The following is a 72,089-nucleotide window of genomic DNA, read 5'->3' as shown; positions in this document are numbered from 1 at the left end:
TATGGATTTATGATCATAAACTATATGAATGATCTACGAATATTTTAAGAAAGCTTTGAATTATGTTCCCGTTATGTTTTCAAGCATGAATGAATAAAATGTGAAAGATTTTCTCACGATATGAAGGAATCATGATTCAAATGCTTAAAAAGATAAGTATCTATATGGATTATGTTATGATTATGATTTTTCAAGGAGATATTCTTATGATATATTTTATTATGAGAATTGATATTGATTATTGTATTTCCTAATAATATGAATGAAAAACTTTTACTTATTCCAGATTAACTTAGCACCAAGAGACCTTTGTAGATGAGTAAGGAATATCTAGTAGTAACTCTTTGTCCCAAACTACGTGTCCCATAGGTTTGCCTTAATTTTCCTAGCTAGTGGATCCACAAATAGCACATGATGATGATTATGATACGGAGTCTACCTTGGCAAGTACCCTCTCTCTTCTCGATGTGGGAGTTGCATCAGATTTCATGTTATAACCTACATGATCTTAAATGTCAGTTAAGGTTAATATCCCACAAAGAAGGGGAGCCTTGGAGTAACTGATAAAGTTGCTGCCATGTGACCAGGAGGTCACGGGTTCAAGCCTTGGAAACAGCTTCTGGCAGAAATGCAAGGCAAGGCTGCGTACAATAGACCCTTGTGGTCAGGCCCTTCCCCGGACCCCGCGCATAGCGGGAGCTTTAGTGCACCGGACTGCCCTTTTTTTAAGGTTAATATCCCACAAAATGAATTATGTTTCTTACAAGCTCTCTTATGTCTTTTAAGTGATGCATTGACCTTATTTCATATCTTATGATTTACTTTCATGTTTTAAAAGATTTTTGGTCTTGCATTTCATGTTTTATGCTCATTTCGATATCATGTTTACCTTATGCATGTTCTCACATACTTTAGTGCATTCCATATACTAATGTATACTTTTGCTTATATTGTCTCATAATGTAGGGTCTGACTCTCATCCTCCCGCACGTGGCTAGTTCTGAATTACTCTTGAATTCATTGTGTTGAGTCCTCATGTTTTGAGGACACAACCCTTAGTTTTTGTTATACCCTGTATGGAAGCAAGGGCATATATGTCCTTTTAGGCTAAATGTTTAAAAAAAAATGAAGAGGCAGATTGTGCGTTTGACTAAAAAGATTAAAATAAAAATAAAATAATGGGCTAAAGCCCAAAAGCAAAGTGCTGCAACTGGCAGCAATGCTAAAACATAAAGGGTTTAAGGGAAATTGGAGAAAGAGGAACGAAATAAATAAATTCTTTTAGTCAAGTTCAAGATTAGAGGCAGCAACCTTTGGGAAATTTATCACGTTGCACCATATTCATACTTCTGCTTCAACCTCAACAGTCTTGATCACAAGGTAGCCGCACACTCTTCCTCCTATCTTCATTAGTAGTTTATATAAGGTATAACAATGGGCTTTGAGTTAACTTGAAGACGATATGAGTTCAGCAAACAGAGAAGAAAATTTTCTTTCCTTGTTGCTAACAAAAGCCTAATCAGATGCGTTAATGAAAAAAATATTTATAGAGAGGAAGAAGAATAAGAACAACTTTGAGAACTGCAGTGAGTGCTAAGATTCATTGGGATGACTGTTTTAAATTAGTTACGGGTTAGCCAAATAAAGAAATTAACATGAAATTTATATGAATGTGATTATAGATTGATCGACGGAACATACGGATTATTCGAGTGACAAGCTTGGTATTTCTATACGATTACTGTGAGTAGTAATATTACCACACTTTGTGTTTTATAACTTTCATGATTTATACATGGTTTATAAAGTGAATATATTACAGAATATTTTGAATTTGCACGTGGGACAAGTCTCTTACTTGATATGATATCGAAATAATTATTTGAGATAAACTCATTTTTATAAGACATGTTTATTGTAATCGAGATATGACTACCATTGTTGAAAGGATTTGTTACTTACTTGAGAACGAGAAATAAGTATATTGACATATGTTTTTGGTTAAAGTTTTACATAGACATATATTATGATTTTGATAAGAAATTAAGTGCCTTGTATTGTTTTGGATATGTCTTTACTGGTTATAAAGAAAAGTATAAGTGGGAGTAGATCTTGATGGATCTCGTAGCTAACTGCGGGTTCGTTAGACCTGGTGCACCTTTTATTTATAAATTACCGATATATCCCTTGCTAGTTGGAAGGTAGAACTAGCATACTGTTACCGATATCCCTCGAGAAGGAATCTTCTGATATGAATATTGAACTCCTTTATGAGGGGCCACATCGATTACATGATTCATTCTTGGAAACCTACCAAATATAAGATTTGATATGGAAGTGTTTTATTGAATTTATTACTATATATTTACATTGATTTTGCTTACAAGAGGCAAATAAGATTGAGTATTGTCATCATTTTCTCTAAAAAAAAGACATTTATTTCATGATTTTGATTATCATACTAGCATGCTTTCTAACCTGTCCCTCATTAAAATAGTTGTGGTTAAGTGTTATTACTCACTGAGCTATGACCTCAACCCCCCCCCCTCCCGGTTAAATATTTTTACAGAGAATTCAGGTGGCATTGGCGAGGATTCCATTAACGAGAGAGCGTGATTGGTAGTATCTGATGAGCCCCGCATTGCTTCGCGTGGCAAGGGATATATTGAGTTGTTTTGATTCCTTTTTTTTAATATCTCTTAGAGTCGCTCCATTTGTGCTTTCCTTATTAGATTCATGATTGAATTCGTACTGAAGTCATATGACTAGTTTTAAAAAAAATCATATTTGGAGAGGAATTGGTATTATTGCGTGGTGATTGGATTCAAGATGGATATTTTGTCTTTATTTAGAGTTATCTTTAGTTGTGTTGTGGATTTCTGAGACAGGAACAATTCAGAATAGGCCCAAAAATAGGGAAAACTCTACCGATATTTTATAGAATTTTGGTAAGGCTTGCTTTGGGATTCCTTCCCCCTTAGCGCCCGGTCACGGTCCTAATTTGAGTCGTGACAGTTTTATGCCTTCTTTCATGACTTTTAGTTTTTTACGTTGGTTAAGATAGAGCTTGTCCTATTCCTCGTCTAAAGTTTGTAGAGGCATGTCTAGATTATATAAGTATGATTAGTTTATTTTGACTATTATTGTTGTTCTCTCATACCGAGATTCTATGTTTCTAGACTATATCTGCATTTATGATTTTTCTTTCGATATTTCTTATTTACCTTATGAATGCTATGCTAAGATTCTTGTTTGGGGTCTCTCGGAATGATATGTGTTATGTCATGTCTAGGGCCTAGCTTGGCTCGTGACAGCAGATAATTCACTAATTAAGTTTGGTTAGTGATGTGGATATATTTTTTTTAACTTTAGTTCATGGTTTAAGGGTGAAATATTAAGACTTAGGTCTAAGCTTAAAATTAGAAAATACTAAAATTTGGCCCCTACTAGCATAATTGATATCGTTAATCAATATTTTTGCATAACCATTGGAGGCTATTTGGTAGGTGTTCTATCAGTTGCAAGGTTGGAAAACTTGTCACTAGCGAGGTAAGTGAGACTTTAAGCTTAGTGCTTGCTTTTCAAACCTTCTATAAAAATGTGTTTTCTCTGTCTAGTCCATCTCTTGGAACAAGCTTGTGTTTGACAGAATCGGTGGTCTTTGATCAGCCGTAGATATGTTATTTTGTGAAGAATATCAATTATTATTTTATAAGTGATATGTGGTGTGGTGTGGTGTTGGATAACTTTATTCATTATCATGCTATATTTATTAAGGGCATACATAGATGTCGTAATAAATTAGGGCCGTGTCTATATTACCGTAATATGTTAGGATCCTTGTACATTTTGACATAGTATACTTTGGGGTATTATATATATTGTCGTGGATTTGTCGATGTGCTAGACTAATCTCCTTCATTGTCTTTGATGATAAGCTTTGAGTGTGGATTGAGCTGAGACATTTAGTATCTTTTTAAAATATTTCTAGACTTATTAAAGATTACATTATGAGATACATTCTTGTGCATCTCATTACATGCTCGTTGTGTAGTTGTATTTTCTACCACTTGTTCTAGGGGTATTAAAGTAACAGGTCAGAAAAATTGTTGGATTATATTTATATATAGTTCACTCCTTACTTGCATCTCTATGTTGATACTATTTCGGAGGATGATACTAGTGGCTGACGAGTTCGTTCACATAGATTTCGTTGCTGAGGTAAGCCTTTGCATTATTTGTGGAGGTTGTCATTTCATTTTTATCTGTTTTATCGTGTTTATCTACTTTTGGGGGGATTAACATGCTCGGTAACTAAACTCATGTAATTCTGTTAGATGCTAAATGATTTTATTATGGGATTTAGGCTAGAGGGTATTGGTGATCGTTGAATCAATGGTATGATTATGGATTTTTTTGGATTTAATTATTCTCCTTTTATCAATTATTACTAATACGTCTAGACTTGCATGTAATGCTCTTAGTGCTTAGATAATTGGGTAAGTGCATGGATATTTGATACACCTGACTAATGATGTTAGCAGGTGGCAGTCACGTCTAAGGGGATTTTGAGATATGACAGCTTTAGTTCATTAATTTATCTTTTCAATCTATAAACTTTTTTTTCTTGGAATTTAACCACTTAACCTATAAGTTGTTCCATGTAGATTTTCTCGTTCAAACCTCCATTGAAAAAAGCGGTCTTCACATTCATTTGGTGTAATTCTAAATCTAAATATGCAACAATAATCAAAAGTAATCGTATAGAGCTAGACTTCACAATAGGAGAAAAAAAAAGTCTCATAATCTATTCCAGTTTCTTGAGTAAAACAGTTTACCACCATCATGCTTTGTATCTTTGTATTGTCTCATTTGATTTGCATTTACCTTTGAGACTCAATTTATTCTAAATAGCTTTTCATCTTGAATATCAATACATTTCATATATTAACGTTACTTTGTGCTACATCATTTTATGATGTAGATTTCAACATTGTGATTCTGATTCGCGGGTAGATGTTATACTAAATTTATCTACTTTAAACATTATGATCAAACCTCCTTGCATTCAGAGGACTTGAATTATGAGTCAGTAGATTTTATCACTTCAATTGTGTTAGCTTTCAGTCAGCCCAAGGTCTTGCCCGGTAAATTTTTGCATTTAGTTTAGAGGCTTTCAAATATTAGTATTCAATTGTAACAGACTTATTTCTAAAATATATTTGAGTCATGATTTTAGTTTACAACTTTCACCTCAGTTTTCATAAAATTTACTTAGATATGCTATGCAAAAGGGTACCTTGGGATCACTTGTGGTTTCAAGCACCGTATCTCAGCTAGAGTAGTAGGCTCAGATTGTGACACATTCTATGTGATATGAATAGAAATATTTCAAGATTCGTCACTAAGAGTGTTAGAATTATCTTAGAAAGCCTCTATTAATAAAGTATTAGAGGAATTTAGAATGAAAAAAAATGCTCATTACGTCTATTTTAATTCAGAGTAGAAATAAAGTAAGTCTCATGCAGTGGCGTATCTAGGAGAAGGAACCCGCACTCCCTCGACAAAATATTACACTATATATATAAGATAAACTTTATGTATTTATGTACATATACTAATCGCGAACCTCTTGAAGAAGAAACAAAGTGTAGTGTAGTGGTACAGTGCCTTCACCTGGTCCCCTGTGTTCAGGGTTTTGAATCTTACTATTCGTATCATGTTTTTAGCTTTTGTTATTGCTTTTCATTTAATTTCGAGAAAAGCCTCTAGGCCGAGCCAATTTTTAACTATTACTTATTATTTTTTTGAAAAAAATTATTGAAACGGTGAATTTAATTTCAAAAATCAAACAGTATCAAAAAATAAAACCCTCAAAGTGAAAATCTAGAATCTGTCTCAATCACCATGCAATATCCAAATACTGAATTAGAACGTGAGCAAATGCAAGATATTACTTATACATCATTAGTTGGGAGCCTAATATATGCTCAAATATGTACGAGGAAAAACATCAATTTTGTCACCAAAATATTGGACATGTATCAAAGTAATTCAGAAATAGATCACTGAAAAACTGCAAAGAAAGTATTAAAATACTTACAAAAAACAAAAATTATATACTTACTTATAAAAGATCTCATCATCTTGATATGATTGGATATTCGGATGCATATTATGTTGATTGTATAGATACAAGAAAAATCATATTTAATAAATTTTCGTGTTGGCTAGATAAACAATATTATAGAAGAGTGCAAAACAACCTATCATAGTTGCATCTACTATGAAACCTGAGTTTGTATTATGCTTTGAGGACATAGTACAAGCTAATTGGATGCAAAACTTTATTTCGGGGCTTGAATTAATCGACGATATTGTCAAGTCGTTGAAAGTCTATTGTAATAATTCTGCAACAATCTTCTCTATTAAAAATGATAAGTATTCGTGCTAAACATATGAAATTAAAATACTTGTCGTTAAACAAGAAGTACATAAACATTAAAAAAGTGACAATTAAACAAATAGCACCAAACTTATGTTTGTTGACCAATTGATGAAAGGATTACCTCCCAAAATATTTATAAAACATGTTGAAAGAATAGGCATTATTGAGAGCAATGAATGACCTTATGTAAAAACACTTTATCATATTATGCAATTAATACTTTAAGCTCACTTATGTATTTGTTTATATTATTATATTCTGTCTTGTATACATAATGTTGAAAATAAAGGAAATAATTTTTTGCTTAAATAAAGCTATGTTAAGCATAATCGTTGTGTCACGATTCGACCTAGGGCCTGATCGTAATACGGCGATCGAAACCCCGAAAGGCTCCAACCAAGCTTCTTGACATATCATAAGCATGCATAAGGTAAAATAAGTTCGGAAATAACATAGAAAGAGTCTAAAACATGATCATAGAAGAAATATAAACTTGACTACATAAACTCTATAACATAGGTCCAATAATGTCTCTACTATATAAGACGGGCGAGGGATAATAAATGTCCCTAGCTCACCCTCAAAACGAAATATAACAAGTCTTTAAAAGAAATAACGAACTCATAACTAGTCCCTGATAGATGAGGACTCACATAAATTTACTTCATCGGACGGAGACTCTACTAGCCACATGTGATAGGACCGTTTTCCTCAACTCCAATATTATGAAACAATGTAGGCAACAATATGCGTTAGTATGTTTGAATGTACTAAGTATGAGGGCATGACATGCAATATAAATCATAAAATGCAATGATCTATTAATGTACATGATAAGGGAGAATAAGTAAAGTCCTGGGAAAATCATAATATCAAAGCATTTGAAAATCTTGGTTAAAGTCATAAAGGTCGTAAAGAGCATATACATATGTGGGATAAACCAGAACTGACAATAAGACCATGCGAGCTATAATATGGAATCTCGATGTCTCCCCATACAACAGAAGAAAGGGAAATCTACTTGCCAAGGTACATTTTACCCCGCTAGGCGGATCATGTACATACACTATATGTGGTCCACTAGCTAAACCATGAAGGCAACCTATGGTGGCACGTAGTTTATGGGGCTTGAAGCTGCTACTAAGGCTTTTGGTAGGGCCCCCACCTCAAAGTCTATTTGGTGCTAAGTCAAATTCCATGGAATATATAACATACCATAGTAATCATAGTTAATATATATCATAGATTTGAAACTCATATAACAGCTCATTTCATATCATAATTTCAATGTGAGTATTGGCCTTTCATCATCACAAATCATACTTACATAATTCATGTTATTAGGTTCGTAGGTCACCACATTGGGCCCTAAGTCACCTTATTCATAACTTGCATGGAATTCATATCTTGAACATAATTATAATTCATGATCATAATTCAAAATTGAAACTTAGAGTAAAACTCATATACATAGTCAATTTGGATAAAAATCATGATAAAATATTTGAGATCATTGAACTTCATAATCATACTTCATAATATCATTAATGAAAATAGCTTCATGCATAGGCATTCATATTTCATCTTGAAATCATGCAATTAATGTAGAAGCATACTTATAATGACTATTTATAATGATTAAAAAGATAATTGAAACAGCTCAATGCAATTCATCAACCTAGAGTTACAAACCCAATTCAAACTCATTAGACTTTGAGTAGAAACCTTAAGACTCTATGGGTGAAAGGTAATCATGGATCAATCCCTACATACCTAAATGAATTTGAATTTGGAATTGAAAAAAGAGACTTGTTCTTGAAGAAACCCTAGCCAAACTTTGATGAAGAAGATGAACTCTTGAAGAAACCTTGAGAGAGAAGTCTTAAAGTTATTTGGGAGTAAATGAGGGAAAAGAATAGGTTTAGGAGTATTTAGAACAATTATGTAATGAATTTAGTTCCAAAAACGTCCACATACATTAATGAAAGAATAGGAAAATGATCGAATTACCCTTCATTTAACTGGAATTGAGACTCACCACGGAGGACCCATTATAACGCCCCTAATTATTTAAGCTAATTTTCGCATTAAAGTGGTTATTTCTTGATGATATGATCAACTGCTACTGACTCGAATTTTGTTACGTGGAAAAAAAAATTGTTTAGCTACGTTTTCAGGTGATCGGACTTAGAGAGGCCATAAACCTATTAGAATTTGGAAATTTGGGAAATATCATAAAATGAAAGTTCTAGATAATTGAAATACCTTTTCAACCATAGATCGTGGGCTTATATGTAACATTGGTATAAAAAGTTATGTATGTTTTAACTCACAAAGGTCAAGCAGGGTGATGATTTTGGGCCCAACCCGAATCCAAGTCGGGTCAGGCCCATTTTCTTTGACATTTAAAAGATAAGTTCAGCTTTTATCTTCCATTTTAGACCATAACTTTCTAGAACATCATAGAGAAAGATGGAAAGAGAGAGATTCTAGGCTAAGAAGCTATTTTCTACCCAAATCCGAGTCTCGAATTTTGAAGCTTGTGAAGAGAAAGGCGTTGCACATTATGTTGTCTTCACTTTGAGCTAAAAATTAGCTAATAAGGAGTGTGTTGTCGTAGTTGCTGCAAACCTAAGGTAAGATTGAGGTTCTTTTTCTTGTTAACAAGCTTGTTTAGAGATTTAACGGATTAAAATGGAGGAAGTAGCGTTGTAAACTTGTTTGTTGCTTTGTTGAGACTTATGGATTAGAGGCTGTTTTGGTTGGATTAAATGAGTGGAATTAGTTAATTTATGATATAGAATGATTGTTGATATTGTTGTTGATGTTGTTGATAAGTAGTTGTTGTCGAAATTGGGGGAATAAACTTTGTTTGCAAACCCGTTTTTGGATGGTACTTCCGTTAGTACGTTGATGATATCTTTTTGTACAAAATAATTTTTGTATTGATTTCTTTTGGATTAGAAACTTAAGACATAGATCTAAATGTTTTGTGAAGGGAATAAAGTCCAGTTTTGCCGTTTTCAGTTTGCAAACTTAGATACAACTGGACAAGTGTGGCTGTCCAGATTCTCATTTTTAAGTAGTTGTTAGTATTTGGATGATATCTTTTTGTACAAAATGATTTTTGCATTGATTTCTTTTGGTTTGAAAACTTAAGACATAGGTCTAAAAGTTTCATGAGTGAATAAAGATTAATTTTTCCGTTTTCAATTCCAAAAGTTAGATACAACCTGAAGTGTTTGGCTTTCCAAATTTACTGTTTTAGTAACATAGTTCGGGTGAAAATATTCTAGGCTTATTTTTAATGAGAAATCTTGTTTTATGTCAATATTATGGAGATGCTGGGAATTAAAGAGGGCATTTAATGGTATTTTCAAGGTTGTTTATATCGTGTACAAATTGACGAACTTGAGACACGGGTTGGTCTATTGTTTGAACTCCTGAAGTCGTAATGGATTGTGGTATTCTAAAAGGCTGAGGTTTGTGTATAAACTCTTGTTTACTACTAGTTTATTGAAAGCCTATCTTGTTATGATTGCTATTGTCTTGAAATATGTCTTGTCATGTTGGTATCTTTGGAAATTTGCAAGACACTTGCTTAACTCGCCCACTTGTACGGATTGCTCGATCACTTGACATTCTTGTGGACCTTGTCCTTCTTGTGGCTGTGACTTTGTCACTATTGGCATGCCTCTTGTTTCGGACCCTTTGCCATCTTGATTATGGATTTTTAGTTCATCTTAAGTATGGAAGTTGTCCATTTTAAGTACGAATTAGGAAGTCATTCTTAATATGGTTCTTGGTTCTCTTGATTATTGGGTCTTTACCCTTCTTGATACAGGGCTCCGGTCCTTTTTAATACTTGATCATATTGGTGTGATGGCATGACGTACATATTGGGCGAAATTTGGTGCTAAATCTTGTAAATGTACTTCTATGAATTATTTACACTTAAGCTTTTACATTTAGAACTTGATACTCGTGATATAGTTGTTGGCTTGATTTAATTATTATTGTACATTTGTGCAGCTCATGACTAGAAAAGAATATGGTGGAGAACCTAAAGGCTTCAAACTTGTACTTTTGCACTTCTAAGCTTTATGGTTAGAGATAGTTGTTTCTATCGTAGGAAATGTCCGAGAAGATGCTTGAGGTTGGCCATTGGAGATAAAGCTTTTGGGAGCTTAAAGGAAGATCACATTTGCATATAGGCATCTATATTTTGTAATATGTTAGGACATGTATATGATCTATGGGGTGCTTGTGTATATTTATTTATGTATCTATTTGTGAGGGTTGATCCAGTCATGACACAATGGATTGTAACTTAAAGTTGGTTGCTTGTTTGGTTATTTTAGGGCATGTAAATTACCAAGTCTGATGTACTAAATTATCTTTGGAGTTGGAATATTTGGATGACGCATGAGTTAGCTAACCTTGAGTACTTATTTGTTGGTAATAATTTATAGCATGAATTGTAGTGATAAGGAATAATACATGAATGTCTCGTAAGTTAGTTTCTTAAATTATTTTGAAACGTCGCCCCATCCTAAGTTGCAGCTTTTATTTGATTTAATTGGAATCAAAGAATTTTTAAACTAGCAAAAAAAAACTTACACCTTTAGCTTCTTTTTTTTTGTGTCACGAGCTTTATATAGGTTTTTTTTAAAAGTAGTAGCATCCTCCCTAGAGGGTCGCTACACCCATCATGAATCGTGATGCTCATTACGGCCCGTGGTGATATGTGTGATGCCAAAATTGGACTTGAAATCTTGGGTTACAGGGGAAAGGTTTCAGAACTTCCTCAACGAAACCCTTCATGGTCCGCGAAGGTCATCACTGTTCATAAAGCATGGACGTGGTGCAGGACCTGCAGGGTAATCTGCAAGAGCGACCACCACGGAACCGCCCTGAATTTGACGATGGACTTAAAAAGTCCATGGTCCCTAAAGGGCTACACGGCCTATGATGGTAAGACGTGGTCCTTGCTTTGGGATTATTTTATGAGATCAAAGGGGAGGGGTCACCACGAAAGGCATCACGGCCTGTGGTGCTCACCACGGTCCGTGGTCCCTTGTCATAGAACCTTTCTACAGGTCTGAGCTTCAGAACCACCATACGGTGGATCACCATGAGGCGTGGTGCGGACCATGGCTCATGATGGTCTTCCGTAGTCATCACCTGATGCCAAAAAGTGCAGGTTTCAGTAATTCATGCTTTGATCCTCATTTTTCGATTTTTCAAATTTCGGAATCTTACATGTTGGGTCAATAATGTATTCATCAATTATAGAGTGTTGAGTAATTGATTAGTATTGTAATACATGCGCGAGACTATATCGCATAAAGTGAATTACAACTCCCACGACTCATACTGCTTCGTTGCTTAAAGACAACGACTAATAACATCAACATAAAACTTTTAGCTCAGAATGCACATATAATGAATGTTCATTGAATCCATTAAGGAAATGGCATTACATGTGTCAAGTGAGAAAACACAATACATATGTCCCACGTGATTAAGTTGGGCTTAATTAATAAAAGGGTTAATTAAAATATATTAGTTAAAACATATGAGATAACTTTTAAGGTAATTAAGTAACTTTTCACTTTGATGAAAAGGGAAGAATTGTCTATTTTATAACAAATAGGTGTCCATGCACGAAAAAAGTGACTGAGAAACATAATATGTGTCAACATATTTGATCAGTGTGACACGTTTCATGTCACACGACACGCACTACTCATGATGGTCATGTGTCGCACATGCAGAGATAGAATCTTGCATGACTGCCACTTGTCATGCATGCAAAAGAGGTATTACTTCTGACACCTCTTAGACAAGTGTCAAACATGCATGGATGTGATGCATTCTTTTGACACATGGCATAAACGCGGTGTTCTTGCCCAACACTTGAGCAATCATCCTTCTTTTTTAGCTAGCTTATTATGAATTCATTGTTACACATCAAGAAAACATAGTTCCAATTATATACTTCTACTCTATGTATAATTGGAGTATAAAGTAGCTTTAAAAAATTGTTCCTCTTTCAATTGTAATTCACAATATTTTCATTAAATAACATGAGAAAGAGCATAGTGCAAATGAGAGAAATCAGTTTCTCTTAAAGTTCAATCACTTCTTGATTAAAATAATGTTATTCATTACTTGTGAAAATTATTGAAGAATCTACTTAAACACATAGTTTGTAGGATCATTAAATTTGTTTCACTAGTCTAACAGTGTAATCATATTCAAATATGAACTATACCATATAAAAGTCACAATATATAATCGCGTACCTGTTACAAAAGTTTGTTCCTTTTGGAGAAGAAGTATTCACAAGAATCTTGAACATAACTTTTAGGAATTGGGGAAGAAAGAAAGCAAGAATCAAAAGTAGTTGTTTAAGACTGCCCTTTTATAGAAATAAAAGGATACAACTTTTAAGAAATAATCTAAATAGTTGTGTCTCTTTTTTTATTTATTGTAAAGGGATATAACTTTTCAGAAATATTCTGAATAGTTGTGTCTCTTCCCTTATTTAATTGGATTCGGATTGACCCACATGGGTGTCCCAAATCTAATTCCTTCATCTTCCACTCACACATAGTACGACAATTCTCATTCCTATTCTATAACATTCATACTTGACGATTAGACCGTGTGACCAGTGCATACTTCGAAAGTTTCGTTGTTATACATCTATTAGGAATATATAACATCTCGATCAATGAAACTTAGAGTAGATTATAGTATGCAGTACCGTAGATCATTTATTACATTTATATTTCTGATTATCTCTTTTTTTAAAATTTGAGTTCATCAATATGTTTCTGTCTCAGACTAACATAAAGGACCGGTCAATGAACACAATTGATGTGATAATATTAAATTATCTTCCTCATATCATGAATATCTTAATATCAACGTGATATGCTTTTCTAGAAATGTCCCGCCAGACCAAATCAAGCATGATCTCCTGGCAACATACTAAGATAGCAAACACCAAATTGAATCTCAAGAAACTAATTAAAGTCATGAGGGTACAATGTGAAAATTACTTATAATTTCCAGGGCTTCACATGATAGCAAGTAGAGACTAAACTTTTATCATCCTTATGGGTCACTATATACATACATGGTATGAAACATGTATCACAATACTAACTCCTTTTCCATGGAGCATATGTCATTCGTTAATAAATACTGTGTAGATGATAGCTCAGATAACTCATGTCTAACTTTGAGTTCACAAATCTACTCATCATTTTATTCTTCAGAACTTACATCTGTCATTAGAAACAGACTAACTCACTTTTAATCACAAATGACTAAACATACAATAACAAATGACATTCTGATTATAAACTTTCAGCTCTCTATTATCACCACTTTGATAATAACTAATTTATAACTGTCTCATCTCTACTTGTCACTTAGAAAATAGAGGCGATTGCCTGTGCGAATAAGCCAATCTTTTTATCTTTTTGACATTTTTTATTCTCGGAATTTTATGTACATGACATAAAAAACGATACATGAATATGAATCAATAAGAATGAAAATTAGGCATAAATCAACATTAACTTCAATAATGTGAATTTATATGAACATGTTTGGGAAAGACAAATATAAATACACCAGCATCTATGTAAAACCAATGACTTCACATGTTTTTCATAAGCATCACATGCTATGGGTTTTGTTAAGGGATCTGCTATCATTTGATGCATACATATGTATTTCACGTTCACTTCTTTTTGTGCTATCATGTCTCTTACAAAATTATACTTTATGTCAATATGTTTCTTCTTTCCATGGTACTTGGATATTTTGTGTAGGCTATTGCAGCCTAACTATCACAACTGATTGTGACAGGCTCAACAACATTGTTATGAACACTCAAGTGAATAAGAATACTTAAGCCAAACAGCTTCTTGCACATCAGATGAAAGTGCTACGAATTCAGCTTTCATAGTAGACAAGGCTATACATGATTGTTTCTTGCTATTCCATGATATAGCGTCATTGTTAAGAAAGAATGCATATCAAAAGGTGAATTATTTTTCATCTAAATCTCTTCCCCAATCAGCAACAGTGTAGCCTTTGAGTTACAAATTATTTCCTTCATAACATAAAAAAATAATCGACTGTACCTTTGAGATACATTATTATCCTTTTAACTACTTTCCAAGGTTGTGGTCCTGGATCAGATTGATGTCTGCTAACTAACCCAAAAAAATCCGTCCTTGTACACATCATAGCATACATAAGACTTCCGACTACATTGACATAAGGAACTTTTCCCATTTGTTCCTTCTCATGTGGAGTCTGAAAGCACATCATTTGATTCAAAGCTTCACTTTTAGAAACTGGAGTGTTTATCGATTTGCAGTCTTACATATTAAAGCGTTCAAGAACTTTCTTAATGTAAGGTTCTTGTGAAAGAAATAACAATCTCTTCGAACAATTTCTTGAAATCTTAACTCCAAGAATATATGTTGCTTCACCCATATCTTTCATCTCAAAAGTAGATGATAACCACCCTTTTGTTTCTTTTTATAAAATTAATGTCACTTGCAGTTATTAGTATATCGTCTACATACAATGATAAAATCACAAACATATCCTTGAACTTTTTGATGTACACGCAATGGTCTTTATGAATCATAACAAATTCATGCGATATGATTGCATTACGGAAACGTAAGTACCATCGGCTAGAAGATTGTTTAAGGGTCATAAATCGACCTTTGAAGTCGACATACTTTATTTTCTTTGCCTTTTTTCATGAAACCTACAGTTTGTTCCATATAGATTTCTTCTTCTAGTTCTTTATTGAGAAATTCAGTTTTCACATTCATTTACTATAATTCAAGATCCAGCTTAGCCACTATAGACAAAATTAATCTTATTGAAATAAAGCACACAACAGGGAAAAAAGTTTCTTCATAATCAATTTTTTTTTGTTGTGTGTACCCCTTAGCTACTAGGCGAACTTTGAATCTTTCGATACTACCATCTTCCTTATGCTTGATTTTGAGATTCCATTTATTTTCAACAACTTTTAGGCCTATAGGTAGATCAACCAATTTTCACACTTGGTTAGATTTCATTGACTCCATCTCCTCATCCATTGCTTTTAACCATTTTTTAGCGAGGAATGTGAGGGCCTCATTTATATATCTTGGCTCTTCATCATCTGGAGTAACTATAAATGCTTTTTCTTCAATCTTAAATCGACGATGGGGAATTTATGGACGACTTGTTCATTGAGGTGATTTATCAATTGGTAAGTCACACCCACTCAAACAATCAATATCAATAGGATTTGATTAAGACAGTGTATTTGTGGAAATAGGTAATGATCCATTATCAAAATGACTCTCACTCAAATTTATTTGAACTTTGACAACGGAAATGGTCTAGTTCGTAGTTTCATAAAAAAATAAATCTTAACCTATCTCGGCCTGATTAGGAAAATTATTCTTTATGAATGTAACATTACGTGACTCAAATTCAGTTATAGTGCCACTATTTTGTTCACCTATGAACACATAACCCTTAGATTGTTAAGAGTATTTTATAAAGATACATTTTATTTCCCTTTGACCTAATATTTCATATTGAGAAGAAGGATTATGAATAAAAGTAGAACAACCCCAAGGCTTCAAAATGCTCAAATCGGACTTTTGTTTAGTCCATAACTCATATGGCATAGTTGTACCTAATTTTGAAGGGACACGATTAAGTACAAATACAGCAGTGAGAAAAGCATCACCCCAATAGGTGATTGACAATTTTGCTTGCACCATCATCGACCTAACCATTTCTAACAAGTTTTATTTCGTCGTTCCGCAACACTATTTTGTAGTAGTTAATTGTCTTTGAATTTTCTTTACTTCACATAATCGTTTAAACTCATCAGACAAATATTTTCTTCCTCGATCGGTTCTTAGAGATTTTATTTTTCTATCTAATTGATTCTCAACTAAGTTCATAAACTTAATTAAGCAACTTAAAGCTTCAAATTTGTGCAAAATCAGATATACATAATCAAATCGACTAAAATCATCAATAAAAGTGATGAAGTAAATAGCACCATGTCTTTCCCTTACATTCACTAGACCATAGATGCCAGAATGAATCAATTGCAAGGGAGTATCAACTCTAGTGCCTTTCTCAAATGGTTTTCTTGTAGTTTTTCCGGCTATGCAAGATTCACAAGTAGATCTACTTTATATATTGTGCCAAGCAAACCTTCCTTAGCTTAGAGATTCATTCTTTGCTGATCAATATGGCCAAGCCTAACATGCCATGTATTTACATCATTCTCACAATTAGAAGACGCAAATAAGAAAACACTAATATCATTATTATTGAGACTTTGACAAACGTCCAATACAAAGAACCGGTCGTAAAAATAACTCATTCCATATTTTGTCTTGTCCAAGTACATATCCATTCCATGTTCATGAAAGAATAAATTAAATTTTAACTTAATCAACATTCAGACAAAGACTATATTACAACGAATTGATGGGGCAAATAGCACATCATGTAGGAGAAGAGTTCGGCCACCACACATTTCAAGTTTGCACGTACCAATCCTTTTAACCTCCTCTTTAGAGTTATTTCCTACATATACCCATTTGGATTCTCGTGGGATTTGTCGGTAATCTACAAAAGCATCTCTTTTGTTGCTATATGTTCAGTAGCTCCCGAATCTACAATCCACATAGGAAGTGACTCAGTTAAAAGAGCAGAACAAGAAACATTTACATCACTATGTAAATTGTTCATAAGGTCATGTACCTTTTTAGGCTCAGGATAATTATGAGCAAAGTTTCTTTTGTTCGTACAGTTATAGCATTTAAGTTTAGCCATATTCCTATAAATCTTTGGAGCATAAATATTTTTCTCTCCTTGTTGATTAACTTTAGGGTTATTTAAGACTTTCACATATTAGAGGGTATTACCATTTTCAGGAAGCGTCATAGACACATTTAATGCTTCAAGAATTTCATGCTCTTTAAGGATATAATTGGTGTTCATGTTTCATATTTCACAGTTACCACTGTTAAGCTTATCATCTTTGTTAAGCTCGACAACAATATTTTTTGCAGCAGTTGACATACTAATTAAACAAGTATAAAGTAACATGAGACAACTATGTACATTTTATAGCCTAAATTCATATACATAATTATTCTTAAGATAATTAACTGTGCCAATATTCATTTCACATTAGCTTCAAATTCGAAAGTTCATTAAGTTTCCAATCATCATCCGATTCTAATATGTCATAAATCTAACCCAATCAATCATCTAAGAACCATTTTTCTTAAATTACAATTCAAGACTAAATATGCATAATTCTATAACAAATGTAGAAAAATTCTATTAAAAATTTAATTGCATAAATAATATAAATTTAAATCCATACAACTACAAATACATTCAAATAATATCAGCATTATCACTGTAATATTTCTTTGTGAACATGAATAGATAAAATAAAATCTATACGCAAGTCCATAGGCAATTTATATCTTATAGACAGCCAATGAAAATGACACACAGTCTTCTCAACTATCAAGTCAATGCATTTATCCATAAAATTTTGGATCAATGATTTGTAAGATCTTGACATTTTGAGATATAACTTATGCCAAGATTTGTCAAGTAATTTCTTTTGAAAATCATTAGGCAATGTAGACCATAAAGCCATATATTGCTTCTCTACAGTTAATGAACCCTCAGCCCATACAACTTCTTGAATTAACTCGCTAATTCTCGTTATGTGTTTCACAAATTTTGTAAGATCATCATCTTGAATATTGAATTCTGATAACAGATTAATCAAATTGTCAATCAAAGTTTTTATCATAACCTTCTGTTGCTTTGTAGAAACTCATCTGGATGTCTTTATTATTACTATGATTTTTTGTATTACATACAGAAAATTACTAGGATACAGAAAATTATTAGGACTAACCACATATCAACAAAATGATATGGGTTTAACAAAGAAATTCAATTACGATCTACTCTCAAAATTTATGAAAATTGAATGCCTATAATTTAAAATAAATTCTAAACTTATTTAGTAAAAAAAATGATTTTACACAGTCATGTTCAATCATATTACGTCAAACTCCACAAAAAGAGAGACACACGGTGGGTATTTTTACTGCTGGAACAGTTCTATATACCACCGACAACAAACTAATTCAACAAGTCAAAACAACTCCTTTTTTTCTTAAAAATAATAATCTATGAAAGCTATAAAAGAATAAAAAATGGAACAGAGGGAACGTGGCTAATTCATGGCCATATTTGATCCTTTATATCTCTAATATTCCTCTATCAATATTTTATTCTTAACATCCTCAATTTCATGCGTTACAATTAGGAAGTTAGACTGCATTCTTCTTGACTTACAATTGAGTGGGTGCAAAAAAAACTTATAAAACCAAAATATTTTCAAAAATAATGGAATAGAAAAACTTTTCAAGTTACCACCAACCAGTTCTTGAGGTGTTGTAAAGAAACAAGAAAAATTCTAGTCATGGAAAATCAAAAAACTTTCATAGCACCTATCATTAAAGAATCAAGAAATAATAAGACCAACAAATATCCTTTTCTTTCTTAAGAAGAAAACACAACCAACCTTAAATATTAACTCTCTTTTAAACTTGCAAAAATCTTCTGTTAAGAAAAAAAACTCAAGACGACAAAAAATTCACGATCATTACAGAATGCAAAATTCTTGCAATCAATTTTTTCTCGAAAATAAGACTAGGATAACAAATACTTGGGGCTATGATACCAATGAAGAATCTACTCAAACAAATAGTTTGTACGATCATTGAATTGATTTTACTTAGTCTAATAGTGTAATCACATTCAAAGACGAACTACACCATATAAAAGTCACAGTCTATAATCGCGTATCTATTACAGAAGTCTGTTCCTTTTGAAGAAGAAGTTTTCACAAAAATCTTCGACATAACTTTTAGAATTGGAAAAGGAAGAAAGCAAGAATCAAAAGTATTTTTTTAAGACTTTCCTTTTATAGAAGTAATGGGATACAACTTTTCAGAAACAATCTTAATAGTTGTGTCTCTTCTTTTTTTTTAATTTATTGTAAATGGATACAACTTTTCAAAAACATTCTGAATAGTGGTGTCTCTTCCCTTATTTAAATGGATTTGGATTGACCTACATGGGTGCCCCGAATCTAATTCCTTCAATTATTAAGTTTTACGATCTTAATGTCATGTGAAATTTTCAATTAGATTGTTAATGTTTCAGAATCTATAATCAAAAAAATCATACCATATTTACTTGCGCTCTTAATTTATTGCAAGATGGAGGAGGAAGAAGAGGAGGAGGGAAGAGAGAAAATCTAGCTGGTGTGTAGCATCGTGACTACTTTTTTACAAATATTTTTAACGAAAACAAAAGTTAAAACACCAAATTTTGAAAAAATTTACTTAGGCGTGTTGTAGTTGGTGAAAAGTTTTTTTCCCCTATTAATAAAATGGTTAGGTAGCTTTGTTAAAGCAAAGCATTGAAAATTCCCATGGCAAAAGCTAATCACATTTACTAGAAGTGCTTAAACAAGATCGATGCAGAACTCAAGACAAATGCAAACGATTCAAATGAATTTCTAATATTACCACTATAACATAAACAGCTAATCGATCACTCATCAAAATATTTATCCTGCTACATGATCCGGGCTACTAATCGATATTGCACGTGTCTTTAATTCAGTAGTTATTACTATAGTGTGGTGGGAATATGTTCAGTTCCAGAAATGTGAGAGGCTGCATCATCTTTTGAAATGGCAACATAGTTCACCAGGAGCAATCGTTTTTAAGTGGTCTCTTTTTTCATCTTTAGTTGTTAACCTAGAACCATTTTGATGTGAGTTAAGAGACAGCCTTCTGTTGCCTGACCCATTTGCTCGTGGACCCACCACTTCTTTGTACCAAGCGGTCGAGCAGGGCTTGGTGTTTCTTCTTCTTTCATCTGCTCATGGAACTTCTTCTGCTCCTGCCATACACCAATAAAAATTATGGATATCAACTTGAACACAAGATTATCTTGATTATTAATGTACTTACCCTCAACCTTCGTTTCTCTTCTTCTCTTTCGTTCCTGAGCATCATATATTCATCTAGCATGGCAAGAAGTGGAACACCATCATATGTGAATGTGGTGTCGCGATCTTGTTCCCACACTCTTGTTTTGGAAATCAAGGATTCCACAAGAGCTACATAGCCAACATTGTCAATTAGTATTATAATCATGGGGGGTTAAGGATCATGTCACTGGGCATTTAACAGGGAAATAGCAATGATCAACATTGCAAATTAAGGGATTGCATATTCAGACTCAGCAATATGTAAGAATAATGATGAAATCTTAAATTGTTAGACTTTCTCTCGAGAGGAAAGTGTTATTTATTTATTTTCTCTGTTTTCGGGTTTGCGTCCTTCCGTCATAACAAGTGGTATCAGAGCCTTGATTGTCTATCAAGGATTTTTTAATGGAGGATAATATGAGCACAATGGTGTATTTAAATGGGAGTAACTATAACATATGGAAGAGCAAGATGAAAGATTTACTGTTCGTGAAAAAGATGCATCTTCCCGTTTTCGCTGTTCATAAACCTGAGAGTGTGACAGATGAAAATTGGAATTTTGAGCACCAACAAGTATGTGTATATATAAGGCAATGGGTTGAAGATAATGTTCGCAACCATATTGTGAATGAGACACATGCTAGAACATTGTGGGAAAAGTTGGAGACGTTTTACGCTTTAAAAACTGACAATAACAAGTTGTTTTTGCTAAAGCAATTGATGACCTTTAAATACAAGGAGGGCAGTCCTATTCTTGATCACATAAATGATTTTCAAAGTGTTCTTGATCAGTTGTCAGGAATGAGTGTCAATTTTGATGATGAAATACAAGGACTTTGGCTTCTTAATACTCTATCAGATTCTTGGGAAACTCTTCGAGTTTGTTTTAATAAATTTTGCTTTTGGTGGTAAGGTTACTATAGAATATGCAAAAAGTGGTGTGTTGAAAAAGTCAGAAGAAGATCTCAAGGCACATCCTCACATTCAGACGTTCTCTTTATAGAAGATGGAGGGAGAGGTAAAATAAGAGGTTCGAGAAATAGAGGTAAAAGTAGAAGCAAGTCAAGATCCAAGTATCAAAATATTTCATGTCATCATTGTGGAAAGAAAGGACATATTAAAAGATTTTGTAATAAGTTGAAGCAAGACCTTAGAGAAGGAAAGAAAGAAGAAAATAATGAAGTCAATGTTGTTGTTGTTGTCTGAGATGACCTTCTCTTTGCTTGTGATAAAAACGTCATCAATTTTGTATCTCAATAAACAAGTTGGATAGTAGATTCTGGAGCTGCATCGCAAGTCACATTGAGAAAAGACTTCTTTTCATCTTATACTCCTGTTAATTTCGATGTGTTAAAGATGGGTAATGCTGGTGAGGTTAAGGTGCTTGGTGTTGGCACGGTTTGTTTGAAGACCAATCTTGGTACAACGTTAGTCCTTCAGAATGTCAAGCACGCTTCAGACATTCCTTTGAATTTGATCTCTGTAGGACAACTAGATGATGATAGCTATCATAATGACTTTTTCAATGGCCAATGGAAGCTCGCCAAAGGCTCACTGATTGTAGCTCGAGGAAGAAAGCATTCAAATTTATACGTGACACAAGGATCAATTCTTGGGGACACTATAAATTTAATAGAAAGTGAGACTTTGTCAGAATTGTGGCACAAGAGACTCAGTCATATGAGCAAGAGGGGGATCACATGTTTGGTAAGAAGAATTTGTTTGCTGGTGTGAAACAAGCAAAGGTGAAAAGATATGTTCATTGCTTAGCTGGAAAACAGAAAAGAGTTTCTTTTCACAGTCATCCTCCATCAAAAAAGTCTGAACTACTAGAGGTAGTACACTCTGACTTATGTGGTCCTTTTAAAGTAAAATCAAAAGGTAGTGCACTTTACTTTGCAACTTTCATTGATGATCATTCTCGCAAGTTATGGGTATATGATTTAAAATCCAAAGATCAAGTACTTGATGTGTTTAAGGAGTTTCAAGCCTTATTTGAGAGACAAACTGGAAAGAAATTAAAATGTATTCGCACTGACAAAGGTGGTGGTCCCTTTGATAACTACTGCAAAGAGCAAGGAATTCATCATCAGAAGACTCCTCCCAAGACGCCTCAATTGAATGGCTTGGCAGAAAGGATGAATAGAACTCTTGTTGAGAGAATTAGATGCGTGCTTTTAGAGGCTAAACTTTCAAATTCCTTTTGGGCGGAAGCACTTAACACTGTTACTTATATTATTAATTTATCTCCTACTTTTGCTTTGGATGGTGATGTTCCAAACAAAGTTTGATTTGCAAAGGATGTCTCCTATGATCACTTGAAAGACTTTGGGTGTAAAGCTTGTGTGCATGTTCCAAAAGATGAGAGACCAAAATTGGACGTTAAAACTAAGCAGTGCATCTTCATTGGTTATGGTCAAGATGAGTTTGGATATCGCTTTTATGATCTAATTAATAAGAAGCTTATCAGAAGTTGTGATGTTGTATTCTTTGAAGACCAAACAATTGAAGCTATTAACAAGACTGAGAAAACAGATTCTCAGATTAATGAGAGCTTGGTTGATGTTGATCTAGTTCCTAGTACTGACACATCCTTTGTACGTGAAGGAATCCAAGATACTAATGTCGATGGGGATCAAGATCAAAATGATCATCAGAGTGTAGAACCTAAAGATTCTCCTAGTAATGATGTTATGGTTGATCATCCACCAACTCATATTCAAATGACTACTGCAGATGCTCAAGAAACCTCTTGTAGAAGATCTACTAGGGAGAAACTAAAGTCAACACGTTATTCTCCAAATGAGTATATACTTTTGACTGATATGGGAGAACCTAAAGATTATGATGAAATCATGGTAGATACTCATAGATATAAGAGGATTGAAGTCATGAAAGATGAGATGAAGTCACTTCATGAGAATGACACATATGAGTTAGTGGAGTTACTGAAAGGTAAGAAAGCTTTGACAAATAAATGAATCTTCAGAGTAAAGCAAGAGGAACATACATCTGCACCTAGATATAAAACGAGGTTAGTTGTCAAAGGTTTTGTCCAGAGAAAGGGAGTTGATTTTGATAAAATTTTCTCTCCTGTTGTGAAAATGACTTCTATTCACATGGTTCTAGGCTTAGCTGCAAGTCTAGATTTAGAGGTTGAGCAGATGGATGTCAAGACTGCTTTTCTTCATGGTGATTTAGAAGAAGAAATTTACATGGAGCAGCCTGAAGGTTTCGTGGTTAAAGAAAAAGAAAACTATGTCTGCAAATTGAGAAAGAGTTTGTACGGCTTGAAACAAGCTCCAAGGCAGTGGTACTTAAAGTTTGAATCTATCATCGAAAATCAAGGATACAAGAAAACTTCTTCAGATCATTGTGTATTCTTTCAGAAGTTCTCTGATAATGATTTTATTATCGTACTACTTTATGTGGATGATATGCTGATTGTTGGCAGAAATAAATCTAGAATTGTATTCCTTAAGAAGGAGTTGAGCAAATCATTTGCAATGAAGGACTTGGGATCAGCAAAGAAAATTTTAGGCATACAAATTTATCAAGACAGAAAGAAGAAGGAGTTATCATTATCCCAAAAGAAGTACATTGAGAAGGTACTCAAGAGATTCAATATAACAGAAGCAAAAGTGGTTAGTACTCCTCTTGCTAAACACTTTAAGTTGAGTACTATCCAGAGTCCATTTACTAATGAAGAGAAGAAGGAGATGTCATGTATTCCATACTCTTCTGCAGTTGGTAGTTTGATGTATGATATGATTTGCACTAGACTAGATATTGCACATGTTGTTGGTACTGTTAGCAGATTTCTTTCTAATCCTGGAAAGGAACACTAGAATGCAGTGAAATGGATACTAAGATATTTGAAGGACACTTCAGATATGGAGTTGTGCTTTGGTAGTGGCAAACCTGAACTTGTATGCTACACAGACTCTAATTTGGGAGGCAATATTGATAATTCAAAATCCACTTCTGGTTATTTGATCACTTTTGTAGGGGGAGCTATTTCCTGGCAATCTAGACTATAGAAGTGCATAGCTCTATCCACCACAGAAGCCAAATATATTGCTACTACTGAAGGTGCCAAAGAATTACTTTGGATGAAGGAATTTATGAAAGATCTTGACTTTGAGCAGTCAAGATTCGTCTTATTCTGTGATAATCGGAGTGTTATTCATCTCACCAAGCACTCCACCTTTCATTCTAAGTCCAAGCATATTAGTAAAATGTATCATTGGATTAGAATGACTGTGGAAGAGAAATTATTTGAGGTTGAGAAGATACACACTGATGATAATCCTTCAGATATGCTTACAAAAATGGTAATCGCAGAAAAACAAGAGTTTTGTAGAACAGCGACAGGTATGAAGCCGGTAAAGAGTTCCTCCACTTGAAGTCCATTTGGCCCCTTGACTGGAGGAGGAGTTTGTTGGGATATGGACCATGTTCCAGCCAAAGGCCCATGGCCTAATCCTATTTATAAAAGAATTGGAATAATTCTCCTAATTTGATTTTCAATTCTATTTGGAAAAGGATTGAAATTATAATCCTATTTGGAGTTGGTTTTGGCTGCAAGAAAAATTACCACTTTATAAATAGGATGATTTGAGAGAATTATGTAATTTCTCATTGGTAGTTTCTTTGAGAGACATTAAGCACATAAGAGAGGTTTTTTGAGAGAGATTTCAACAAGAGAGAAGAGAGAAGAAAAGGGTATTTTCCGCAGCAATTTTGCTTCTCCGACCAGAAATGTTTAAATTGCATTTTATGAATCATTAACCGTTGGATTGGCCTGAAAGTTTTACTAAGTGTTCCTAAAATTTTAGTGTTTGATTTGAACGGTAGAGATCGGATTTGGAGGTCATCAATATCTCAATTTAGGTCCCGAACAGTAGATCTGATATCACTTATTAGGAACGAAAATAATTAGGTGTCATGCGGAAGCTAGCAACGCAAACCTCGAAAGACCATAAGTAAGAAGACAAAAATGAAAAATATATCAAAAGAGAAACAAATATTTAACGTGGTTCGGTCAACCGACCTACATCCATAAGAGGAGATGAGCAATCCACTATAAATATGAGAGTGCAAATAATCGAGAAAATAACCTCACACAATTCACTCAGAATAAAAAGAGGTTCACACAATTGCTAACGTAACACTTGTGTCTCACCATTTCTCTCCCTACACAAAACTCTCAAAGCCCCTAGGACTACATTGTAAATGCTACCAAGTTAAAAGGAATAAACCTCTATTTATAGAGTCATAAACATTTTCCTATAAGAAAAAAGACTAGCCAAATATGGAGACATTGTGTTTTTCTTTTAGGAAAAGGAAAACTTAATTATACTGGAAAAGTCAGGGCAAACACCCAACAGAAAGAATTTCAAAGCTCCTTGAGTGAAGGGTAAATTTAGCAACCTAAGACACTAGATAGAGCATAAAAGGAATCCTTGTAATGGTAATGACAGTATGAATAACATCAAAGAAAAATGTCAAGCAGCATTAAATAGGTACTTATTTGGTGTTAGTTTATTCCTTTACTGATGATATACCAAGAATCATATTTGTTTTATACAAAAAATAATATGTATAATAATTTGGTTTATTCGTTTCTCAGTTTTTATTTTTTTTTTAAATTCGAAACTAAACAAAGAAATGCAACAAGAGAGAGTTGCTTGGATGGTAAACACCCTTCACCTCCAACCCTAAGGTTGTGGGTTCATGTCACCAAGGGAGCTAACAGGGTGAGAGCTCCTGGGGAAAGGTGGAAAAAAAATCAAATTTTTAAATCTTTCATCCGAGACCAAACCAAACCTTATAACAAACAGAATTCGATTTTGGTTTTGTTTTTTGGTATGATCCAAGCAATGCACACACCTACTTAAGGATATGTATCACCATTTGGCAATACCTGAAATTTTATCGACCAATATTCGAGCCTTTTCAACCCTCTTCAAATTTAAGTGTGAACCTCTGCTTGCATTATACCGGTTCTGATCCTGTTTCACCATAAATGATAACTTTTTAATATCAAAATAACGGGAGAGACACCTCTAACATATTATGATGAACGAGGGGCATGCAAATCACATTTTAACCAAATTCCAATATCTTACCAGTCTGAATCAGATTACTATAAAAACTTTCTCATTAGCACTTTTAAATTATAAAGATAGTACAGATGAAGCAAGAACTAGAAGCTTCTGTTTCTAGGCAGATGACTGGTTATCTTCTACAGCTGACTATCATATATGATATACCACATATGATGCATCAATAAGCCCTTTTCCACTATTGCTCCAACAACAACTAAAATTATCTATGAAACTTGCGATTACTATGTTCTTTTAGTAATCAACCACACTTTCATGCTGTAGATTTTGTAATGCGACTAGCTAAAACTTCATTACACTTTCAAGAATAATTTATTTTCTCATCGAAGAATGATTTGCTGGTTTCTTCAACTTGATCTCTTTGGAAGTATATGTATGAAAAAGCACAAATCATGAACAACTAGATTTCTCTCCAAGATAGATCCTATGTGATTTCAGTTACTTCCTCCATTTCATTCTATGTAACAGTGTTTGAGGAAACAACCCATCAGTTATTGGACTTGGAAGTTGAGTATTACGCTATCAAGTATACAAAGAAAAAGATAATCCATCCTCAGAGCCTAGGTATCATCGAATGCATTTTGTTCTTTTCCTCGCCTAGTTAAAGACTAGTTAGCCTCAGCCACTCATGAAGAACATGAAAGACTATTTATTGTACTTTTGTGGGACTCGTTTGGGGCGGTACACTTGTAAAATATCTTGAGATTTACGGGTGGAACTTAATTATGTGAGGCTTACATCTAGCGCTCAATGGTAGAAGCTCGCTCAATAATTTTCATGAAAATCGTGTGTCAAAATCTTTGATTAGCATTAATGACTTTAGGGGTGTGAAAAATCGAAATGACCAATAAATTAAATTGAAAAAAAATATAATTGGGTTAATGGATTTTTAATGTTTTTATAAAAAAAATTGGGTTATTGCTTCATATTGATTTTTAATATTGGGTAAATCGATAACCCATTAAGACAATAGAAATTTACTACTTTATCCCTAAATAAATATTAAATATTAATTATCAATACTTTATTGGTTACTATCTTTGTTCTTTAGCCTTCAATTCACATTTTGTCCTAGTTCTTTTATTTGTGTTGCACTTGTAGAGTTTTTTTCATGTTAGTCACTATTGTTTCTATTTTATGAGCATTCCATAAAGTTATATTATTGTCTTGTCGCACCAAATTGTTGGAGAAGTCATATAATTATTTTATGAGCATTTTTTTATTGGTTAAACTGAAAATCGAATCGTTAAGAACCAAAACCGATAAACCGAAAATCGATATAAAAATATCTTATTGATTTAGTATATTTCAAAATTGAAAACTGATAAATCGAACCGATCAATACACACCCCTAATTAACTCTCAATTCTTAATAGATGAATGCAAAAAGTCTTCGATCAAAGTATAAAGATTGAGAGTAACTCGTATAATAAATTATAGTATTGTATAATTACTTATTAACAAGATCGTGAAAAATGAATATCATTTGAACTTCCTTATGGAAATATCTAAACCAAGTTTATATTTTCATTTTCTATTGGCCATAATGTCTTAATGAGACTATGTATCTCAAAATTATCGAACTTTTATTATTTTGCTGTTTAAAAGCAATTTTTTATTTACTCATGAAAGAGTAATGTTTTACATTCACTATTTTTAAAAGGGTTAATATCCACCTTCGAAGATCAATTTTTGGGCAATACCAATCAAAAACTGACCTCAAAGCGGAGGTCGGGTATTGTATTGGTCTGTATCAAAAAAGGATTATAATTTATTTTTATTTTGAAAAGAATTGATCTCCATAGGTCAATTCTTTAAATCATACAATTGTTATCAATATATTCCATTGGTCCATCTAATTTATCGAACTTGTCCGAAGTATACACTACATACATTTGGTAGTATATGGTTTGTGTAGGTTGCGTATATATGTATGTATCGGCATGGTCGACCATTTGGATGTATTTTCTCTATCTATCTATTTATATTATTAAAAAAATCTCAAGTAATATTAAATTTTGAAAAGAGAAATGGAATAGTGTTTTTTTTTGGTAATTATATTAGTCATTTTACGTGGCTATCTATTTCGTTGTCTCATTTATATTTTGATAATTAAGATAAATCCACATTATTATTCTTATATTTACCTTTTTATTCCCTTTTTACTATCTTTATTATCTTAGTATTGAATATTCTGAAATCTCTCAAACAGACGAATTTTTCGCATTATGCAAAATTTATTGTTGTCTGTTCACAAAAATATCAAATTTGCTTTTTGTTGTCTTCTTCTAATTTCGAGCACGACAACAAGTCAACACTATTTCTATAACATTATATTAACTTATCAAATTCAGTGCAACACTATTTCGATATTGTTATATCAATTTCTCAAATTTTTGAGCCATGTTTTATTGTTCTAACTTTATATTATAGTTTTTTTAATTGAAAATTTGCATTGTTTGCAGTCGTACTTCATAAGATTTGCGTACATCCTATCATTTTCAAATTTCACTTGTAGAATTACACTGACTATATTATTTGTTTTTAATTTATATATGTCAACTACAAAACAAAATAAAATTTTAAGGTCTCTCTAGAAAGTTTGATTTTAGACCTCTAATATTGTTGGGATGATCCTAGTATGCATATTATATGTATAAAATATACACTTTATATACGATATGTACATACATACATACATATACGAAGTGTATTGATATTATATACTTCATCCATGTTAGTAAATTAGATGGCTGAAGGGTTTATTTAAGGGATAACACATTAAATCACCCTTGAACTTGACAGCACAACTTATTTTAGCACTTTAACTTTACTGGCATTTATTTACCCCATAATCTAGTTTGAAGTGAATAAATATCATCCTAAGAATACAATACCAATCTCACAATGGCAAGTGTATTACACACGCGCCACATCATTGCAATTCAGAACCACATAAGCACCACGTCAGAGACACATTGAAAATTATCTAAATTTTGATTTTTTATTTTTTTATTCATTTCTTCCTTCCCTTTTTCATGATTTTTTCTTTTCCTAATATTTTTAAACACTAATTAATTCCTAGTTCCTAATTAATTTAAGAAAAATTAAGATCATTAGCTGTGAATTTTTCTTTCGATACTGGCCGGACACTTATTGCCGTTGTCGGTCGGCGGTGTTCCTCATTCTTATATATTTATATACTAATTGAGTTCTAATTCATAACCAATTCAAGAAAAACACAGATTTATTTACATGAATTTCACAAAATAATTTTTTTTCTACTCATCCCTTGCACTGCCATTACCAATCATCAATTCCGTAACACTGAGGATTGTCCAGCAAAACCTCATGAGGAATTTTATTATCAAAAAAATTCAAAACATTTGTAAAAAATCAAATCTTCAAAGTAAAGAGTAAAGAACATTATATGGGTCTCGAAGTTTATGCGAATTTTCTATTTTTGTGTTGTTTAATGAGAAAGTGTACATTATGTGTGGTGTGTGGTTTGAAGAAGGAGAAAGGGGATGGGATGGGGTGGGGGTAGGATGCGAGTGGGGAGTTTGAGGAAGGAGAGATAGGCAAAGGGGTGGTGGGGTTTTGAAGAAAGAGAAAGGGGGTGGGGGGTTTGAAGAAGAAGGAGGTAGGGGGGGGGTGTTAATGGTGGGTGAGGGTATGTCTGTTTTTTATTTTTATTATATAATATATATATTAGTTGAACCATTTTTTTATTAAAAAAATGACTTTATGTGCCTTCAATTTTTTTTTGCTACATCAGACATTGGGGTGATATTAAATACATATGACATGAGATTAGAGGGGATAAATAAATGCACGTAAAGTTAAAATGCTAAAATAAATTATGCTACCAAATTTAGGAATGATTTGATGTATTATCCCTTTATTTAAATAACCTTTTCATTATGAAATGCACCATATGTGAATCAAACCCATGTCTTTACCATGGTAGAGTATATTTCTACCATTAGGCCATGGATACTTGTTGATTTTGATATATTTTTTTTAATTTATACTTTTCAAATTCAGTTTTTTGCAAAGAAAATCGACCACCAAGGTCAGTTTACACCTTTTCTTGATTTTTTAGGTTGAAAAATCGACCTCTAGAGGTCAGTTTGCACTTTCTTAAATTTTTGCTTTGCAAAATTCGAATGCCGGAGGTCGCTGAGAATAATTTAAATTATTTTAAATCTTAAACTGACCCCTAGAGTTACAAAAAAAGAAAAATGGAGACATGTGATTAATCTGACGTTTTAGAATATTTCAATATTCTAATATTTTATTTATAAACCATAATTTATTCATTTAGTAAAATTGTATAAGAATTAGGTAAATTTTGATAGTTTTCACAACTTGCGGAGTTGTTATTTATGAAAAAAATACAACTTAAAAAATTTAAATTGTATGTTCAAAAAAACTTTAATTTCGTATCATTTGATTTTTTATCGCATGTTCAAATGAATCCTAAATTTCACATATAATCTTATACATTTGGTTAAATCAATTTTTTTATATTTTTATAAAACAACACACACCTAATTATGAGCCCGTTTGGATGGGCTTAAAAAAAGTAACTTTTATGTATGAAGTGCTTTTAAAAGTTTAAAGTGCTGAAAGTTATTTTTATAAATAAGCAGTTGAGTGTTTGGATAAAAGTGCTTAAATGAGGAAAATTATGTGAATTTTTGGGTTAAAAGAATAAAAAGGGTAGTTTGAGAATTTAGTTAAAATATAAGGGATATAAAAGTATTTTTCATGGTCAAAGAAAATGACTTTAAGCACTTAACAAAAAAAAAGTTAGGAATCCTAACTTTTCATTTTTGACTGACTTTAAAAACTTTCTGGCTTAAAGTTAGCATTAGACAAACACGTCCAAAAGCTGAAAAAAGGCTTTAAGTTGGTTTTGATCAACTTAAAGCCAATCCAAACGGGCTCTATAAATTTATATTAAAACATTCAATTTTATGTAAATAAAACAAATAACCGAAAATTGGTTGATTGAATCATTTTTAAAAAAAAACATGACACCTGTATGATTTAGAAAAGATACGTGGGACCACTCACAATAACTTGTTTAGAACGACGTCGTGGAATCTTCTTGCAGGCTTTTGTAATCGCGCCAGAGCAGTGAAACAGAGTGGAGCTTTTCCCAGTCTCTGCTATAGTCATCACCTGCAAACTTTTATCCGCACACAATATTTCGAATGGAAGGAGTAGGGTCTAGACTCGGTCGTGCCTCGTCGAGGTACGGCGGTTCCGCTCCAGTTTTTAGTGGTCCAGTCAGAAAGTGGAAGAAGCAGTGGGTAAGTACTCAGCCAAACAACAACCTTCGTGGTACGGGCAACACTAACAACGTCACCGGGCCAAAACTCATGCTTTGCCGTTGGACGCCTCTTTCTTCCTTTCATTCCGATGATTCTACCATGCCGGAAGAAACTCCTAAACGGAAGTTCCGATATGCACCTGTAAGTTAACTTTTTTTTAAGTAAATGATGTTTTTTTCTTTTACTGTTAGGGTTTACATTTTGCTTTCATTTATCTATAAATTTATATTTTGGGATGTTTGAGATGCTCTATCTATGGGAGTTGTTAGTAAGCACACATTGACGAGAGGGGTTGTTCAGAAAGCACCCTCCACCTTCAACCTGAGGTTGTGGCTTCGAGTCATAATGGAGCGAAAAGGGCGGGAGCTCTTAACGATGGGTAAAAATATAAAATTAAGCACACATTAAGTAGTACTATCGTTAATTTTTAATTTTGGTGTCGATGGAACATGTAACCGAGCTATTTTCTGCAATTCAATTTTTTCTTCTTAGGATGTGTTTGGAATGAAGGAAAAATGTTTTTCTAGAATTTTTACTAAACCCGTGAGTTTATTACTTAGTTTTCTGGTGCTTGATGAGTAAGCAAAAGAATATTAAATCACAAAAGCATTTATATGTAATTTGGGTGGGATGTGGTGGGGAGTGGGGGGTATAAGGTAGGATTTTGTCAAGGGGTTGGTGTTGGGTAGATGGAGAGGAAACAATTAACTTGAATGTCACTTATGAAACTTGTTTTCTCTTCTAACGTCACAGAAGTCATTTTCCTCATTTTAAGTAACTTATTTTCCTAGAGAATGTTTTCTAAAGTATTTTGACCAACCAAACATGAGAAAATCAGATCATACCAAACACACCCCTAAACTCTACAACAACGCATGCTGTGTAATCCAACAACAACAGCCCTAGACTCTGCAATTTAAATTTATATTGGTACACTACTAAATTTCATGAAAGCTGAATGTGTCATGGACTCATGGTAACACTATAAGTTAGTTTCAGCTGGTACTCAAATTCCATCAGCAACGGTGTAGAAAATGAGCGACCAATTGATCAGCGATCCAGTTCCAGATAGTGGGCTGCATTAGCCAATCAACAGAACAAAAGTTAATGTTACCAGACTTTTTAAGTTTGATAGTGCAAAAGCACAGTTCGAGCTAAAGCACATTGACAGTTTAAATAGTTCATTTAGAGATAACCAGAGGCGGATTTACATAGCTCGGAGGGGGTGCTATGCCACCCCACCCCCTGGTCTCGGTTGAAAATCTGTACATACATGTATATTTGTATATATATTTATAAAGAAAGTATAAATATTAAACGTGGTACTCTTAGAAATAATGAGCCTTGTGGTGTCAGTGGTTAAGGCTCAGGTTTATCACCGTAGGGATGCAAGTTTGAACCTTGCTATGTGGTATATTTTTTTAAAACTTTTTTTTATCATGCAAGGCATCGGCAGCGAATTTATTGTAAAAAGAATTGTGAATAAGGAGATTAGAACCCTAGACCTCTTGTAAGTAAAATCTTAATTAAACCAACAGAACAAATCTAAATTTTGTATGCAGATTTGCTAATAGATATTAAGTATTATTTTGCTCTACACTATAGTTTTTGCCATATGTTACTATTCAGAGTAATGTGGCACCCAGAGATTCAAAATTCTAGATCCGCCTCCGGAGATAACATATTTGCTTATTTCAAGATATAGCCTAGAAACAATAATTCCAAATGACATGTTAAACCTTGCACTTCTACTTGAGGTTTGAATTTCTGTGATGAAATTTTAAGATTTGTTGTTGTTTTCATGTATTTTGAGTCAAAAGATCCTAGAATAGAGTCTTGCAGAATTTGGATATGTTTTTAAGAATCAAAACAAGAATTGGATGTGTTTGATTTCTATGCCTAAAAACAATTAATCTTTTGGTTTCATCATATTGGAACTGACATCAAAGACTACTTTATGATATAAGAGGTCAGCTCTAACAACTTATATATGAAAATCAGTTGGCCCATTGGGTGATTCATATATTTAGTATGTTAACATTGGTTGGTGCAAGCATATCAATTAGAACAAAAGCCGAATAGTTTCTTAGAGTTTAAGTTTCATTCTCCCATATATTTAGTATGTTAACATTGGTTGGTGCAAGCATATCAATTAGAACGAAAGCTGAATAGCTTCTTAGAGTTCAAGTTTTATGCACTTATACTTTAGTGTAAGAAATATTTACACAACCAGATAAATTTACTAGGTAATTGCAGGCAACACTATATAATCATCATTTACAGTTAACCTGCATGAGATGGAAGTAACCTACTATAACAGGATAAATTACATTAATAATGTGAATATTTTACTGCAGAAAAATTGAGAGTTTTCATATGCTTGGCTAGTATTGCAACTGCAAATATAAGGTAAACAAGAAGTAGGAAACATTCAAAATACTCCCCTGGAAATGCAATTTTACACTGGGTATATATAAAGAAAATCCATCTCTTTTAGATCTTCTTTCCTGCTAGTTTTGTATAACTTTGTGGACCCTTACTCTCTCTTTTGTGTCGGAAAGATGGGTTTCGAGTTTCATGGTTTTGATAGAATGTGGAGAATAATGTTTTATCAAAAAAGAATGTGAATAATTTATGACCATATTTATTGCTTTGGTTTTGGTGGGATTTCATCAAAAAATCTGTAGATAGAGATGGCAGTGGGGCAGGGCGGGTTCGACCTTAACCTGCAAAGAAATCAACCTGCCCCGCATAACAAAATTTCATGTTTTCAATCGGCCCTGCATAGCTAAAAAAAAGGTGTATCTTCATTTTTATTGAGTAGCAGCTAGGTGGTATATAATTTGCCGATTTGAGAGGTCATTAATTCAATCTTCATTACTTTCTTTTACTGTTTGAGATAAGACTTCTATTTTTTTAAAAACAAAAATTCAGCTTTTGAAAGTAAATTACTGATTAATGCACTCACTTTTTTCCTTTCTCTAATATTCATTTTTACTCAGAAATTTGTGATCATATAATTAAATATCTCAAACGTTGATATCAAAAGCTTCGGAGATAGCTGGCACATGGTATGATAATCCAAAACTGGTAGAAAAAAGTTCATCTAGCTTGTTAACAACTGGAAGTAGTGATACAGTTGCTGAATTTTGCAAGTGTCGAACGAGCAGAGGTTACTTATTTGATTTTTGTCAATTCATGATCCAAATAGTTCCATGCTCTGATTTATGCTTCTAGTAATACTGGACGATGATAAAATGTTGTCCAGATTTAGCCAAGATTGGTGGTCTTGTCTTTCTTCTATTTGCCCTTAGCATATGAAGTTTCCAGCAATAAAATGATACTTTTGAAAGTCACATGTACTCGAAGGGAGTTTGACTGATAATTTACATATTTGATTTGGGATGAGGGTAGTCATAGCGGGAGAGTCTGATGGATGTGCTATATGATCTTTAGATCCTTAGTGCAATATGTCCTACTTCTCTAATGGGACCTGTATTCTACTAGATGTTAGCGACATACCAGCATGTATCATTTTCAATTCAATATTTAGTGAATGATTTTAAGATACTTCCAAATGTGAACATGGCCACTGCAGATTGCCTGGTTAAATTCCTTTAAAAGGGTTATACCCCTTGAGTCGTGTCTTTTGAGCTGATTTTTGGAGGCTTTCAACTCTGTTAATTTGGTGCTTATAGTTGAGTTCATGAACTAATTTTTATGCCAGGTTGTATTTCATAGTGATGATGGGAAGGCATACGGGCCACTCATTAGTAAGTTAATTAAGAGCTATCTTCAGCTATGCACCAACAACTTTTAAGCCGAGAGTCTTTCGGAAACAATCTCTCTATCTCACTGAGGTAGTGGTAAGGTCTGCGTACATCCTACCCTCCCCAGACCCACTCGTGGGATTTCACTGGGTATGTTGTTGTTGTTGTTGTATAATTTAATTAATTAATGGAAATTTAAGGTTTGAGATTCTTAAATATTCCTAAATAAACATTCCAAAAGATAAAAAACTACAATTATCCAGTACATATTTTGTTTGCGAAACTTCTTTTTTCTCAAAAATACTTTTCCAAAATACTGTCATACAATCTGTAGGAGTTAGTAACTGGTTAATTATGTACCCAAAATGTTTGTTTCAGAATTGAATGCTTTGAAGACAAGCTTTAATTTGTTAATTCAACATTTCAACTGTAAAGCTCCTTCACTTAATTAGCTACCTATTTTGATTTAATAAAAAACATAATCTAAGAAAACAGCTTATTAGAATTAAGAAATGTTTGACAGAATAAGTAATAAAGTGATAGTTCAGCTATTGTTAAATTGTTTATGTATACATATAATGTAATATATATTATACATGATACGCTATCCTTTGAACCCGCAACCGCTTTACTTTTTTGAAAACATTTGAACCAGCCTCGTGCTGCCCCGCATGAGCTTAAAGTCACCCACACCCACCTTGTGCTGTTCCCATCCTTATCTACAGAGATTCAGTCTTATTATAGATGCTAATTTTAACTTTAGGACTTCTCTTGGAACTAGGAAGGAAAAAAAATAGTGACCTTTTTCTTTCCCTACTTTTTAACAATATAGAGAAAAGGGAAGCAGTGGGGAGGAACATTTTCTGGATCAACTAGTTTTTCTCCCTACTGTCTTCTACTTTCTGTCTTTGTATTGTCTTTTCTTTTCTCTTCCTTTCCCTTGTTTCCAAAAATAAGGCTAAGTCCATCAAGTTAGAATTTCAATCTAAACTTAGAATGTTAAGCCTGACATTTTGTCTTTGCCAATGTGCAGAATACCATAATATTAGATTGGGAAAATGGCCAAAAAAATACTCCCGAGCTATTCGAAATAGGTCAAATTTACCCCCAGTTATGTTTTTGGCTCAAAAAATGCCCTTGTCGTTATGCTTTTGGCTAAAAAAATACCTCCAACTAGCCAAATAGCTCAAAATATGGTTGCTCCAAAACAAGGAAAAATTGGCCAATTTTGCCCTTAAACTATTTGAAATGGGGATTCTTTTAATTTTTTTTTTTGAGGGGTGGGGTTGGGGGTTGAACATATAAGAAATATAATAATTACTAACAACATAAGAAAAAAATGTTTTGATGGAAACTCAACTTTTTGTTATTTTTTGCGAGGTAGATGTCTAGTTAGTGTTTTTAGTTGGTCCAAATGGACCCTTGTAAATAGTTTAGAACTCTTCCTAGATTTTGTTAGCTCCATAGTTTAGAAAGAAGCTACAAATACTTGTTATTGTGAGCTTAATTGATCTATCCTTGTAACACTTGCATCTTCTTGATGCCTTCAAATGAATCTACTTACTTCATTAAACAAACCTCCCTTTGATTCAATTTGTTTGTCCGATTTTGACTTGGCACGGAGTTTAAGAAAATAAAGAAGATTTTTGAATCTTGTGGTATTAAACTATAGATATGTAGAATGTACCAAAATGTCCTTTAATCTTGTAGTCTTAAACATCACGTGAAAATTGAAATTAAAAAATTGTCAAAAAAGAAAAGAGACATTTTTTCCCTTTTTGAAACAAACTAAAAAGTAAAGTAAGACAAAAAAATTGAAATGGAGGGAATAAGTAGTACAAACACTTCTCGTGTAACAAATAAAAGACGATGACATATTTTCTTAACATGATATCAATTTAAGAATTTATTTTTCTACATTAATATAAGGGATAATTTCAGGGACCTCCCCTCATGTTTTGCTCACTCACACTCACCTCTATTGTGGTTTAAGATATTATGTTTACCTCCTCTATTTTAATTTTTTAGGCTAATTATTTTTAATATAAAAAATTATAATATGACTAATTTTCCCTTTTCAAAATATTCTCTTTTCTTTAATTAGTTGTAATTTTTAAAACTATTTTAGAATAAAAGGTTAATATATATAGCTAAAATTAATCAGAACTCTTGGTTGCCTCATCCTCCCTCGCGCTTCCATGGCTGCTTGAAAGACCATCGATATTTCTTCCTCTACTCGGTCTTTGGTAGGAGAGAAACCACTATAAGCAATTCTATTATTAAGAATGCAACTTTGACTAAGCAAGTTCAAGGAGTCGTGCTTAAGTATTTTGTTAATGGAATTGAATTGATTGTGGAGGACATTTAATGATATAACTAGATACCGTATATATGCACTGGGAGAATTTTGGAGCAATTAGAACTTTTATTCTTAAAGCATATGATCGAAAAGATATTCAAAAAATTAATTAGTCAGAAGAAGCGATATATGAAATAGGGAAAATCAATCATCTTGTAATTTTTCATATTAAAAGTAAATAGGTTAAAAATAGATTGTTACAAAATATTAAAATAAGGGAGTTACGCGTAATATCATAACAACGAGTGAGGTCAGTGCGATGGAGCAAAATTTGAGGGAAGGTTTCTAAAGTTATCTCTAGTAATAATGAATTTATTTTACTATATCCAAGAATGACATGATAAAACTAATCAAATTCAATTATACCTTGGTACACTGTATTATTTATTGTAACTTTAAGTCATCCCAAATTTCAGTTGAGAACCAATATAATAGTTTTAAAAGAAAACACTAGAATAAATACTTAGTTGAAACATTGATGGTGGAAATTAAACTTTATATTACATAAATTTGGAATTGTATAAAAATTATTATTTAAAATAGTCAAAGTAATCTCTTAGTCTCCAATATAAGTTTTTGCTCAAGTCCTTGCAATTAAGAGCATTTGTCTTGAACTTGGGTAAATTGTCCCATTTAGAATAGTTTAAGGGAAAAATTAGCCCATTTCCCCATGTTTTGGAGCAACCATTAGAAGAAAGGGTATTTTTGAGCTATTTGTCTAGTTGAAGGGTATTTTTGAGCCAAAAGTGTAACGACAAGAACATTTGTGAGCCAAAAATGTAACGGAGGGTATATTTGGCCCTTTTCCCTATTAGATTTGCCCTTCTTTTTTATTTTTTGGTTAAATTGTTTTGTAAACTCTAGAATCAAAGAAAAGAAACCTAAAATCTTGTATAAGTTAATATGGAAAAAGCATATGATCATATTGGGGTTTTCTATTGAAGATGCAGGGGAACATGGGCTTTGGGTGGAAATGGATAAACTGAGTGAAATTCTGTATAAGTAATGCAATATTCTCAATGTTTGTAAATAGATCCCCAGAAAGTTATTTTTCTTCTCATAGGGGACTGAGACTAGGTGATTAGATTCAAGTGTGTATGAAAGTACTTAGTAGGTGTGTATGAAAGTGTCTAGATTCATATGTCTCCTGTACTATCTAGATAACTTTTATGGTATCAATGTGGTTAGATTCAAGTGTGTATGAAAGTACTTAGTAGGTGTGATCTACAAGACTCTATGAGCACCCATATAAGCCCCGTTGTAAAGATATTATGTAAGAGTGGAGTTCTTGAGAATGATATGAAGTGAGCTTAATGTTTATCTCCCTCTTCCATTCTCTTTGTGCCTCATGTTATTATCAAGGGCTTGCTTAATTTTTCCAACAAGTGGTATCAGAGCGTTGGTTCAATCCTGAAAGGTGTGGAGGTGAAATTTTGGCAATATCCATTGAAGGTGTGTCTGTTTGAGAATCTATTGAGAGGCCAGCTATTTGTAAACAGAAGAGTGAGTCCTCCGTGTTTGTGAAGAAAGAGCAACCCATCGAGAAGGTGCAAGTCTTGAAAGACTTCACAAGATAAGAAAGAAGACGTGAGATGTCTTCTGTGAGATTGTGTTTGCAATAGCCAAAAGTTTGAATGATTTGGAGAATGAATTGCTTATAGTCATGGAGGCGTACACAAAGAGGATGTTGAAAATGATACTGAAATTGTAAAGAAAGATTGAAAAATACGAAAAGACCATTATTTAAGGGAGAATGTTGAAAATAGTAAATTTAAAATGTTTAAGTATCTAAATTCACGTCTTTTGTATTTTCTAGGTGACTTTTATGGTATCGGTATGGTTAGATTCAAGTGTGTGATTATTAGCACCTATATAAGCCCCTTTTTAACGATATTATGTAAGAACGAAGTTCTTAAGAATGATATGAAGTGAGCTTAATGTTTATCTCCCTCTTCCATCCTCTTTGTGCCTTGTGATATTATCAAGGGCCTGCCTAATTTTTCCAACATTACCAACCTCATTCCTAGGAATGCCTCTGGGAGCAAAAAACAAATCCCAGGGATTTGGAATGGGGTTTTGAAAAGGTGAGTAGAAAGTTAAAAACTCATAATCTGGAGTCTTTTCTTATCTCAGGGAGGCGTTACTTTGATAAACAGTGCACTTTATTCCTTTCCTACCTGCCGGATGTCTCTGTTTCCATTCCCGGCTAAAGTAGAAAAGAGAATGGATTCCTTGAGAAGGAACTTCCCATGGCAGGCAAAAAGGAAAGGGATCCAGTTAGATGGGAAAATCTTGTACTGTGTAAGAAGGATGGAGGTTTAGGCATAACAAACATGAGAAGAAATAATCAGAGTGCTTGTGAAATGGCTTTAGAGATATTTTACAAAAGCAATTGCACTTTAGAAACATGTGATCAGATGGAAGGCTCATGGATAGCAAAGAAAGTACTTGCTCCATATGGAGTAGGGTATGGGAAAATATGAGAAATTTGTGGTTAAGATCTTATAATTTTTTTTTGATGACAAGGAAAACCCGCAGCCGCTACCTTTGGGTGTGCATAGGGTAAAACCCCCGCTCCTATGTAATACCTTTTAAACCACACAGGAGAGGTAACATGGGTTAAGATCTTATAATTGAAATGGTTTTAAGGTGGGAAATGGTATGAAGACGCTTTTTTGGGAGAAAAAATGGTTGGTTTTTGGTGCTCTGAAAGACTGAAAGTTCTATATCTTGATATTTATAACTTAAGCCAACAATAGAGAAGTAAAAGTGGAGAGGTTTGGAATCAACAGGGGTGGAATCTAACATTCAGAAGATATTTAAATGATTGAGAAATTGAAAGTGTCTAGGTTCCACATGGTGCTTGAACAGTTCAAGGGTTTGGAGTAAAGCGAAGATAGGCTGTGGTGGTCGAGAAATGCTAAAGGGATCTACAGAGTCAAAGATTCTTATGTGTTTCTGATAAGAGCTTCCAATATGATAGAGATATGGCCATGGCAGAATATCTGGAAAGGTAGATAGGTAGAGTCCCATACAAAGTGGCTTGTTTTGTTTGTTTGGTGGTTAAAAGGGCTTGTTTAACAGATGAAAATCTAATGAAGAGAGGTATTCAATTTTGTTCCAAATGCCATCTTTGTGGAAAGGAGCCTGAGACTAAGTGGGTGTTTGGATTGGCTTATATTTAGTGGCTTTTAAGCTCTTTTTTAGTTTTGGAAGTTTCTGGGTAACTCAAAAAGCACTTTTTTAAGGCTGAAAAAGTACCAAAAAAGCCAAAAGCCTAAAATTGGGTGTCCCGACTTATGGCTTAGCTTTAACTTATAAGCCACTTAGAAAAAGCCAATCAACCCAACCCCCCCCCCCCCCTAATTTTCCTATATTCCTACACTGTAAGGTGTCTGCACAATTTGAGGTATCTTTCTATGTATGAGAATTGAGAGGGATCTCATGGGTGATGCCAAATCACTCGCTGAATTTATAAAATGTTGGAATAGGGGAAGAGGTTTGCCTAGGTAGAAAAGCAGATGGAAGATGATACCAGCCTGTATTTGATGGATTGCTAGGAGAAAGAAATCTGAGATGCTTTGAAGACACCAGTAGCTCAATCGAGAAGATTAAGATCAAATCACTTTTTGTATTTCATTTTTGGTCTTAAGAAGAATATTAATTAAACACTGTACCTATTTTGGAGATTTTGGAATCTTTGCAAGTACAATTTTAGCCTGTTTTGACAGTTTTCTTTATCTCTTGTAAGCACGGTTATTGCATATTTTTGCGCAATATATTAAATCTCGTAGCATTTCAAAAAATGATCTTTTTTCCCTATGACCTCTTGAATATGCGATAGGATAAAAAATAAGGATATTCGAGACAAGATTGGAGTGATTTCAGTGGAGGACAAGAGACGGAAAGTGAGGTTGAGATGGTTCGGGCATGTGATGAGGAGATGCATAGATGCACCAATGCGGAGGTTTGAGAAGTTGACTATGGATGATTTCATGAGAGGTAGAGGTACAGGTAGACCGAAAAAGTATTGGGGAGAGGTGATTAGACATGACATGACACGACATAGTTTCAACTTACTGAGGACACAACTTATCGAGGACATGACCTTAGATGGGAGGTTATGGAGGACACGTTAAGGGTAGAAGGTTAGTAGGTAGGAGTGGTGTTCGTCCACACTAGTAGGCGTAGTATTACTCTTGTTCTTGTCTTATAATTTTTGTTACTATCTGTTGTTTCTTGAACTTCGACTGTCGTATTATTTTGTTGTGGTACCGTTCTATTACTATCTGTTATTTTGTTACTATCTATTGGTTCTTGTACTTCCATTACTATGTTAGAAACAACCTCTCTACCTCTGAGGTAGGAGTATGGTCTGCGTACACTCTGCCTACCCAGAACCCACTTTGTGGGATTACACTGGCTGTTGTTGACCGCTTGAATATGCAGATTGTTGACTTGGAAGAAAAGAAAAAGGAAGCTCCTGTCAACGAAGCTAAATTGAGGAAGCTGAATCAAGCTATCACAAGTTCAAAATCGAATGATAATCTGTTGATGAAACAAAGCATCAATGATATCTTCGATGAAGATTTTGAGGTAATGTTTTGAGCTTTGTTGCCTTTTAGAAAAACAGTTCCATTTCTGTTGTCTATTGTTGTTTTATATTTTCTTCTCTATAAGTTTATGTCTGCTCTCCTTTGCTCAATTTTCTCCTTACCCTTGATCAAACTTTGATAAGTTTTGATTCACTTGAATGATAAGAAATATCCTTACTCGAGATGTTCAAAGTTTTGATTCACTTGAACGAGAAATATCCTTACTCGAGATGTGGTGAAATTCCAATTAAGTCTTCCCAACTCATGGTTTTTCCTTTTTAATACACCAGCTCGTTACTGTGTTTAAAAACTAGGACTCCAGAAGTCCTCAACAATCAAATTAATTGATATCTAAATCCTAAATCAGCTGGGGTTGATTATATGAATCTTCATATTGATTACGCGCTAGTCAGGTTCATTTCATTCCAGTAGTAAATAATTTGCCTCATGACAAATTAGGAGCTGTCTAAATTTCACACTTATTCACACAACTAATTAGTCCAATATCAACTATCGTCTATGGATTCATTTGTTGACACAGTCCTCTGTTCTAGCTAATTATTCCAAGCGATTTTAAGTTCCCTATTTGAGTATGGGAAAAAGTTCTGATCTTCTAGTGAGAAACACTCTGAGGGATTTTAAGTTTGCTGAATTAACTTCCTTCCATGTGGTTTTAGTTCTATCTGTCAACATTTATCACTTTTGATCATTATACAATCACATGGACAGACTGAAGGATCTATGTAAAGACATGGCTAAATCATCTCCAACGACACATTTTTTTTTAATGTGTTATGTGCACTTCGACTTGAATGCGGTCATTTCTAATCTTGTGCAATATAGTGACCACATCCTTTTAATACATGTTATTTCAGTTTTTCCGCCAACTTTGAAATAGCTACTTGCCAGAGTTTAATGAAGGTTTCTCATGTACTGCAGGAACTGAGGACAGATCAGTCCATTCACACCGAAAGTGAGCTGAATTATGACTCGTACTTTGAAGGCTGTGATTGAGCGTCAGGAGGTATAGAAACGTTTGGTTGTTATTAGCGCAGATTCTAGTGGTATTTAGGTCTAAATGGTTGTAAATATAGCCCTCTAGTGTATGTACCCAACTTAGATTTTCAAGTATAAATGATGTAAATATAACCCTCTAGTTGCTTTGCCCAACTTGGATTCTAAAGTATAAATGATTGTAAATATAACCTCTTTTGAAAACTTGCTAGCTTGCATCATAGTTGTATTTCTCTCCTGTTTTGATTCATGCATCCCAGGGTAGAGAAGGGAGACCGATGAGTTGAACTCTATCCATATCGAGTCAGCAATGTTTTGTAAACCATTGCATATTCAATTTTGCATAATACCCAAACAAATGGAAGATTAAAGGTAAGACTCAGTATTCATATGGAGTTCCTACAGCACAGCATAGCAACATTCTAATTTGGACAAGTGAACAGAAAGGACGGCATAGAAAACCTTCCTACTCACAATAAAAATGTCATTATTAACAGAGATTATTTAACACTGAAGAACAAAAAATTTTAAATGGTAGAAAAAAACTATAACAACTCTGTGACGGACAGCTCCATTGAAGGATCTGGAACTAAATTCCTTTTCGAACGTGAGCAAATATTTTTCTTCCAGTTCCACCTAGTTAAAGATTTCTCAGCTCCAAAATCTTGGCTCATGATCCACCTATTTAAGCTTCAGTTCGTCAATCTGCCTTTGTACTCTCCATAGCTACCGTCACACCAACTTCAGCTGGCCGAATGATTCGTTCATGCAAGATGTAACCCGACTGCAACAAGGAGGGAGGTCATGTCTTTTAGTCATTCAATGAAAAGGAATGTCTAAAGTACATTCTAGGTTTGCAATAATCACCAAGGATCAAGAGCATGCAGATTGAAATAGCAAATAAAATACACGAATGCCGGAGAAGAAATTCCTAACAGATACCTTGAGGCAGACAGCGACCATGCCAGGAGCCTTTTTAGGATCTGGTACTTGAAACACTGCATTATGCTTATTTGGATCAAATTCTTCATTTGTAGGATCATATTTTCCCACACCAAACTTTTTGAATACCTGAAAAGTAACGATCAGTAAGCCAAACGCAGCACTGAGAAACATATAATGGAGACCTCCTCACGAGGGTCTTTCAAGACATTGAAGTCTGAAGAAGCAACAATAACATAGACCAGAAGTATTACAAATTTAACCCCCTGAAGTTATTAAACCTTACATTCCAATTGGAGCAAGAGTAAGCATTCTACTGGGATTTCCAATATCAAAGAAAAATGTTTGGATCTTCTCTTCCAGCTGCATGTGTATATATAGCAAACTGCAAACCTTCTTTGCTGCTTCTTCATTTCAGAAGCTGATTGGGGCATTTAGCAGAAGTGAATGAGCAGCAAGGGGTTCTATTGCCAAAATCTGTAGGGTTTTACACGGCCTTAAGGGGTAATTTTTGGAACTATCTTGTTGAAATTTATAATTATAATGTCATCCGGATCCCTAAAAGACATAAAGTAGATTATACTGTAGATAATGTTTGTAAAAAAAGGTTGTGTTTCACAGATGAATTCAGTCTACGAAGCAGTGAAAGAGGGACAAAAACCATGGAGTATATTTAGGTGAAAAAGTGTACCTCGGCAAGCTGTTTATCAGTCATTTCAACACCTTCCAGAAGTGTCTTCAGAAGTGGCACAGCTCCAACAGTATCCTTAGATTCATCAATTTTGGAGAAGCTCTCTTTTACAACAGAAGAAGCACGACCCATATTATCAGCAACATCTAGAAGCGCTTTCACAAAATTCTGCAACAGCATTTATGCAAAAGCTAAGAGAAAATCACAAGCATAACGTAATATACTAACAAGTAAATGCAGGACTATCTGGCAAAGCATGTGCCTAGGAAAACTAACTTGAATGGCAAACTTTTTGGAATTTTCTGCTTCTCGTTTGGCTCTGTTCATGACATTCTCCATCTCTGCATAAGATCTAAGAACTTTTTCCTTCATTTTCTGAAACTCATCATCTTTTATCTTTAGGAGTTCTTCCTTCTCAGCCACTAGTTTCATCAAGTCATCCTTGGAAAGGTCCTCCGTATCTAAATCAGAATCAGAATCAGAATCAGAAGATACAGCTTGTTTAGTATGTCTTCTCCTTTGTTTGATATTTTCATTTGTGTTGTCATTGGATGCCAAATCAGAACCTGATTCATCATTCTCATCTTGACCCTGAGAATCAGCAGAAACTGAAGCTTCACAATTTCCATTCATTTCCCCATTCTCTTTTGTGCTTCCTGGTTTGCTTTGGGACTGAGATGTCTCTTTTTCATTATGTTGGGGGGATGCAGAGGATGAAATTCCAAATCGTTGCAGGACAGATTCATGGAATAGAGTAACCTGATTGACCATTAGCAGAACCAGCAATATTTAGGTGCATATGAAAATTGAACATTTCTTCTTTTGACAAGTACAGAGTAACTTATACATAATTTCTCAAGGCATCAACTTAGTGGAATGTTGAGTTTACAGCTTGAGCGAGTTAAAAGATCTATAAAGCTATCTAGGCACTGTACAGTACTTTGATGACAGCAAAAAGAACAAGTTAGACAGGCCACTATTTTTCAAATTATGTTGGTCTGGATGTCCCTTTGAAACATGACAGAGCCAATCCAACTGATAAACATCCTACAACTCGTAGTAAACGTAACCCACTCCACACCAATCATCCCAGGAACAAGCTCCAACTATTGCAAACTATCTCAAAATGCAGAAAAAGATGGCTTCTGGTTGTTCCTAAAATTAACTAAGCTAGCAGTCAATTAAGGTACTCCAACATCTTTTACATTCCCTGGCACCTTTAGATTCTCAAAGTTTCAGTAAAGGTTTCAAATGATTGTTGAGTTTGTTTTGAACATCCTGATTTTTTACAATATTATGCTGAGATGGAGTGCAATCAGAAGACCACAGTTCGTTTCAGCTTTTCTCATTCAATTAAAGGTCTCTGTTAGTGTATCAGTATGGTTATCAGTTCGAGCTCGAGTTGTGGTTCATTTTCGGGTAAAAGTTCATTCGCCGCAGTTCACTGTTGCACTTTCTATACAAACAGCAGTTCTTTAATATATTGAAGGTACCTGCTACAAAAGGTCCATTTCTCTTTCTACTTTGATATTTCTATGCAAATCATGATTATTAACCATGATGTAAGCCCATAGTGAAACATTTCTAAGTTCTCAACACATTATGTGTTTCGGTTTTATATGGGGGTCTGTCGAGTTAGATATTTAGAAAGCTGGAGTTTATTTTGAGTCCTACAAGTACAATATTTGGACTCATGCCTATCTAGGGTCACTTGGGTTTGCCTTTCTAGGATTATTTGGGTTTAAATAGTCTAATTGGGTATCAATCTTTTGTCACTCTTTCTATTTAGCATTTTATCTTATAACCCCAAGGTTTAATAATCAAGTTTGTTTAAAGATCTTCTCTAGTTTAATCACCATTATAGGAAATGGTTTCTGCTCTTTTTCCAAACTGGGATTCATATTGAGTCATTGGATCTGTATCTGGTTCGTTCCTACTTCATTTAGTCTCAGTTCTATGGTGATTTTTAAATTTTCAAATACCGAAGGTTCTGAAATACATCTTGGTTCTCTAGATATTTGAGTCCAATCAAATGTTTCTCATAGCATTTTTTAGAGGTTGAATGGCTTACAGGTTCATTATGTTTCTGTCATTTTGTCTAAGCAACTAACAGTGTCAACTCCCAACCTCTGTGGTTCTAATCCTGAGCAGCCCATATTTGTCTCTTGTTCTCTGGCCTTTACTTTCCTCCGCCCTCTCTTTCATAGAATTCCAACATTTATGATATGCTTACATCTTATCCACCCACTCTTCATGTCATAGCACCAGTACTTGAACGCTTACTCTTACAGCACTACCCAGGTCACCTCTTTTGGAATCAATTCAACGACAAAATTCTTTAGCGGTGATCTTATCCGTGTTGTTTCTCTTGACACAATACGAGATCCAATTTTGAGATCAATTCGACAATGAAACCCCTTAGCAATGATCTTTATCTATGTCATTTTCGAAGCCCAAATATCATGGGATTTTATGTAATTTCAGCATTGTACTATGCTTGCACTATTAGTCTTCTAGTACTTCTCCTATATTCTTCCTCCTACTTTAAGATGAAAAAAGAGGTTCATGTGCTCTTTTTTATTCTCAATGGCCTTCCTGATAAATAGACTGGAACAGTTGACTGAAGATGATGTTTTTATGAAATTTTCGTCATCATGGTAGAACTCAAAATAAAGAAAACAAGTAGGATGGTTTATACTGTCATACAGTCTCAGCTACTAGGTCTGAATATAGGAACCAAAGAGGACATGAGGGATATTTCAACTCAGTAAAACCCTTCTGTAGACCATTCATCGAAAAGAAGTACAAAAGAATTAGGATCAGTATAGCACTTGCAAGTGAAATTACACTGGGTATGTTGTTTTTGTTGTTGTTGTATAACACTTACAAACGATGTTTTTGCCTACATTCCTGTTGTCACTAATACTAAATTGAGGAGATGAATGTCACCTTCTGTTACTACTAAACTACACCTGTTCCATACTCTTTAAATCCTTCAACAGAAACACATCATCACTTTACTGATTCTAAAAGTAGTTAGAACAATAAATATTTTCCCCTAACTGGAATATTTACACACTATACTGATGAAATATTGTTCTTAAAGACATTTTATAGCTGAAGGTAAAATGTTGTGTCTATCTTCTTACAAACCATTTTGGGCTATGTTTGCATAAACACTATACAAGGGTTCTAATACTTCCAATAATTTAGATAGAGATCAAGCCCAAACCTTGCAAAATAAAAATTCTTCCCATTTACCTAAGCATTGGTTGGCAAAGTAACCCAATATCTTTTCTAAAGGGGGGATGGAGGTACTTAAAAGGAGTCATTTGACAGAGAGTATAAAAATAGTACCGAATATGGGGTATTAGTAAAGTTGAAATTAGTTATGCGTGGATTAGTGATGCTGACATTATTTTTTATCAGACTGTTTGGTTTGTTGTATTAAATTAATAGGGTTATTAGAATAGAAATAGTATACCATTATAAGAATAGTACTGGATAAGATATATAACTTTGTTGTATTAAATTAATAGGGTTATTAGAATAGAAATAGTATACCATTATAAGAATAGTACTGGATAAGATATATAACTAACACATGTATAAGCTATTATACATAGGTCGAAAACACCACCAAACAAGGGATTAAATAATACCAAAGCTAATACATGTATTATTTAATGGGTCGTGTTTGGTAGGGTGTGTAAAAATAGTATTGACTAGAGTGTATTAGTAATGTTGGGATTAGCTATAGTAGCATTATGTTTTATGTTTAACTTGTTGTATTAAATGAATAAGGTGTATTAGAATAGGAATATCACTAGTATTGTTAATGTCACTATGTATAAGAATAGGAAACACTAAAATAGGGTGCATAACAATACCAAACAAAGGATTAAATAACACCAAAGTCAATACCAATAGTAGATTCTCTAATACCTCCTACCAAAGGATTCCTTAGTAGAACAACCAAGTTGAATATACACCACTATTATAACTTTCGACTGAAACAATTACTACTATTAAACAAAACTTGGCAACATCATCAAAGAAAATCATCAGCTAAATATCATATCCTCGATTACGATCCAAATAGAAGCCTATGCTAAATTACGACAACCCCTAAAACCCTAAAAATGGAGAATTACAAAAATATCAGGCACAAAATCAAACCTTTTCATGGCACTGAGATGCAAGAATAGGAACGTGTTGTTGCTGTTGCTGTTGTCGGGAACAGAGGAGCAGGGAGCTCCGGCACTGAGTTACAATGGCTCTTGGGAAACGAGATGAAATTCTACTAACCAACATCTCCAAATTCACACTTTTAACGCAGATTTGGGGGAAATGGACAAGTGAAATAAAATTGTAATGGCTTGTAGAGAAAGACAATAGCTGAATGCCAGGGTTATATTTGTCAATTTGAGTGTATAGATCATGTATAAGTAATTTATATTGTATAATCAATGTATATTTTTTATGACTTTTGGTAGGCTATATTGTATAGTCACGGTATATTTTCTGTTATTTTGGCTATTTTTTATACAAATAAAACATGACTATATTTGTTATAAACTAATTAGTTTATTGTATATATTTGAAATTGTCCCTTTTTGTTTATTTGAACGAATTACATAAAAAGTTATTAAAAAAATAATCTTAAATATAAAATTAATCATTAAGATCATAATCTTTTATTTTAAAATATTGTTATGAATCATTAAAAAAGTTACAAAGGTGTGTGAGTTATGAATATCATCATAATTTAATAAAATTTGATTAAAAAAAACAACTCCAACACATATTTTACTCTTCATGATGAAAATATCACTTGATATCTCAGAAATGAGAGCATTACAATTTTCTGGGGAAATATGAATTCAGGTGTCAGTTTTTTTTCTATATAAAGTCCATGTATCTATTTCACCCGTAAGACTACATTTTTTATAACAATCTTCCAGATCGATTTTTCAATAGAAATCAGATTTCATAATCTACAACTTCTCACATTTAAGCCTTTGTATTTCTTTGATTGACACACCTTGTCCCAAGCTACTTGAGTTGGTTTCATCGTGTCATCCGAGCTACTCCAAAGATATTCTCTACATTTTATATCCATTGCTTTAAGTATAATTTGGAGCAATATGATAACAGAGTTCGAAAAATTATGTAATGAGAACAAAACAGAAATGATAACTTGCAGTCGTCCAACATAGGAAAAATATCTAACAGACACAACATTTATTTGCGGTGAAAAAATTATCATAAGGTTATCTACAAAAACAAGATGTGTTAGTTTTAATTCCTTGCACATTGGAGAAATCTAAAGTCACTTAATTGTGCCATCTTCCCAAGAGTTGTTGAAAGATACTCTATCACCATGACATACAATAGTGGAGATATTAGATCTTCCTGTATCATACCTCATGTCCATGACCATTGACATTGACAAGACATTTTGTAGTTGCAACATAAGTCATAACAATTTTTATAAACTTTTGGGAAAAGTCATAACCTCAACAAAATTATGTTTCACCGTGTCATAAGCTTTTTGAAGGTCTATTATCATCATACATCTAGGAATTGTCCTTTTGAGATAATCCCTAAGTAAATCAAGACAAATAAGCACAATATGAGTCATGGATCTACTTGAGAGCCTGATATAATGGAAGGAAGCACCATTATAAACCTCTGACATATTAATTTAGATATGCATTTATAAGGCATTACAACATGAAATAGGCATAAATTGGCTAATTGACAAAGGATATATGAGAAACCTTAGGAATAAATGCTGTTACTGTTGCATTGAATTGTTGTAAAAGTCATATCATTCTCCATGAATACCAAAACAACATCTATAATGTCAGGATCCACTATTTTCTAAGGTGATTGTAGAAGTCATTGAAAGTCAAGAGGGATGGTGAATTGAAATTTTGACCCATTTAATTGTCAGTAAGAGGTAGTCATTTTTGATACACTTCGGTCTTCTTCTTAGCCGAGCTAGGAGGCTTATGTCTTCCGTGCATGATTACAAGGATAGGGATGCTTTCCACAAAGACTTAGAGGGAGGGCCAGCCTTCGCGAGATTTGCAGGGTGGCAATGATGTACTAAACTTGGATGATCTTCTAGTCGATAGGCTAGTTTGAGCCCGGGTATACTACATTGATTAGTTATAAAAAAAAGTCCATTCCTATTACTGCAACAATAAAGAGAAAGGGAAAAGAAAAGGGAGAATCCTGATGGACAAACAGTCATGGCAAGGAACATCCTCCTATTAAGAGGAGAAAGGAAACGGATGAGGATGATGGAGGGTGGCCTGGTGGGGAGACTGGGTATTATTATCCGTAAGCCGATAGATAAGCTAAGGCATATGACATGCATCTGGGGCTCATTGATGTATGTATACATGTAATTATTTTGTAGAATTTTAATAAATATTATATTTGTTTTGCCTATCTATTTCTTAATGAAAAATATTATCTTATTTTTTGTTATTCTTTTTTTACTAACTTGTGTGACATCCTAGATTAATAGTAAAATATAAAAATCTTCACATTACAAACAAAATTATGCATTAATTTGGAACGTTTGACAAATTCATAGTTAAATTGCTTAAAGCAATTAACTAATAATAATCTTGTTAACTAATCAATATAAAATGGGATGAACAAATAAACTACCAACTAACTTAAACCCTATAAAACAACACATTAAAACATAAACGTTATTACATAAATAAGTGCTAGATAATTTTTTTGGGAGTTGTATAGCACGTGCTATCTTTTTGTCTGTAATGACCCGAAGTTCATTTTTGGTATTTCTCGTAAAATAATTGTTTTATCCCTTTCAGTAGTTGCCTCGAGTCATATTTGATCAGTATTCAAAATTGGTGTTGTGAATTTTTTTGAAAAGTCAAGGTTTTTTGGCAAAGTTTGAAATTTGAGGCCTTAAGTTGCTTAAAAGTGGTATTTGGTGTCATTCGGAGTTTCGGATCTCGGAATGGCATTCCGTAGATTTCATCAACTCCAGAATGTGGAATTTGGTCTAAGAGAGTTGAAAAAAATTAGATTCGGAGTTATATCAGGATTTGAAGTTTTAAGTTGGAAATTCTTGAAATTTGGATCATAGAGTTGACTTTGATCAACATTCAGAGATCCGCTACTCAAAATTGAATTTAGATGATTCGGTTGGATTCGGGGGATGATTTTTGGCCTGATAGTGGTCTTAGTTGAATTTTTAAAGGTCTCATGCTTGATTTAGTGTTTTGAGGCCTCAAGTTAGTTTCGTTGCGACTTATTGGGTTCTGGGTCAAGGAGACCTTGAATTTGAATTTTGATGGTTCCATTGAGTCCGGAACGTCGAAATTAGTATGGTGGCATATAATGTTTGTGTGCAGGAATAGCGAACGAATCCCAAGGGTCACTCCGAAAACTTTTAGACCTGAGTGTTGTTGCTGATATCTGATGTTAGCTTTTCCCTTCATCCCGTTCGTGAGGGATGATCTTAGTAGGCCTCCGCGTTCGCGGAGTCTTGATCATGATTGCGGAGGGTCGGATGGCCTGGACCTCATGTTCGCGAGGTCAAGGCCGCAACCACGGAAGAGACAAGAGTTGATCATCGCGGTCACGGGCCAAATGTGCCGTGATCGGAAGGGATAGAAATCCCTGAAACCAGTGACTTCTCAAAAGGTCGGGAATATGCCATTTTTCACCATTTTCTATTTTGTGAAGCTTGGGTAGGCGATTTTCAAAGGAAATTTTGAGGCAAACTTATTGGATAAATGGTTTTAACCCATAATCTTCGTAATTTCACTTGAAAATTGGTGATTTTGAATTGGTGAAATTGAGGGGTTTTGTTCAAGAACTTGATTTTAGAAAATTGATGATTTTGAGTTGAATACAACTCCGTTTTTGAAATGGTTTTCACCAATAAGTCCCAAATACTTCAAAGAATGTTTTCATCCAAAAATTTCCAAATTTGGACTCTGTTTCCGAAATCGGATCTTTGAACCGTTTTGACCATTTTGTCCGAATTTCATGATTTTGGTGTTGTTAGTTCCGTAATTTGATTGTGAATCATTATTTGATTAGATTCTTACGATTTGAAGCATCGACGAAAGGGCAAGGCTCAAGTTTTGGAGTAGTCGAGAGCGATACTAAGGCAAGTGAAACTCTAAACCTTTGTAAGCTTTGTAGAACCTTGTATTCTTGCTACGTGCTATGTGAATTGATGTGAACTTGAGTTGGGTTTGATTATGAATCATGAATACACCTAAGGTTGATTATCGGAAATATGAAAAAGGAAATTTGATCTAATAAACTGAGGTATTGAAATAATTGACATTGTTAACTCATTGTGGAGATTACACTGTGATATTATTGATATGAATTGCATATGGTTCTTGGACTTCATTTCATCCCTGTCGACTGCATGAACATTGTCATATGTATTTAGGTTAATTCTTATCATTGAAGTCCAAATTGATGATTATGCCGACGTGAAATGGTTCTGACTAAGTTATGATGAAAGAGAAAAATAAAGAGGATTCGAGAAACATGTCACATACCGTGGTTGTTACTTTATTGCATTCGAGGGGCCACATGCGTGGTTGTTATTTTATAATATTCGAGGGACATGTCACGCGCCGTGGTTGATACTAAATGATAATCGAGGGCCGTGCCACACGCCGTGGTGGATGCATCGATATACATGCATCATCTCATTGGGCACTCATTACATTGCATTGCATCTGTTTGATTCGCTTAGTATTTGCCCTTACTATGTGTAATTGTGACTGATACACATATGATACTAATGATACCTATCTGGCCTATCTGAATTGTTGAGATACACTTTGACTTACGTGATATATGAATTATATATATATATATATATATATATATATATATATATATATATACTGTCAGATTGGGCAGGTTGTAGTAATGGAGGTTCTGATGGCATGTTAAGAATATTGTTTCTATTGAGCTTTACCTGTGTTTAGTGTCTTACTTGTTGAGTACCGTGTTGTTTGGTACTCACCCCTTGCTATCTAAACTTGTGTAGGTTCCGAGCCCGGACAATGATACAATTTTCCTTCTTTTTCATACGCGGCTATTCAAGGACACTTGAGAGGTAGCTGTCGAAGCTGACGATCTCTCTTGTTTCTTTTTACATGCTTTGTTCTGTTTGAGAAACAAATGTATTAAGACTTGTATTTATCTTTCATTTCTACTGTATTAGAGGCTTGTACATGTGACAACCAGTCCTTTGGAGTATTGTAGTTGACTAAGACTTCCGCTTTCATATATTTATCTATCTATTTAGATTGTTTCCGCTTTATTTTTCGTTTTTGTTGGATTTGGGCTGACTTGTCTCAGTGGATTGAGACAAGTGTCATCACACCCGAATTCAAATCGTGATATCGTCCCTTATTTTGATCAACTTTGTCTAATTTCTTGTCATTTAGATTCTGCACATATGAATTGCGTATAGAAGAATGTTATGCTCAACCTAAAATACAATCATGAAATTAAAAGTAGAAGAAATTCCTAAAAACATACCATCAGAAAAACTTCCTCGACTGATTGGTTGTACCTCCTATTTTTTGAAGATAATGAATCTTTCTTTCAAAGGATAAAAAAGAAATGGATCTAAATTTCCTGCAAGAATGATTTGGAAGATTCAATACCAAAAATAGTGATATTTGCTAGCAACAACAAGAATTCCAAATTGTCGATTTAAAATTACTCATGAGAAAAATACAAAAGTAAAGATCTTCCCGGATGTAGAATTCTTAATGCATATTTACATGCAGCCATACTTACCAAATGAAAACATCACTTCAGTACTCACTAGTCACTATTAGGGCCCTTGTCTCAATGTGGGAGTAAGAATGAGAATACAAGATACATACTATAATAAACATCATGTCTGCCAGCAATTTCTCTACACTATATCAGCTCTGGGCCTCGTCAATCGTAAGGATTTCTGAAATTCTTGAGAAGTTCAGGGATGTCATAACCAAGCATGTCATCGACGGATTGTATCAATTTGGGCTTCAACTTCTCAAACTTATCAATGTTATAACCACTCAGAACTTCCCTGAATTGTTCGACGTTAGGGAAATCCCCAGCTGGCAGATGGTGTTCCTTTTGAACCTGTTTTGATAAGTTGGAAATTAATACACAATACTAAAGCTCCATACAAGAATATGTCACAAGTGCATGAAATTGCTGATTGGTGCTAAGCATGCATGCACGTTGAGCACATGTATGTAGATTTGAGACAGACAACAGAGAACGAGAAAGAGGGACCTTCATAAATTGATCTTCCAAGTTATCAATAAGTTTTTGCTGGGTCTTGGCTTTGCCCATCATAGCAGGCATCTCCTTTTTCAAGTGACTGATAATGTAAGAATGTATCTTGGCAGCTCTAGCACGTTTTACAAATTCATTTATCTGCATAAAATATAGCCTGTTTATTATCCTCATTTCAAGAAAATTAGACGCACAGTATATGAGCAGTAGTAAAATATGATGACATAATGAAGATTATAAACTTACACGACGATCACAAGCCTTCTTTGGTATGTCTTTCAAGTCTGTAAGGAGATCATCTTGTTCCTTCTCAAAAAGTTCTTTTCCAATTGGCCCTATAGCAGCCTCATTTATTGGTTTGTCATTAAATGATCTATGAAAGAGAAAATACCACATTATTGTGGAACTCCAAAAAGTGATCAAAGTTTGTAATATTTTGATATCTAGAAGGATACAACACGGAAGGACTCAACATTATGCTCTATACACACAAATAGGATATGAACATGCATAAGATATCTGCTTCTAGAGCATGCATGTTATACATACACTCAAGCATGAGAATATCTCAAATGTGAGGTAGATCTTTTGGACAGAGTAATCCCCCCCCCCCCCCACACACACACCAAAAAAAAAGTTACCAGGAGGCAACCACGACCGGTGGCTTTTTCCACTTTGGTCCCCAGTGACTCAAAACCCAACCTAATGATTGGAGGCGGAGTGTTCTTATCATTAGGCTATCCCTCCATTATCGTAAACATGTTAAAAAAAACAAGGTCCAACTCCCAAATCAGATGTCAAGTATCATAAGGTGCAATCAAGATCGCATTCCACTGGAAATAGTCTAACATAAGTGCAAGCTTGATACATCTTGAAGATATCCAGAAAATCATAGATATTCGAATTCCCAAAATAATACTCTACTTTGTTGGCCGAATACCTGAACTAATTGCAAGAATATAGAGATCATACCCTATGTAGACACGTGCAACTTCAGGGGTATTTAGAACCTTCCCTAGGGACCACATCAATGCTCCATAAACCCTCATAAGCTGCAGTTGAAACCAACAATAAAACCAAATTGTAGCTTAGTCCAGAAATTGGAGGAAAACATAAACAGACCAAAAAAAACAAAAGTTTATGCCTACTTGTTGAGTATCAACTTGGTCAGCCTTGTTCAAAACCACCCGTATCTTATCATCATGGCCTCGAAGAGACGCAATCACACGTTTGAATTCATCACTTATATCAAGTTTGTGAGGATCAAACAAAAGCAGAATGAGATCACACTTAGAAGCAAACCAAGACGTCACTCCCGTAAAATCATAGCTCCTTTGTGTTCGTTGCTTTTCGCCTGATAGAACTCCAGGAGTATCCACAAATGTGATGTGCTCCAACAGCTAACATGAGAGGAGGACAAGTTGGGAAAAGATATTCAGAGTCTGGTGAGTTTATGAGAAAGCTCTGATCATTTTACGTATGAGTACAATTGAGTAGCACTCACAGGATGCGGCATTTGAGAACACTCAAACTTTGACAAAAATGCAGTTCCAAAAGTTGTCAAACCGCTAAATGGCATATTTGCTTGAACTGCGATTGTGTTCCCTGGAATACTTCTTTCGTCGGGTCCATTCTGTACAACACCGTAAAAAATGAACACCAGTCCAACAAAAAAATTAGCATAACAATCACTTTTGAGAAAACTATTACCAAACATGCATGGCAAGGGTATAGCCTTCTCCTTTCCAACTATATGTCTGGTTTAACTAGCAAAACTGTTGCAGAGTATTCTCAAGGAACTCTATGATATGATATATTTAGAACTATGAGCTAGGATAGAAGGGAGAAAAGATATATCCACAAAAAGCTAGTACAATGAATGAAAACCATCTTTGTCGATTTAGTGCACACTATTTTGGCACAACTTCAAATGGAATGGAAGACATTTAACTCAAGGTGAAAACAAGAATAACTTCTCTTCTGTTCAGCAACATAATCCAAAAAGTACAGAAAACAAGTGACCACAGTGGTTAGCAGAAATAAAGATAAGTGAAAGTACCATGACAACCACAAATCTGTCTGTTGTAGGCTCTGGTCCAATGTGAGCACCTACAGACAAATAAGGAGCGTTAGTGTCAACAGGAAGCTGTGAACAAACAAGTGCACATGGACAAGAAAAAAAGAGTGTTAGCTAACCTGGATAACTGGTTCTAAGTAAATGCTTAATGAATGTAGTTTTTCCTGTTGAGTATTGACCCAAAAGCATCACCATTGGCTTGGCATCAAAATCACTATTTGTCTAACCAACACAGAACACATGAAAAAAGCAGTCAGTGGCTTCTGCATTACTTATCCATGGATTAGTACAAAAGAAACTATAGTTGAACGGAAAAGATATAAGCAAGAATTTCCCCTCCTATATCTTGAAAATAAGCACAACCAAGATGATAAACTGCCTACCAGTAATGGAGAAACAAAATCATTAAAGCGATATGCTGCTTCCAGTGGCTTTAGTTTCTGGATGTACAACTTCTTCAGTCCATCAACTATCGATGTGACAGAGCTTAAAGAGACCTGAGGGTTGATTAACAGAACCAAGTCTCATTTTAAGAGCAGAAACAGAGAATTTAGCATTAAACATGCTACGAAATGCTATGGGATGTAAAGGAGGAATTAAGGGAGAGTACATTTCAATGCAACAATTTCAACAAATGGTTTATAACATAAAACATAGACAACTTTCTCAATAATGGATAAGGACAAAAGATGCTTATTTACAAATTAACTTCAAAGGGAAAACATCTGATATGATTTCAATTTGAGATAACTAAATGAACTTATATTTGTAACTTGTGCAATATATAACTTTTTGCATAAGAAGTGGGTCAATAGACATCTGTCATATAACTCGGGAGGGAGAGAGTGAGAGGCAGGTATTCCAATTAGAAGAAAGGATATCAGTTTAACATGGCAAAACTTGGAAAACAGGACATTCAAAAAAAAAAGGATTACACAACTGGCTAGCAGAAAAATGCATCGACTAGGTGAACGAAAGTGCAGAGGTCTGTGAGTTTACAAATAAAGTACAAAAGTAACCACAGTTACCTTCTTTACAGATGTAGATGATGAAAACCAATTAGCTGTAACAGAAGATTGCACTGTAGGATTGCCTGCTTCCATATCCAATTAGTTAGACATAGATGATACATCTAACTCCCTTCTCAAATCCCCAAGAGTGATTCAGAAAGAAGATATAAGAAAGATGTAGTATGTGTTGAGGTAAAATTACCATTCTGCTCAAGTTCACTTTTAGGCATACGCTTTTTCTTCTGTATTACAGAAAATACAAGTCAATAGCACCACAATAAATGAAAACTAATGCAGAAAGTACACCTAGCATACTTACATTTTGAAGTAAATCCAGGCCTTCCAAGCTAGGGGGTTGCAAATTTTCAAAGTCAACTGCCATGATTAAAATTGTTCTAATCGTAAGAATAGTTTTAGACAACAATCCTACAGCTAAAGAAAGTGAATACAGGTCATTGTAATGCACCAAGTAGTTTGCCAGAGATCACATTCTAGAGACTACTCTCGTTGCTAGATCACAGTCTAAAATTAAAAAAACTTAACGCTTGCTAGTTACCTTCGGCATTTAAGAGATCACTGCTTACAGGGTGGCCAGCTTGTGCCAAAGAGACTAACTACATGTTTGAAAAAAAAAAGGGATCAGAGTTTTGTCTGGATTAAAATTAAATACCAGGTTGAAATGCAGGTCTGCAATGAACTAGTACCTGCATTGCAGCAATAAACTCTCTAAAACCGAGAAAGCCTTGCCGTTTGGAATCTGCAATTGCCCACACCTTGGGAAAGAGGAAAAGAAAAACAATCCATTATCCCATTGAAATAAGATTTCAGTAATAGCTAATGTAGTACTAGGCAAAAACTGACTCATAATAAAGCATAATAACGTAGGGTGGACAACTGACACATAATAGAAGACAGTATGAAAGTCAAAAATACAATATTGTTGCAGATAGTCAGTTGATACTGGGCATGACCTATGTAGCACTATAAAAGTAATGTATAAGTAAGCATTTGTTCAATTTGGGTGTAAGAGAAGGGGGGAGGATTGACTTTGCCATCCTATTCGTTATGGTTTCTTCACCATCCAAACTTAGTTCTATCATTGTGCTTGTCAAAATATACACACTTTATCCACTGGTTTAGTTCTGTTCACTGATCACTGAAAAGCGTTGACATAATTGCAGATGACAACGACTAGAAATGGTCCAAGAAACAGGAGTTCCCATTTAACAGGACCAGCTAATCCACATGTCTATCATCCTCTTTGACTTTCAGATTGGAGGTCACTCACATTAGTTGTAATGATGAAGTTCACAGAAATACTCTACAGTGTCAACAGTGCAAGAGGTTCACCAGTTTGAAAAATTCAAATGGCAAAGCACAACACTCAAGTTCAGCACTACGAGTGCAAGTAATCAGAATGTCAATCGATCAACAGTTCTTCAATCTCGAACTAGTTGGGGTCAACTAATGTGAGTGACAATAACAACTAAATCCAAATCTAGAGTAGCTTAAATCGCCTATATAAATCCTATGTTCTTCATTGTGTTATGTTCTTGGCTAAATCAACATCAATTATGAGAGATGGTATAGCTTTTGACAAAACTTTAATTTGATTTTATGATTTTATCTCTACTTCATCATCATAATATCACACTTATTGATCGTTTCCCGATGAGTTCTACACAAGATATGATCGAACCATCTCATGAAACCTTCTCTTATTCATCTTTTATGTGTTCTACTTTTACACTTGTACGCTAAGTTGCTCGGACTTGGGTGCGGGTGTCCGATACGGGTGCAAATCTAGACGTCGAATGTTTCATGGTCTAAATTCTAAAATTAATAGGTAGTCCGGTGTTGTTTAGTTTTACTTCTCTAAAGACATGGATGCAGCATAGAAAGTGAAGAGTTCGCGCAACTTAGCTTGTACCCTCTATTGGATGTGATCATTTTTCTTGTATGACTACACATCCATTTTAGTATTTGCATTTTTAAGAAGCTCAGCTTGCGCTATGTTGGACCATAGAGATGCATTCACTCTCGTTGTATCTCTACTCTCAAATAATTGTTGGTCTCAGCATTCCAATGAATTTCACTTTATGTGGGATTCCTACAATAGAATCCCAGAAAATACAGATCACCCGGTACAATGGGAAAGTCAAACAGAATTTGGTCTCAACAGTAACTTAACACAAATACCAGATATACATTCACGCAATTCCATCAACCAAAGAATCAGAGAAAACAATGCTTTATAAACACAATGCTTAAAGACCTACTCCACATCCAATTTCAGACATAAAGTGTCATTAGCCCCAATTAAGCTTAACTTCCTAAACTACCATCAAGGATCAGGCAACTGCTATCTGGTTGAGAGCAATTCAATTATGGAAAATGCTTTACACGGATTGAGTCAGTTATTAAAATTGAAAGGAGAAGAGAACAAAAATCCTGTGTTTACAACATGGACAATTAGAAGTTAAGAAGTTATCCTCCAATCTGAACATTGAATATTACACTAAACCCTTAAGTAAATCTTATTATTGTATGTAACCAACCATTCAGAATGAAGACTAAGCCTTATAAGAACCTTAAAGGATCCCCACTCATCACCCTCAACATATAAAACCTAACTTTTGAAGGGACTACAACTAATAAACCATACTCGGTAACAAAAACTGTCACTCTCCAGCACAGAGGAAAGAATACAAACCTGTTTGAGGTCCTGGCGAGGCAAATTAGACGTGGCAAAGAACTTGATGGCATCACCTCCGGTGAGACGTCCATCTCCATCTGATGAAAAAAAATAAAAATACCCAAATTCGTTTTCAGCATAAGTTTGTGAAATCAAATGGAGCATACATATAAGTATAAACACGAAGAGGATATAGAAAATGAGTATACCTGAATCTGCTAAACTGAACCATTGTTGATAGATTTTCTCATGATCTTTGGAGCACCGATTAATGGGAGATGCATCAAACTCCATTATTCAATTGGCTTTTCAAAATTGCCTCCAATCTGAATTTAGGGAACGCTTTATATGTTTCCACGCTTCCTTTTCCTGATTATTCTTTTTTCAAGAAATCTAAGCTGCCCACTATTAATTGGAGTAGCAACACAAAAATATTTTTCAATCTTAAGTAAAAATTGAATAAACTATTTTTTATTTTTTTTAAAGAAGAATATTTGTATAAATAACTTATATTTATCAAATGAAGTAATAGTAAATTTCTATTTTTTGCAAAACTATTCATTAAAATTTTATATTATTAGTTTATATATGTCATAGGCGAGGAATTAAAGTTATAACTTTGAAAACATAAAATTAGATGGGTTGTTCAAAGTAGGATTTGATTTTAAACTAGTAGAAGGTTATTTTGTTTTATTGTTTTTCATTCGACTATTTGAGTTGCGCACGCACCTAATAATATTATGCTAAATATTGAATTATATTTTTTTGTTATTAACAAGCTCTTGTATTATATTTTCTTTTTTGTTATTAACAAACTCTTGTTTTATAGTTGATTAAGTTGGCTACTCATACAAATAATTATGTGCATGAATCACATGTTTTCCTTGTTAATCATGTATTTGTTGAGTTTCGCTAACAACCAGATAAAGAGAAAGGTGAAAATCATCCATAGTACTGCTCATTAAAGCGAGGGCGAGCGTTTGGGGGGGGGGGGGGTTGGTGGTTGATTGACCTTCTTCTAGGTTTGGTGGCAATCAAAACAAGATCCTCTCTAGGTGTTAATCGTATAGAGAGTACTTGCTTTGATAACAATTATTGTCTTATACTAGTATACAACGAGTCAAGAGCCCAAGTCCCTTGACAAAATCAGTTAATAAAAGTATTGAAGTTAGGTACTGAAAGTAAAATGACACGGTATGCTTATGTGGAAATTTCATTGCTCAAGGGAGAAAAAAATCACGACCTCTCTCACAAGACTTCTCAACGTTCCACTAGCAACTCGTAATTCCACTCTCAAGTAATTACAAGGGATTAAACTCTTAAGCCTACCAACCTTGTAACACCTCTATTACAAGGCAACCAAGCAATAGCTCTATTGTCACCACACCAGCTAACTCGGGATTTTTTATTAAAGGTGACAAAAAAGTTTTAAAACTAAGAAAGAGCGACACAAGTCTTAATTATTGAGCAAATGTGACAATTTTAAGATTAGAATTAATGACACTAATTTTAAAACCCTCAAATTTTATTATTTACACAAAAACCCTCTCACTCTCCTCCCCACCCCATCCACCTACCCCTCCCATCCCCACCCCACCCCCACCCCTCCCCCTCCTCTACCGCCAATGTCATTCTTACCCTTTCTATCGTCATCGCCGTTGCCATCACCGCCACCATCTCCTCCGCTACAACCGTCACATCTTCCTCCATCACCGCCACATTTTTCTCCCTCCTCCACTCTCACTATCACCTCCTCCCTCCTCTTCCACCGCCACCACCAACACCATTGGCCTTCTCTTTTTGCACAATCACTATCTCCTTCACCAGCTCTTCCTACACTTTATTTTCTATTAAAAAAATAATAATTATTGAAGTTGCTGCAATAACTATGCAGAAGTTGCTACAATAATTCAATAAATTGTTGAAGCAATTGTTAAAGTTGCTGTAGAAAATCAAGCAAGTGTTGTAGTTTGCTGCAACAACTGCGATAGTTGCTGCAACAACTCTTGTAGCAACTATGATAGTTATTGCAACAACTATCGCATTTGCTGCAACAACTATCATAGTTGCTTGATTTTCTGCAAAATCTTTTTTTTCAACAATTTAAATATTTTCTTTTAAAATTCTCAAAATCAAAGCTAAACAGTCCGTAAAAATAAAAAAAAGTGATAAAAAATGAACGACGACGGTGATGACAGTAGTGATGACAACGATGACAACAATGACGACGACAAAAAAGAAAAAAATACGAAGAAGAAGATGATAATGAAGGAAGGGAGAAGGAAAGAATAATAAGATGGAGGGAGAGAGAGAAAATATGAAAAGAGAGTGAGAAAGAAAAAAAAGAGATTGGTAGATAATAAAAAAAGGGGGGGAAATTCAAATTTTGAAATTTGAAATAAGAGGAAAGATTTTTTAAGATTTTGAAATTCTAATATGTACTTCAAAGTTTTTAATCACTCTAATCAAGTCCATATTTTATTTAATCTCATTTGACCAAGTCAATGTCACCTTTTTCTAATTGAGAACTTTTTTGTCACCTATAGCTTAATTCTCTTAACTAACTCTAGCTGATATAGATTTCAACAATACACCACGACTAACTCTAGCCACTAACTTAAATCACAAAGAAAAGAATAGAAATGATCTATTATTCTTTATAACATAGGCGTAGACTACAATACAAGAGCACAAGAAACAAAACACAAAATACAACTAAAGACGTTGCAGTACTTGATCAGATTCCTTGATGGATATGAGAATGTTCTTCCTTGAAATGACTTTTGCTTTTCTGAATAATCTTGATTATAAAAATTCGGTTTTGATCTTGTCACTAGTTCTTTTATAAGAGAGACAAAACCTAGAATGCATGTCATTGGTCGAGGTTGCCTGTCATTGCAGCGCCTCTGCTGCAATGCCCACCAACCATTGCAGAAACTACAGCTCTATAGTTGCACATAGTTAACTCGTTTATAAGTCAAAAACTTTACGGACCATGTCCCTTTATCCGAGTTTGTCAAATCATCAAAATCTAAAATACAACAATATTTTTTTTGTTTGGCAGATGGTGTAACTGTTAATTGAGCACTACATGTCAATTTCTTTTCCACTAAACTTTTGGTTAGTTGGTTTAGGCATATTTAAATATCGAAAAATCTGAACAAACCAACGTACACTATAGGTAAGTTCATAATAAATTACCCAGAATTTTTGAAAGAGAAAATAGTCAAATGCCCCCCAATTTATTACCGAATTCTCAACACACACTTATACTTTACGGGGGTCCTATTATCCCTCTGATTTTTTTAAAAACAGAATATATACCACCCTAAAATTAGAGAACCACATTCTTAACATGTAGTGTTGTACACTCGCTGCCAGCTATCATTTTAAATTTTTTATATTTATTTTTCTCTCTTTATCCAATTTTTCATTAATTACAAAAGGATCTTTATTCTTACTTTATTTCTTTATTTTTTCTCTTTTGTTTTTCATTCCTTCTTCATTTTTACTTTTTCATCTCTTTATACCATCCTTCAAGCACCTTAACGAGTTTAATTACCCGTCTTTCTTCCTCTTACTTTTTTTATTGTGTTCCTTCTTTGTCTTCATCACACAAAATTTGTAATACTTTATTTACAAGTTGCCGATGGTTAAATTCTTGGGTCTTCGCCAAACAATAATACAAATTGAAGATAAGATCTGAAGTTGATGAATGTTACTGATCCAAAATTTATATAGAATAACTAAAAGAAAAGAGAAAAAAAATTGCGTTGAAATTTCTTTTCCGGCGAGGAGGTAGATTAATGGTGTTGATTTTGATCTAATATGAGATTGATAAAATGAAAAAAAAAAATGGACGAAGACTCATATCATATACCCCATAACTCATTTTTAGCTTACTTTATGAAATTCTTGATCAAAAAAAATATTTTTCATGTTGATTTTAATTGACAGAATTTCTTTGATATTTTATTTTAAAAAAAGATTTTAGTAATTAAATTAATTTTATGATGGAAGGTATCCAATAAATTTATTCTTTTTTTATTTGTTTTCCATTCTTTCTTCTTCTGGTTTTTTGTCTCTTTTTTGTGTAATTTTTTTAGAGCGGTGAAACTAATGACAATTTAATTTTTTTCGATAACATGAGTAATTATTTTAATAATTATTTGATGATTTTAATAGTGATTTGTAGTGTTAGGTGTGGATAATGGTAAGGCAAATCATGAAAAAAATTATTACAAGATAATGAGTTGATGGGGCTGTTGTGGTGGTGGTGGTTCAAGGTGGAGGAGATGGTAGTGGGTGAGTGTTGAGTTGAGGAGAAAGAGAGGACAAAAAGAAAAAAAACTTAAGGAGAAGAAAATAAAAGAGAAAAGTAAAAAAAATAAATTATGCTTAACAAAAAGTCAAATGTATCATAAAAATATTTTATAAAATTTTAAAAGTAAAGAAGAAAAATAAGGACAAAAGGGAAAGATAAAGTTTTAAGATTTCTTTTTGGTCTTCACTCTCTCAAACAGAGTGAAATACACTCATCTTGCCACATAAGCATTTATGGAGGTGATAATTTCAATTTTAAACAGTTCATGGAGTTGAAAGGACCCCGTGAAGATTGAATGTGTAGTTAGAAATCCGGTTATAGCTTGAGGGGCTTTTGGCTATTTTCTCATTTTTGAAACATTAGTGTCCATTAATTTTGTTCATTACTTTGAAAAATTAATAATGAAAAAACCAACGGCAATACTCGTTTTTTTTCATTTTATAAACTGATTGTGTTTGTCAGCTCCTACAATTTTTCTGGACAATCAGAAAAAAAAATTAAAGGCCAATCTTAGTTATTTTACATGAATTAAAAAAATATTTAAATGACGTTAGTCAGTTCTTTCAAACAAAATTCAGTGCAATAAAAAAATATTGGGTTTAATTAAGGTGTAAATTGAGAAATGAGAATTGGAAAATATGGTGGAACCAAGTGAAGGGTAAATGAAAAGTCATTTATCCTTCATTAGTAGAAGAAAGAAAAAGTTTTATTCTTATATTAGAGAACACTTCATTTAGATCTTAAAGAGTTAAGTAGAGGGTGCCCCCTCGCTCCGTTGTCGTCGTTCGCTCGCTCGGCTCAGCCCGGCCTCGAATTCGGCTTCCACTTTGGAAAATATAATTTTAAGATAATATTTATTTATCACTCTCATTAATTAATTTTATTTTTTCTTAATATTACTCTCCTGAATTATTAATTAAATTAAATCTCTAAATTAACTTGAGTTAATTAACTCGCGAAATTAATTTGAATTAATAATTCATAGAATAGAATTAACTAACTAATTTTTGGAACAAAATTAATTTAAAATTTGTGAAACTGTATCAAAAACGATTTGTTTCTTCCGAACATACACTTCTTTTCCCAAAAGACATCATGTCTATTGTGAACAAATGAGTTTGTTCTGAACAAGTGAGTTCGCATTTGTTGTTGGGTATATATAGAGAGGCTTCCTCTCAGTTTTCTACATTGAATTTTATCATTTTTCTGCATATATTTTCTTACAAACATAGTAGAGTATTTGTATGATTTCGCCTGACTTTTGAGTTCATTGAAGTTATTGAAGCCGCTACTTCTTTAACAAGTATATCCATTTTATTTCGGGAGGAAATAATCCACAACCTCGGATATAGTAAGGAGATTAAATTCCTTAAGGACACACGGTGAATTCTGTGGTCTCGGATATTTGCTTATTGCATTTAGACTTTCTGTTTCTCTTTGTTCTTCTTATATTCTTATTGAGCACAGTACCCATAATAAAACACAATTATTCCCATATAAAAAGAGAATGTGAATCGTCTAACAAATGATCTTGGGAAGAAACAAAGAAAAATGATCATAACAAGGAAAATTCAAGACGTAGCAAATGTCAAATGACCTTTACTTTCTTTGGACTAGAATTTGTAACATTCTTATTAGAAAGTGAGCCTCGAACTTTCAAATAAGCCATGACTTCTTCGAAAGCACAATATTAAAAAGAGACAGTCAATAGTAAGATTGAATCCATAATGAATAATCATACCTTGGAATTGGTTTATCTTCCTCCCGTAAATAAATCCTTAGGCTCCAAATGAATTTTCAAATGGAAAATGAAAGATGACGGCACTATTGATAAATAGAAAGAGAGACTTGTCGTCAAAGGATTTAGACAATGTGAGGGTCTTGATTACTTTGATACGTAACCACTAATAACTAGAATTACATTGATTCAAGTGTTAATAGAGTTAGCCTCCATGTATGGTCTGGAGATCCATCAAATTGATGTCAAAACAACCTTTTTTAAATAGAGACTTGGAAAAGAAATCTACATCAAACAGCCAGAAGGGTTCATGATTCCTGAAAATGAAAACAAGGTGTGCCAACTTGTTAAGTCCTTGTATGGACTGAAACAAGCATCCAACAATGGCATGCAAAATTTTACCATATAATGTTGTCAAATAATTTCAAGATTAATGAGTGTGACAAATGTGTTTACATTAAGAACACTCCAAACAAAGTTTTCATTGTCTGTTTATATATGAATGATATGTTGATAATGAGAAACGACATTGCTAACATAAATGATACTAAGCATATGCTTGGTATTAAATTTGATATGAAAGATCTAGGAGTTGCTAATTTGATATCGGAAATTAAGATTCACAAAACTCTTTAAAGTCTAGCATTATCTTAATTTCATTATATTCGAATGGTGCTTGAAAAATTCAAGTACTTAAACTTCAAAAATACAAAAACACTAATTGATGTGAATCTTGATCTTGCTAAGAATAAATGTGAAAGTCAGTTTCAATTGGATTATACAACGGTGTTGAAAAGTTTGTAAATAATATACTATACACGACCATACATAGCTTACGTTATAAGTAAATTAGGTCGATACACAATTAATCCCAACCAAAATCATTGGATGGTAATGAAATGAGTTTTGGGGTATTTAGAACACATTCAAAGCTTTGCTTTGCTTTGCATTACAACAAGTATCCAACAATTTTTGAAGAATATAGTGATACTGTCATGACCGATTCCTCGAGCCATAATGACACCCACTATAATCCGCCAGTAGGTAAGCCCATCCATAACCCGCAATAGCTAGCAATGGGTATATGGGAAGAGACTAAATAATAAGAAGGAAGAAATACAAAAATAATACAAGGCAAGCCAAAAATATATACATAAGCAAAATGAATCCCTCCCAGAAGCTGGAAGTCACTAGTATAGAGCCACTAACAGAGTAAAGTCTAAAAATTGGACCAAAAATATATACAACCACAAAAAACTTTCTCAAATACAAATGACAAGTCACAAAATAACAGAAAGAGACGACAATGATCCAGAATGATGTGCTCACCCACACCTATGAATCTTGGCTGCTAATGGCTCGAATGACGGTAGTGATAACTGGTGCTCGGTCCTGCATCACGAAAACAGATGTAGAGTATAGTATGAGTACCAATAAAAGGGTATCCAGTAGGCATCATAGGCTGGCTGAGTAAGAAAGGTAAATGCTATAATAAAAAAAACACAGACAGAGGTCAAGAACAAGAATAGTAAAGGCTGAGCCCCATAAGCCCAGAATGTACACCTGTATGTAAGTTAAGGTGAAAACCCAGACGGACCTCCATAAGCCAGACAGATATACAGAAATGCTAAACTAAGAATAAAAGAACTGGCAGAACCAAGGTATTTCAGAAGTGCCAATAATTTTCAGCTCTGAATGGGATAAAGCGCAGAGCCCGGACCTCTAACCGCAAATGAGTCTCCCTGCTGTCGAATGTCAATAAACTAGATCCTGTAAGGGTTAGCATAGAGCCTAAACCTCAAACTGCGGATGTCGCCTTCCCTAAGTGTAGTGATGATATCAAAGGGGCCAGAATCTGAATGTTGACTTCATGTTGGAGGATGTATCGCCAAATTAGGAAGTACAGAGTCTAGACCTTGAATTGCTGATGAATCCTCCATATAATATAATACCAAGAATATCCAATCTGAAGTGAGTCAATCGAAAGTTTCCCGTACCAAAAATTATCACGCAAGTTTCTAGGGATCGCTGTCCACTCCTTTGAAATAAGCCAAACATATCCGAGAGCTCATTGTAACCGATTGATTTCTACGAGGCTCAAAAGCATGGTTAGAGATGCGAAAGTAGGAAAATATGGGGATGATGGATAATAAGGCTTCGAGCTATGTTACTACCTAGCTAAGGCCCATCTCTATAGGACCTGTAAGACCCCAAAAATTTGGAAAGTCCTACAATGAGGAATAAAGAATGAAATCTCAGAAAAATACAGAAAACTGGCACAAGGTGATGACCAGGAATGCCATCATAGGCCGTGGTACGCACCATGCCTCGTGGTGAGCCACTGTAGTGGAGGTTTTGAAATCCAACCTGCAGGGAAGGGACTATGATGAGGGACCACAGACCATGGTGAGCACCATGAATCGTAGTCCCCTCCACGATGACCCCTCCCCTAAGACCTCAGAAAATTTTTCCAAGGCAAGGACCACGAGTGACCACCATGGGCCATTGATCTCTTCACAGACCGTGGTGTATTCCGTGGTAGTCCCTTCTGCAGGACCTACACCACAACCACGATTCATGGACCGTGAAGGTCTCCATGGAAGAAGTTCAGATACTTTCCTGCGAACTCCAAAATTTGTCCACCAAGTCATTAACCATGGGACACACCACGGGCCGTGATGGGTCCCCATGAAAGTGAGTCCGAACGATTTTAATAGGGATATTTTAGTCTTTTTCTGCATTTTAAAACCAAAATGTGGTCATTTTGGGGACTGAATTGACTCTATATAAGGACCCTAAGGCTTTCCAATCCATCATTCTCACACTTAGACTCAAACACACAAAGTTCATTCCTCTCAAGTTCTTCTAACGGTTTTAAGAAAAGCAAAGTTAGGGTTTCATTCAAAGTTCCTCAAGTCTCCATTATTTCCAAGCTTGCATTAGGGTTTTATTCCCCAAGGTATATAGGTCTCATTCATGGGTTCTTCCACCCATAGAGTCCAAGTATTTTCTAAACTCAATAGTTAAATATCAAATGGTGAAATCTTATGGATTTTTATATCATAATTTCAAATGCATAGTTTATTGTCTATTTGAAGTTTATTTAACTATATTGGCTTATATTAACTCTTAATTTCATAAAATAGTTGATTTATTAAAGGTTCTTATTTGAAGGCATGAAAATGAGTTTTTAAAGTGCATTGGTGGGTTCCTTTAAAGATGTTTTAAATTGATGTATTATATTACTCTCATGCATGCTATCATGGATTTGAATGATTTGAAAGTTGATTGATAGAACCCACCTAGTTTCATTATGTTACAATGAAGTTGAATTTAAAGCTTTGACTCCAAAAAAAAGTTTATGATCAAAGGGAGTCTTATTAAAATGAAAGAATGACGAAATGAACATGAAATGATGCATTCCACTTGTGAAAGGCCAATTCTCACTTGTGTGAATCAAATAAAAGTTTTAATGAGCTATTATATCGAATGATGTTTTGATGATCTAAAGCTATATGAATGATTATGTTCTTATATTATTTAAACTATTCTGTGGGATTGACTTAGCACCAAATGGGGTATTGAGGTGAGATTCGGTAAGGAAATCTTAGTAGCAACCTCTTGTCTCATTAACTATATGCCAACATAGGAGCCCTTGTAGGCTTAGACTAGTGGATCCACAAAAACCCTTAAATTAAAAGTTAAAGAAATAAATAAAGCTGACGGAGCTCTACCCAGCAAGTAGTCTCCCTGTGCCAACATAAGGGGTTATGTTGGATTTCATGTAATAGCTCATATGTTCTCAAATCTTGGTTGTAGTCATCTTCCCACAAATGAATATTTTAAATGCTCATTGCTTAATTATTCATGCATGCACTCACTTATGTACTTTATTATAAATGTCTTAATATTTTTGATTAAAATGCATTGCTCACATACTTAGTATATTCAAAGTACTAATACATATTCTATTACCTACATGATATTACCATGTAGGGACCGACGTTACTCCATACTCACCTCCACGTGGCTAATTGATTACGTTGAAGGCTACTACCTTATTAGTGAGTTTCCACATATCGGGAACAACATCCCATTTTCCTTTCTAGCTTATGACTTGTATAGACTTTTGGTTATCTTTTGGTACTTTTGACACTATATTTAAGGGTGAGCTGGGATATGTCTGAGCCCCCATCAAGTCTATTAGTAGAGGTATGTTTGGACGGAAATATATAATGGTCTAAGATTGATGTTGGTTCTTATTCTATGCTGATTCCCTTAGCCCCATTTCCTTTTTTTCCGCTTATTATTATTGAATGTCATTACCTATGAAAATCTAAATGAATGCTAAGAGGCTTAGGTGAGGTACCTCTTGGTGTCTCATTCGTCGTGCCTTGTCTAGGCCCTAGGCTTGAGTCGTGACAAACTTGGTATCAAATTTCAAGGTTTTGAATGATTCTTGGAGT

General features: G+C 34.1%; 3 protein-coding genes across 6 annotated transcripts; 1 reads left to right on the top strand and 2 right to left on the bottom strand.

The window, feature by feature from the left end:
- Positions 1-31,867: 31,867 nt before the first annotated feature.
- Positions 31,868-44,050, top strand: LOC129870160 (uncharacterized). Its single transcript, XM_055944795.1, has 3 exons — positions 31,868-32,223; positions 42,661-42,807; positions 43,746-44,050. Exons 1-3 carry the CDS (start codon positions 31,963-31,965, stop codon positions 43,818-43,820), a joined length of 483 nt encoding a protein of 160 aa, XP_055800770.1. The 5' UTR covers positions 31,868-31,962; the 3' UTR covers positions 43,821-44,050.
- Positions 44,051-44,157: 107 nt separating this feature from the next.
- On the bottom strand, positions 44,158-49,853 carry LOC129870158 (grpE protein homolog 2, mitochondrial-like). Of its 4 annotated transcripts, XM_055944792.1 has the most exons (6): positions 49,633-49,852; positions 46,020-46,212; positions 45,730-45,914; positions 45,454-45,621; positions 44,763-44,891; positions 44,158-44,604 (listed from the first exon to the last, which is right to left on the bottom strand). In XM_055944792.1, the coding sequence occupies exons 1-6, from the start codon at positions 49,765-49,767 to the stop codon at positions 44,521-44,523; spliced, it is 894 nt and encodes a 297-aa protein (XP_055800767.1). In that variant the 5' UTR covers positions 49,768-49,852; the 3' UTR covers positions 44,158-44,520. The 4 variants fall into 4 exon arrangements, with proteins under 4 accessions (XP_055800767.1, XP_055800766.1, XP_055800769.1 ...); XM_055944791.1 differs by having other exon boundaries at positions 45,730-46,212; positions 49,633-49,851; XM_055944794.1 differs by lacking the exons at positions 44,158-44,604; positions 44,763-44,891 and adding an exon at positions 44,923-45,320 and having other exon boundaries at positions 45,730-46,212.
- Positions 49,854-55,185: 5,332 nt separating this feature from the next.
- On the bottom strand, positions 55,186-61,956 carry LOC129871233 (EH domain-containing protein 1-like). The gene is made up of 16 exons (XM_055946134.1): positions 61,771-61,956; positions 61,580-61,659; positions 59,571-59,639; positions 59,423-59,480; positions 59,186-59,241; positions 59,069-59,108; positions 58,885-58,949; positions 58,240-58,353; positions 57,976-58,078; positions 57,839-57,888; positions 57,284-57,412; positions 56,928-57,179; positions 56,752-56,831; positions 56,026-56,152; positions 55,777-55,920; positions 55,186-55,620 (listed from the first exon to the last, which is right to left on the bottom strand). The coding sequence occupies exons 1-16, from the start codon at positions 61,853-61,855 to the stop codon at positions 55,435-55,437; spliced, it is 1,638 nt and encodes a 545-aa protein (XP_055802109.1). The 5' UTR covers positions 61,856-61,956; the 3' UTR covers positions 55,186-55,434.
- Positions 61,957-72,089: the final 10,133 nt, after the last annotated feature.

This window comes from Solanum dulcamara, chromosome 10, assembly GCF_947179165.1.
Source record: "Solanum dulcamara chromosome 10, daSolDulc1.2, whole genome shotgun sequence".
In the NCBI taxonomy this organism is placed as follows: domain Eukaryota; kingdom Viridiplantae; phylum Streptophyta; class Magnoliopsida; order Solanales; family Solanaceae; genus Solanum; species Solanum dulcamara.
Note: the sequence above shows the minus strand (reverse complement) of the source record. Positions and strands in the feature narration are given on the sequence as shown.

What these genes read in the sequence shown, in the direction of transcription:
- LOC129870158 (XM_055944791.1), bottom strand. Translation starts at nt 49,767, where the DNA reads ATGTTGGTTAGTAGAATTTCATCTCGTTTCCCAAGAGCCATTGTAACT. An exon ending in CCAAAAAGTTTGCCATTCAA is followed by an intron (nt 45,622 to 45,729) that starts GTTAGTTTTCCT and finishes ATGCTGTTGCAG; the next exon opens with AATTTTGTGAAAGCGCTTCT. An exon ending in TGGTCGCTGTCTGCCTCAAG is followed by an intron (nt 44,605 to 44,762) that starts GTATCTGTTAGG and finishes TCCTTGTTGCAG; the next exon opens with TCGGGTTACATCTTGCATGA.
- LOC129871233 (XM_055946134.1), bottom strand. Translation starts at nt 61,855, where the DNA reads ATGGAGTTTGATGCATCTCCCATTAATCGGTGCTCCAAAGATCATGAG. An exon ending in CTCGCCAGGACCTCAAACAG is followed by an intron (nt 59,640 to 61,579) that starts GTTTGTATTCTT and finishes CTCTTTCCCAAG; the next exon opens with GTGTGGGCAATTGCAGATTC. An exon ending in AAGTGAACTTGAGCAGAATG is followed by an intron (nt 58,950 to 59,068) that starts GTAATTTTACCT and finishes ATATGGAAGCAG; the next exon opens with GCAATCCTACAGTGCAATCT.
- LOC129870160 (XM_055944795.1), top strand. Translation starts at nt 31,963, where the DNA reads ATGGAAGGAGTAGGGTCTAGACTCGGTCGTGCCTCGTCGAGGTACGGC. An exon ending in GGAAGTTCCGATATGCACCT is followed by an intron (nt 32,224 to 42,660) that starts GTAAGTTAACTT and finishes TTGAATATGCAG; the next exon opens with ATTGTTGACTTGGAAGAAAA. An exon ending in TCTTCGATGAAGATTTTGAG is followed by an intron (nt 42,808 to 43,745) that starts GTAATGTTTTGA and finishes CATGTACTGCAG; the next exon opens with GAACTGAGGACAGATCAGTC.